We start from the raw sequence: 54,924 nt of genomic DNA, 5'->3' as shown, positions 1-54,924 counted from the left end.
TTTTGACGTGTTCTCTCTTTCATTATTGTATAATCTCCAATTGCTGTTTAATTAAGAATTGTGTAACATGTCATTTTTATTCTTCACTCCACGCTTTTTACATATTGAATCCAGCATTCTATTATTTGTCCATTACCAACATAGGACCAATTAACATTGTTTCAAATTCTTTAAAGTATATCTAGTCTTTCTTATGTTGTTATAAACTTTATCGGGTACTTTATAATTTTCCTAGGTAAGAACTTGAATTGATTATATAGTAATTAGTAAATCTCTTTTAATCCATTCGCGAAATAAAATCATCTACTGATGTTAAAGTAACTATATTACAATTTCAAGTCCTTTATTTTGAATTGATGTTGAATATCTATATCAAACTATCGTTTGCTATTTTTTGTATGGATGTAGTTTTTTAATAAACCTGCATTTCAATATCATTTTGCTGTTCAGATGACATCATTACCTGACTTACATTGTCATATTCCATTTTCTTGTATATTTTCATTATGTTTTAATTTTTTTCGCGGAATATCGTTTTTAAAATGTTTTATAGGAGTTTTGTTCCACATTTTTGTTATTCGCTTGTTTTATTTTTCATTGCACTTCTTTTTTTGGTGTTACTTTGTTCTTGTAATTTACTATTATTTAATGACTCTTTTTTTGTATCGCACGTTCACTGTTAAACCATTGAAGTGCGTAAACTTTCTTTTTCCTTCATGTGTACCTCGTTTCCAAATATCTTGAAGTAATGTTCTGTACCTACTTGTGGATATTTTGGATTTATTTTTCACCTTTCTTTTCTTTTATAAAAGCTTGAGGTCCTAAATCTGCTTTTGATACTATATATTTTAGATTTTCCTTCATTTCTCTAACTACACTACCTATAGAGTCTTGCTTTTTGCCTATGTAAAACATCTATTTGAAAACTTTATTATAAGATTCTAATAAGAATTTGTTACTCGTGATATATTTCCACCAACTAAATTAACATTGTAGAACCTACGATTCCTATATAAGGCATAAAACTCTAAAACTAGGTATTCTGCGAATTCAGGCGCGTCTAATAATCATTTGTAACATCATCTATGTATATTCATTGCCTTTCTTCTTCTAATTTTCTTTCAATACGTAGATATTTTGCCATAATATCTTTTGTAAATTACTTTCAACGTAATACGAGACATTGCCTTTATATCTTATTTTAAAATCATCTTTAATTGGAGTTCTTCATTGATTTTTTTTCAATTTCTATAACTTCATCATGTACTAGTTCTATGTCTGCTCGTTGCTCTTCTGCTTACCTGTTAAAACTAACAAATATTGTTCTGCTTTTTTACCATTTTCGATAATATCTATTTTTAAAAAGTCTTCGGAATAGAACATCTACTTCAAAAATATTTTCTAGACTAAAAAGATGAGGCAAACGCAATCTAATAAGAAACTTTTTATACGCATATATTGTTTAAATATTTTTTAATTATTTTTGCTATTCGATGTATTACATGTGCCATACACGTTAATAATATTGTTATATTTACTGGAAATGGTCTACCAAGCACAATGTAATCGAATATTGCGTTTAAATAAGTAGGTACTGTCATGAATTCCATTCGTGTAAAACTGCAATCATTGATGCCCAGCTCCAATCAAAGAACTAAAGCTTTAAAAAATGGCCACCCAAATTTATTTTTATTATAAAATTTTTATAATGTTTATAAAATATACTTAATGTATATACGTCAACTTTTGAAGTAAACATTTCAGTAGCGGGTATAATAGGGCAAATAATTTACAAACTATGGCATAATACATTATTTTTGAACACTTTAATCCATCCGGTTTTCTTACTATTGAACCTGTTGAATCAGTGTGACCAATTCTTGGTTCAGGTTCTTCCTTTATAACTCTCTGTTGTTCTTTTGTAGACAAAATAACTGTAAATGGTAAAGCTACGTGTTGAACATATGGGTCACATGATTTTTCTTCCTCGATTTCAAGCTGCGATATGTCTTGCAAGTCAAAGCTTTTTAGTGTTAGTCGTTTTCCTACTTTTATATCGGATTTTATTTTTTGAAATGTTGTTAATCTTGTTAAATTTTGTGGCTGTCCATCATTCCACAACTCCATATTAACGTTTTTAATCCTTTCAGAGAAGAGATCCTTTGGTTTTCGGTATTTTAATATTTTTTTCAATTTATCGCGTTCTCTACCCCGGATTTGTCGATATCTGGCAGTGCCTTCTTTATGTCTATTCTGTAGTTTGTCATCACTTGTTACTCTTAATTGCGCCAAAACTTCATCTAAACTTCCTATTTCACACTTGAATTTTTGTTTATGTTTTTCTGTTATCATTGCATTCAGCATAAACAACATACGAATTTGCAACCTTTTGATTATACCTCATTGAATAAAAACGTAAGATACATGGACATTTAAGTACATCTAAGAATATTAAATTTATTATTGATCGTATGTATGGTTTATGAAGTTTTCCATTATTTTTTAAATATTTTGTACGTATTGGATATTCAAGTATATCATTTTCAAATACGTTTCTAACAGTTTTATTTTTTTCTTTTTTATCTGTTTTTTCTTTCTTTTTGTCATTGTCACAATCTTCTTTAGATACTGTTACATTTTCTTTGTTATCATCATTATGGTCATCGTCATCATCATCATCATCATCATCATCATCATCATCATCATCGTCAGCATCAGTATCAGCATCATAATCGTCGTCATCATCAGCATCAACATCAGTATCAGCATCTGCATTACCTTTTTCCTCTTTTTCTTCATCTGTTATACTCATTGTATCATCCAAAACAAAATTACAGTCTTCTTTTCACTGCAAGAATCATTTTCACTCTGTAAACGTTTGCTTTCTTAAAAATATTTCGTAGATCTGTTTTTTTATTTAAATCAGATTCATATTTATGCAATAGTAAGGTTTCTGTTTCTGTATCAGATTTATCTTCATCAGAATCATCTTGATTTGATTCATTTTCATGAAACTTACCATTTTTAGATACTTCTGTATCACATTTCTCTGTATTAAAAGACTCACTCGAATTTTCATCAACATTTGACTTAAAACTCCATCTTCTTTTTTTTTCTCCTGCAATTCTGGTGGGTAATGTATTTTAATATTTTTCTTATTTTTCTCTGTCTTATATTTTTTCCAATTTTTTATCTCATCAGACTGTTCTTCTTCATTAAAATTGAAAAAGGTGGAGTTGTTTTCCAATGTAGTTTCTTCAATTACGTTATTGACTAATGGATTTGATATGTCTTTCTCTTCATGATCATGCAAATTTTGATTACCTTTTATTTCCTCTTCTTCTTCATTAAAATTGAAAATGGTGGAGTCTTTTTTCAATGCAGTTTCTTCAATTACGTTATTGCATAATGTATTTGATATTATCTTCTCTTCATGACCATGCAAATTTTGATCCCCTTTTATTTCCTCTTCTGCTTCTAAATGTTTCCTTTCTTTCACTTCTAAATCTTTTTCTAATACAATTTCTTTACTTACGCTTTTGTATAATGGATTTGATATTTCATTTTCTTCATCATGGTGCAAATTTTTATTGCTTTTTACTTCTTCTTCTTCTAAAATTTCCTTTCCTTTTACTTTTATTTCCTTCATCTGAAGATTTGATTGGAAATGTAATGCATTAAAATGTCCTGCCTCTTCAGGTTCTTCAAATGCTATCATAATAAACGATTGTGGATCATTTGGTGGGCTGCAAACGCCTTTAACCTTAAACTTACTATCTCTTTCTACAAAAATTACAACTTTTGTTTCATATAATATGGAAAATATTGCTATTTCAAAGTCTGTTCCATACTTTCCTTTTTCTCCCATGTAATCTTTATAATCCTTTTTTGTTTCAAACAATCTATTAAATTGAGAATGAAGAACATTAAGTTGCTCTTTAAATTGAGCCCAATTATCTAATGTAAATTGAACCACTTGATTTCTTAAATCTATATGTTTGTCCTCATTATTGTATAATGCATAACTAAGACTGCGAAATAAACAATTACCATCACCTTCAACTTTTTTAAGCTTTAATTTTTTCATTTCAATTGCACAATCTTTAGTGTTTTTAATAATATCATACGCACTTATACAATACCTTTTTCCTAAAGACTTATATTTTTCTAAATTACCTAAAGACATTATTTCTTCATCTTTCTCTTTAGATTTCAAAGTTAGATCACTTTTTTCTACATCTTTTAACTTTTCTTTGCTTTTTTTAATTTCATCATTTCTTAAACTTAAGGCATTCTCTAAATAATCTGCTAAAGACACATTGCTCTTTTCTCTTTCTACTACCAATTTACTTGTTTTTATTTTACACTTTTCTAATTCATATACTTCTTGCCAATTATATGTAAATTTCTCTTTCAATTCTTTTTTTTTTTCAAAAAGATTTTTTACTCCTTCATAAAAACAATTATCATTTTTCCAAAAATATTTCACTTTACCTTTCAATTTCTCATTGCACGCTATTTTCAGTTCACCTGACAGCTGAAAGAAAGAATGTTTTTTTGTATTTAAGAGAAATAAGTGGTATATTTTTTACGTTTATATTTTAAAATTGCATGAAAATTTTGCCATTTTTAATATGTTTTTCATATTTTGTAAATACACTTCCGTTCATAAAGTATGTGGCACTTGAAAGAGGAGGGGGGTCAAGATATTAACTTTGATAAGAGAATTCCATATAATCGGGCTACGTGGTTTATGGCCGACCCCATAGCCCAGGTGCGAATTTAGGTGTACCCGGTGTTTATGTAACACCTGTTTACAAAAAATAGTTATTTATGATACAAGTACGTAAAATCGTTGATTATACGAGTGTGACGTTTGCAGCTCGAGCTGAAGGCGAGTGCTGCAAGTCACACAAGTATAATCTGATTTACGCACGAGTGTCATACAAAATTTTTTGCAACACTAAAACAACTAAACTTGCAGCAATATTGCCAATATTACTGAAAGTTTAGGTGTAGTGGGGAAACTGTTAAATGAAGTTTTCTAGAAGCTAAAATAAAAATGTGATTGTAAATTGTTGTTTAAAAGCTTTAATTCATGGTTTCTCATCAAACAGTCACAAGAATGCGTAAAGTAATCATTTTACGCACTGAAAATCACTTTACACACCGCTATAAAATGAAGTACTTTACACACAGTTTTCTGTGTGTAAAATTCAATTTTACAGGTTAGTGTTGCAAAAAAGTTATTTTTATACATTTTTAGTCAATAAATATAGTTTTATGTTAATTATATTGTATAGTATACTGTATACAGAAAAGTTCACTTTTGTTGTTTTCCACTTTATGTTAAAGAAAATTAACACTTTTTTCTTTGATTCAATAATTTATTGTAAGTTTCAATGATAATGATAAATTAAAACTTTACTGAACACACACGTCGTTAGCATAGTAGTTAGGGCGTTAGTCTATAAGTCCTTAGGTCGTAGGTTCGAATCCCTTGTGCGAAATTTTATTTATTTTAATAGGTTTGCGATATTTCTAAATTCCAATCGGTGGTAGGTACACATAAAAAAACTCGACTCACTTTTGTAGCAACCCGTGTAGAAATTGAAAATAGGACTTCGTAAGGCCCTGAATAGACGCCCTTTTGTTTAGTGAAGTGCAAACTAGGAAAATTAGTCAGGACCCGTCTAATTTCGTCACGCTTGTAATATCAGGTGATGTAGAAAGATATGGAGGTTCTAACTAGATTGCCTTGTCACTGCCTGAATAGAAAATCATAATGTGGGGATTTAACTAGAGGGCCTCTTTAGCGCCTCATTAGTTTTTCTAAATACCTAAGCAAAAATTTACGACAGGCGTAATATTGTGCCAGTAATACTGAACAAGTCACTGAACAAACACACATGTAAACACAGTTATAAATTGGGATTTGTCAATGAAATTGAAAATTAATTCAAGTACCTAATAGGGGCATAAAAAGATACCAGATAGATTTCCCTGTTCAGACAAAAAGGGCATTCTAGTCAGAGCCTGATTGAAATATTTAATAGGGGCATGAATAGATCCAGCTAGATTTTACTATTTGGAAAAAGAAGGCATTCTAGATAGTGCCCTATTATCACCTATCTAGACTTTACTAGTGTGTTTGGCCTCACTAAATCCTCATCAGTGCCCTTCTTCAAATAAGGCAAAGTCGGGCAATTTCCACACGAGAACGTATTTGGAAGTCGGTCTCGAAATCAGTAATCGACAACTTCAAGTGACTCAAAATGAGTAAAATGACATTGTCTCCCCATCCCTGTTAGTCAATTCACAAGTGTCTAACCTAAAAATTTATTTTTCATGTCTCATAAATGCGATAAATCGACTTCAAGTATTAATGTTTTGACAAGTGCAAAGTGTTTATTCATTATAAACAATTATTTTAATTCATATTTTTATGAACTATTCCCAGTTATTCCAATGTTATTGTAATTTTATTATAAACCCAAAATGATACCGCTTTTACTCATTTTAAGTCTTTTCCCCAAAAACTCAGAAAGAATCGAAGGAGTATCATTTTTGTTGCACTTCAAAATGAGTATCATATGCATATTCATTTTGAGTTTAGTTTTTTCTGTGATACTAAAATATGAAAATCTAATGCACACTTACTGTAATTGCCTATTATTTAATTTTTAAATGTTATAAACCTTTTTTTTTCTCCTTCATTATTTACTATATTCATTGGTAGTCATTAATAGTCCCCATTTTCAATATATAATCTCTAAATCCGAATTAGTGCGGATTCGTTTACCAATTTGAATTAGAAACATTTTTTACTAATTTTTAGTAATTTTTTTTACTAATTGCTAGTAGAAAGTTACACAAATGTCTCGAGTACTCGAGTGCATTCGAGTTCTTGAATTTTTTGAGCAGTCGAGAGAATTCGAGTACTCGAAAAAGTTCGAGCTCTTGAGTATATTCCAGTTCTACAGAAAATTCATATAATTTTCAGATTTTATAATTGGGAAATAAAAATACACTTTGAAATCGAAGATTTATTTTCTTTATTGATTCAGTAATTCGAATAAATTCGAAATTTTCTACTTAAGGGGACATTCCAGTTCAAAACAGGCAAAAAGAAGGCTTTTTTAGTATATATTATTAAAATAAGTATGACATTTATTTAAAAAATTTCTTTTACATGTAATAAATAATTTCTTTAAGAATTTGTAAAAAAAAATTTTTTCATTTTTATTTCAAAATGGCGGCGATATACGCCATTTTCGAAAATGTCCATTTTCGGTGGTAAGATCGATTCCAAACTTTCTAAAACAGATAAAACCAAAAACGAAGTGACATTCTCTTCGTTAGATATTTCTTTAGGTGTGGAACCTCTAAAAAGTGGAACTTTCTTCCCCCCCTTTTTTTAAAGTACTTTTTCCCCAAAATATGCAAAAAAAGGTGTTTTTATTCAGAATTTCTCTTATAAAAAAGGGGAGTTGGAAATTTTCCAGTTTTTGAGGTTCCACTTATCGGCATGATGACGCTGAATCAAAAGCCGTTTGATTTTTTAAAATCGCTGCAGAAGAACTCGAGATATCACTCTTACCAGATCAAAAAAGGACATTTTGAGAAAAACGCATTTAAAGTTTTTGTTCATAAATAAGTTTCGAAATTTTTTTAAAAAAATCATCGGATTTGATTGAAAATCGTTACTCGGGGGTTTTTGAGGTCGCTAATTACGAATAAGAAATTAGATTTTTAAAATTCAAAATGGCGGATCCAATATGGCGAACATTTTTTCAAAATCATTGGATTTGCCTGAAAATCGTTACAAGGGGGTTTTTGGGGTCGCTGATTACGAATATGACATCATTTTTTCAAAATTAAAAATGGCGGATGCAATATGGTGAAAAAAAAATTTTCTTTTCCGCCATATTGGATCCACCATTTTGAATTTTGAAAATTTGATATCTAATTTGTGATCAGCAACACCAAATACATTTTAGTTTGTCTTTTTTTAAAAATGCTAATGAGAAAACATTTAAATCATTCGATTGCTTATCCGCATTCAAAAACATCTTTGACATGGCGAAGAATTATGATGTATAACTTTTGTTTTACTTTGAATTTTGCAATAATATTTTAGGAGAGTATTCTTGAAACTATAAGAAATCCGAAAATAAAAACAAAAAAAAAATCGATTTTTTTACATTTTGAACTGGAATTTCCCCTTAATAATAGTTTTTTTAGTAAGTTAAAGCTCAAAAAATTCGAGTACTCGAATTCACTCGAGTGCTCGAATTTAATCGAGTACTTGAATTTACCCGAGTACACGAATTTTTCGAGTACTCGAAGTCACTCAAGTACTCGAAAATTTTGAGTACTCGATACATCGAGCCGGCTTGGGCTTGGCTCGGCTCGAAAAAATTTCGGCTCGGTTCGGATCGACCTTTCGAGGTTTTTGCACATCTCTGCTAATAATTAGTAAAACACTACTAAAAATTAGTAAAAACAGTTACTAATTCTATTGGTAAACCATCTCAAACAGAATTTTCTATTTCTTTATAATTTTAATTAGTTTGAAATATTTGTTAAATAAATTAGTAAAATTATTAATAATTAATAATAGTTTTAATTAATTATTATTATTTTTTGAATCAAATGATGACCAAAAGCGAATTCATAAGTAATGTTAGTATATATATGTGGACATCCACATGAAAAGAGACCATATTGTCGGTTTTGGTTTTCAAGATAATCGCAATTTAATAATTAATTAATAATAATAATTTTTTTGAAACTTTGATACAATGTAAATATCCTATGACTGGTTTGCCCCACAGGCTCATTTTGAGAATAAATATTTGTTTAAAAGAAACGCTTTGCAAATTCATCAAAGTTTTTAGTGGTAAATATTCCTGAGGTGTGTACCTTTAAAACCCAAGACCTAATATTTGGAAATGTTACACGATTTCCTCAAAAATTCCTTAAGAAAAAATCCATAAAAGTGTATAGAAAAACAGCCGCGTAGGAACGAAATTATTTTCCGGGGGGGCAAACTATATATATAGATATATTTAACAATGTAATATGTATATAACTGGGGGGGCAACTGCCCCCCTTGCCCCCCCGGTTCCTACGCCACTGTAGAAAAACTAAAAAAAAAATTTTGCTCCCAGCGTTGCATAAACAAAAGTAAAAATTGGCAAATTGAAAAAATAAGGTATACTACACATGGTTGTTTCAAATTTCTAAGTAGCACTTTTGACAATTTCGCCATTTCGGAGATATTGACACCTGTCTGGTACACCCACCGGGGCGGTTTGCCACACTCTCCCCTATCAATAAAAAATTAATTTAAATAATGAACCTCATGTTGGAGACACGTGAAATGGTCTCTTTCAGGAGAATCACCCATATATTCCCATAGTTGGCCCATAGTTGGGCCAACTTTTATAAAGTCGGTACAACTTCTCGTGCCAGAGGTTAGGCCAACCATACAGATGATAACGGTATATAACGGTTTACCGTCTAATGGCGACGATGGTTGGCCCGACAACTCATAAGGAAGTTAGCACAACTTAAAATGCATAATTTAGCCAACCATACATTTCAATAGTTAGTCCAAAAACTGACGCCAATGTTGACACAACTTTAGATGCGTAAGTTGGGCCAACCACAATTTTCAATTTTGAACAACTTCAACTGCCAAAGATAAAAAAATATTAAAAAACTAAATTATTTATACAATTAACACGTTATTATTAGCGGAAACATCAGATATAACCTTTACCTATTATTATTAAACACAATCTCATACATACATTTTCGAAAATATCTAACGCTCGCTGGGAACGACCCCCTAACCTAACGCACCTAACGCTACAACAATCGGGCCAACCGTAGCCCAGAGTTCGACCGACCAAGAAATTTTAAGTCATTTAAACTGCGTTTTACAGAGTTTTTATAACCGTTAGGCCAACCGTGGCCCAGAGTTCGGCCGACCATGAAAATTTAAGTTAATTTAACTACGTTTCTTGAGTTTTGCCTACCATCGCGTCGGGCCAACAGTGGCCCAGAGTTCGGCCGACCAAGAAAGTTTAAGTTAATTTAACTGCGTTTCACAGAGTTTTGCCAATCGTCGGGCCAACCGAGACCCCGAGTTCGGTCGACCAAGAAAGTTTAAGTCATTTAAACTGTGTTTTACATAGAATTGCCAACCGTGGCCCAGAGTTTGGCCGACCCAGAAAAAGTATAAGTCAATTAAACTGCATTTGACAAAGTTTTTGTTGAGACTATATCACAAATTGGTACGCTGGTCAAGTATAGGTTCGTATACTTAACCGTGACTCATATGAAAAGATGGCTGACATTAGTTGTAGCAAGAATTTACGTAAAAAGATAGTTGGCGCTAGTGCGATAAAACGAAATAAACGCGGTGACTCAACCCTAAACCCTGTCTAACTTCAGGGTTGCCACAGGTCAGGGAAAAGTCAGGGATTTTTACTAAAAGTACTGGGAAAAATTGAATTTTTAAAATTCATGAGAAAACTCAGAATTTTTTTCCTTTTTGCCTCGTAAATTATTAAATTACCTCGAATTTTAATACAAAACCTTCAATTTTTTCAATCTCTGACAATAATTTCTTTTTAAATAACTTAATTTTTCAAAAACTATCATAAAATTATGACTTACAAATTATTTTATAAATAATTTTTACAATTTTCATAAATACTAGATTGATAGAAGAATTTCAGTTAAAAATACTAAAAAAAATTGGATTTTGGAAAAGTTATAAATGATTACAGAAATTCAATTATTTTCAAAAGTTACAAAGATTCTTCGCAAAATTTTAATTATGTTAAAAAATTAAAAACAAATTCTCGTCAAAATTTCAATTATCTTTATAAATAATAGAATTCTTCATCGAAATTCAATTATTTTTAAGAATTTTAATAAAATTCTTATCAAAATTCCACAGGAATTCAATTATTCAATATTTAATAAATTTCTTTGAAATAATTCAATTATTTTCATAAGTAATAAAATTTTCACAGGAATTCAATTATTCAAAATACAAAATTTCATAAAATTTTTGAAAAATATCAATTACTATATAAAAAGATTTTTATAAAATACACTGAGAGAAGAGTTATAGTCGTGACAACAAAACGCGTTTAGTAGCAGAAACACATGGAGAGCGATTGTAGCGCCCCTCGCGGTTTAGTTCCTGTTTATTATCCCTGACTAAACTGACAGTCGTTCCTACTATAGTTTAGTAGGTGCGACTGTTAAATTTGTCCGTCGAAAATTAACAAGACTGTTTAGTTATCAGAACTGAACCGATAGTCGCCTTCACTATTCTCTTCTCTCCGTGTATTTTCATGAATTCAATTATTTTTATAAATAATAAAATTCTTCACCGAAATTCAATTACTTTTATAAACTTGAATAAAATTCGTTGTAAGAATTCAATTATTTATATAAATAATAAAATTTTTCTCCGACATTCAATTATTTTATGAAAATTTTAATTATTTATTTGATTATTATTTTTATGAATTATTTTTTATACAATATTTTAATCAAATTCCTCGATAAATGTAATTATTCTTAAAAATTTTATTAAAATTTGTCAAACGAATTCAATTATTTAAAATTTTATTGATAAAATTCTTTATGAGAATTCAATTTTAACAAACATTCAATTATTCAATAAATTATTTATTTTTTAATTTAAATAATTTAATTTTTTAATAATTTTCTAATAAAAGTTGATTTAAAAATGAATAAACGAATAATCGATTTATTATTATTTATAAAAATAATTGAATTATTGCAACGAATTTTATTACATTTTTTTTAAATAATTGAATTTTTTTGTGAAATGGTAATTCTTGTAAAAATAATTGAATTCTTGCGAAGGACTTTTTTAGGATTTTTGTAAATAATTAACTTATTTTAAAAAATTTTTTGTAATAATATTCTTATAAGTTGTTGAATTTCAAAAGGTTTAAATTTGAATATTTTGAAGAATTTTAATTCCTACAGAAAAATAATAATGATTAAATATTTATTTAAGAAAGAAGTTATTGATGTTTTTATATAATTTTACAATTAAAGAAGTTTGTAAATAAATGTAATAGAACATTTTTTTGAGTATCTAATAATTTTTAGAGTGAATCAGAATATTCTTTAGGGTCAGGGAAAAAGTGAAATTTTTTTCTGGAAATCAGGGAAAAATAAAATTAAATATTTGTGGCAACCCTGAACTTTGACAACTCTCCCCTAAGTAATAACTTTATTTATGAAAATAATTGTATTTTACAAATAATTTTATTGAAATACCTCAAAATAATTGAATTTTCGGGAATAATTTTGTTATTTATGTAAACAATTGAATTCTTTCGAAGAATTATTTACGTAAATAATTAAATTCTTGGGAAGAATTTTATTAAAATCTAAAAGAATAATTGAATAGAATAATAAAAATAAGAAAAAAAATAATAATAAGAATAATTGAATGATTTCAAAAAATTTTAATTACAATTGTATTTAAAATAATGGATTCCTTCGAAAAATGTTATTAAAATATTTGAAAGTAATTATATTCCTGTGAAAAATTCTAATATTGTTGAAATAATAGAATTATTCTGAAGAAATTTATAAACATTGTTTTAAATAATTAATTTATTTGAAATACATTAAATATTATGAAAATTTTATTTTAAATAATTGAATTCTTCTAGAAAATTTTATTTGTGAAAATAATTGGATTATTTGATTCATTAATTTAAAATAGTATTAAAAATAACTTAAATTCTTCGATGAGTTTTATTATTTATGAAAATAGTTTAATTTTGGATGAATTTTATCAATTGTTTTATGCTAGATATTGAAAATAATTGAATTTCGAATATTTTTTGAAAATAATAATTGAATGGTTATAATTTTTGAGAATAGATTTTTGATTTTTATTATGTATTAGCGAATTTAAAGTAGTAGCAATTCACTATACTACGGAACCTATTTTCAAAAATGTTTCAATACATATTTTTGTTAAAAACTCGTTTTTTATTATTCTAAATCCTTATGAACATTAATTTTTTTGTTGAAAAAAAATTTCTAAGTTTGGACTTATTGTTAGATATTTTTGCTAATGAAACTAGGAAGCTCAAAGTATGGCCTGAGTAGGTCCTGGGTGGGTGAGCCCATAGAAAAAAAATTTAATAATATTTTACACACAAACAACCTATAAACTTTTAGTTTTTTTGTGATTTTGTAATCAACTAATTTAAGTATTAAAACTTCAGGATATTCTATGATTTTAACGATTCATCAATTGTTTAAACAAATACTCTTGACAAAAACCATTTATAAGCATGCAGTTTTTTCTATATAAATTTTGCAATCAACAATTACAAAAAAAACTACAAGTTTTTAGATAATTTGAATCAAAAGTTAATAAATAAGAACAATTGTATGTTAAAAAAATATATGAATTTATACTTTTTAAAGATAAATTACTGTCATACTATTCGTATTAGTTTATTGCAAAATTATAAAAAAAACTGCAAATCTCTAAACGCATTTGTGTCGGAAATTAATAAATAACAATAATTACTTGTTTAATCAAAAATCTGAATTGTTAAAATCAAAAATCTATGGTCAGTTCCCATGTACTCTCTAAATCTGAATCAGCGAAAAAATCGCTGTTTTTATCAGTGAACAAAGTTTCCGCTGAAAAATAGTGGAAGTTACTGAAGATCAGTGGATATCACTGAAAAATCAGCCAACTCTGCGTGTGCGCAGAAGTGTCAAATACTCGTAGCGTAACCGATAATACGTCACCGCTGATTGGACCAGCGACTATTCGCTGATTCTCAGTGGTATACTTATAGCTATTTGAATTAGCGACTATCCGCTGAGAATCAGCGTGGTTTCGCTGATTCAGATTTAGAGAGTAGATCTCTCACAAGTGTAATACTGGCTAAGTATTGTAGAATTTCAAGTTCCAAATTTTCTTCCCCCGGGACGAATATATATAAAATATATAAAAGTGATCTTCATATAGTACGTGGACAATTTTTTGTCAATTTTAGATCCCCCTTCCAAGTGGACATTTTTTATGAGAAATTGATATTTTTGGTAAAATATGAAGACCTATGACTATAAAGAAGGTTATTTTTTATTTTATGATGGTAAATAAATTGATATTTAATATAAAAAATTTTACGAAATTTCAAAATATCTTAATTTTACACTACAGGTTTCGAAGCGACTTAAAGACACAAGAAAAGTATCTTTAGTCGAATTAAAAATAAATAGTCGCAAATGTCGTTTATTTAATTTAGTGTTGTCTCAAACATTTTATTTTGTATTTCACGAAGTTGAAGTCCACAACGTTGATCAACGAAAAAGGTTTTTTAATTTATTCTATTATTATATTTTTGTAAAATATACAACAATTATTATTATTAAAATATAAATAAAGCTCCCTTTTCAATACATTTTTTGACAGTATTGTTGCTTTATCCTTTTTTTCCTATTAATTAACACTTATTGAAAAACTTTTTTCGTTGATAAACGTTGTGGACTTCAACTTGGTTGTATTTCTCTGATCTTTCAATCATTTTTTAATTGAATTATTTAGAACTTGAATAATTTTGTTAAATAATTTAAATAATTCTTATTTGTTTTTTCAATAAAAGATTTTTAATTTAAAACCTTCTAAAAAATTTAATAATTTTTAAAAATTATAACATAACCCTTCTAAATTTCAATTAATTTCTACATTTTTTTAATTAAACTTCATCTCTAAATCTGTTTCTTTAAAATAATTTTCCGAAAGTTCTTCGAGAATTTAATTATTCAAATACAAAAATTAAATTTTTTATAATAATTGCAATTGTAACTATTCTTTTTTAAAATTATTAAAGTATAATATTTTCAAAAAATTATAATAAAGAAATCCTAAAAATAAATTTTTTAAAAATATTTTTAAAAAAATAATTTTTGAATGGTATAATAGTTTTTCACTTATATTACAATTAAAAAATTTCAAACAATTACAATTTGGTAAAATTTATTACAAATGATTGAATTTTTGAAAATTGAAATTGAATTTGAAAATTGAAAAATATAAAAGAAATTAATAAATTTTTTGAAAATTTTAATTAAAAATTTTAACCTGATTGTTTTCTCCAAAATGTTAAAAATAATTCTCAAAAATTTTAATTTTATTATTTATTGTACCTATATGGCTTTTAATTAAATTATGCTAATAATTAATTATTATTAATTAAATTTACTTAATTCTTTGCAATTTGTTTAGAATAATAATTAATTATTGCTTTTAGAATAATTTTAAAAATACATAATTGAGTTCTCAAAATTTTTAATGAAAGTTAAAAATTATATATTAAAACATTTTTTAAGAAAGTGATTCTTAGAATTCTTTTTATTTCAATTTAAAAAAATTATTCTTGATAATTTTAATTACATGCTTTCGAAAATTCAAATATCTGTTAAAAACAGTTATCTACATTAAAATTTTATAGAAAAAATATTTTAATTAATAATAATAATTATTGTCTTAAAATTTATTTTAAAAATCTCAATTTACAAAGGAAGATTAAAAAAGAACTTAAACAGAAATTGTCTAACAAGTTTTTAATTTCTTTTAATAGTTAAGAGTTTGTTTAAAAATTGTGATAAAGAAATATGCATTATTTGAATTTATTCTATCAATATTTTTCCAGGCAATGTCTAAAAAAATTAAAATTTTATTAAAAATTTTAATTCAAAAATGAAAATGGAAATTTTTTTAACAGAAAAAACAAGAAATTTTGTAAAAAAATTTAATTGACAAACTGAGTTTTATTTTTAAAAGCATGAAATTTCGTTAAAAAATTGTAATTTAAAAATAGAAATGGTGCAAAATGGTGCAAATCTAATAAGAATATTTAAAAATTTTTTATTGTTTACAAATACAATATTTTAAAAAAATTTTACCATTAATTTCTAAAAAAACAGAAATTTGCTTCAAAATATTATACTATATTAAAATTTTTTTTTTAAAAAGATTCTTGGAATATTTTGACATTCTAGTTTTTAAAAATTAATTTTTTTTCAACAACACATTTCCGAGAATTTAAATAGCTACAAAATAAATTAATTAATAATTGTTTAAAATATAATTTTTTAGAAATAGATAATGTAAAAAAAAAATTTTCAAAGCTTTTAATTGATAAAAATAATAATTCAATATTTAGGAGCCGAGAAGAACTCGCCAATCGCTCAAACGCCAGTCAAATAGCAGTCAGGTAGCAGTAACAAGACCAGAGTGCGTTCGCGCGTCAGGCGAGTTCTTACCGGCTACTCAATAGTAATATGCCTATTATTATTTGAAATGTGTTATTCGTCTATTTGTGAAAAAATTTGAAGTTTAAAACAAAAAATTTATTTAAAAAAAAATTCCAAACACAATTTAGCAGCACTCAAAAAATATGTAGAAATAAAAAACACTTTCTAGATCTGTTAGCTATAAATATACGAAAAATTGTAATATGTGTGCAGAGTTGCCACGCTTTGCTAATTGAGAAGCTGGATTCTATAACCGGCTCTTCGCTCGAACTCACACAGAAGATAGTAACTTCGTCAGTTATGTCATGAAAATTTAAAACTCAAAAAAAAGTATTTAAAAATTATGACGTTGTAGAGGAGAAAAAAATACATCTTTTTTCTATTTACAATTTTTTTCTAGAATGCCAGTTATTAATACTAAAAAATAAAAACTAAAAATTTTTTTTCTGAAAAATTAATTACCTTTTGATAAATATGTCGTCATTTCTCAGTCAAATATTAATGAAATGAACAGATTTTTTTTAGGCTTGCACAATATACCTTACCGAAGCCCACAAGCCAAAGTAAAGTCCAAAAAACAAATTGTTTATTAATGATTAATTTTGAAAGTTGTTATTTACAACAACAGGAATTTCAATTTTCAACGAGAAAAATTATGCGACGAAATTTCACATTATGAAAACTTCTCGCGAGAAAGTTTTTCCTTTATTATTAAGGAAGTTTTTCCAAAAAGAATTAAACCGATTCGATGAGAAATAAAGAAAATAAAAGAAAAATAGCGAAACAGTATTTTCGTTCCCAGCGAAAACCCTGTTCGGCAGCCATGTTTGTCATATGACTTGTAACGTACGCACGCACACATTTCTATTTTACACAGCAGCGTGAGTGTGTGAGCGTGCGTAAGCTACGAGTCATATGATAAACATGGCTGCCGAACAGGGTTTTCGCTGCGAACGAAAATACTGTTTCGCTATTTTTCTTTTATTTTCTTTATTTCTCATCGAATCGGTTTAATTCTTTTTAGAAAAACTTCCTGAATAATAAAGGAAAAACTTTCTCGCGAGAAGTTTTCATAATGTGATATTTCGTCGCATACTTTTTCTCGTTGAAAATTGAAACTCCTGTTGTTGTAAATAACAACTTTCAAAATTAATAATTAATAAACAATTTGTTTTTTTGGACTTTACTTTGGCTTGTGGGCTTCGGTAAGGTATATTGTGCAAGCCTAAAAAAAATCGGTTCATTTCATTAATATTTGACTGAGAAATGACGATATATTTATCAAAAGGTAATTAATTTTTCAGAAAAAAAATTTTTAGTTTTTATTTTTTAGTATTAATAACTTGCATTCTAGAAAAAAATTGTAAATAGAAAAAAGATGTATTATTTTCTCCTATACAACGTCATAATTTTTAAATATTTTTTTTTTTGAGTTTTTAATCTTCATGACATAACTGACGAAGGGACTATCTTCTGCGTGAGTTCGAGCGAAGAGCCGGTTATAGAATCCAGCTCCTCAATTTCAAATTCCCTGACTTTTCCAGGTTAAAAAACTGAATTTTTCCAGATTTTTAAAACTATTTATATTTTGCTAATATTGCAAAATTGTCGAAGTGCGTAAGGCCAATAGGGCAGGAGTATAAAAAAAAATAAACAACTTATAAAAGATTGTTATAAAATATGACCGACTGATAAAATAATTATTTTATATTATAAGAATATTGTTACCGTAACTTATTAAAAATTACTTTCATCACTACTATTCAATTATTGTTTTCTAGAATTTTTAACTAAATTTCTTCTATAAATACAATATTTTAAATAATTTTTCAAAAAGTTTTTTGAGTATTTTCTAATGCATTTGTTTACAATTCAATTTTATAAAATTTCAATTTTTAAGACAATCTTTAATTAAATATTTATTAGAAAACTAAAACTTCAAATAATTCCAAAAAATATCCACAATTAAACTTACTTAAAAAAATGAATTCTTTTAAAGAATTGTTCGTTAAAAATATTGAAAAATTTATATTTTCAAAGATTTTAATTTGAAACCTTTTCAAAATTCAATTACTTCCAAAAATTAACGCTATTATACTTTCTCTCTAAATTTAAATTAGCAAAAATTTTTACCAATTGGAATTAGTGCCTGACTTTTTGCTTTTGAAATAGTAAATTTTATTATTAAATTAGTAGAAACGACTATGTACTAGTCAAATCTGCTAATTCAAAAGCAAAAAATCAGTCACTAATTTAAATTCGAAAACGTTTTTACTAATTCAAATTTAGAGTTTAATATTCAATTATTATCTAAAATTTTAACTGAAATTCATATTTAAATCAATTTTTATTAAAAAAAATTCTACGAGAATTCAATTATTTAAATACAAAAATAAATAATTTATTGAATAATTGAATGTTTCTAAAAATTGAACTCTCATAAAGAATTTTATCAGCAAATTTTTAAATAGGTAATTAAAATTCTTTTGACGAATTTTAATAACATTTTTGAGTATAATTTCATTTTTCCAGAAATTGGATAAAAATTGTATTAAAAATAATTGAATCTGTATAAAAAATTTGATTGAATTGAGAAAATTTTTTTTACATAATTGAAATTTTGCCAAAAATTTTATTAAAATTTTTGAAAGTAATTGAATTTTGAAGAAAAATTTTATTATTTATAAAGACTTATAAAGATAATTGAATTTTTGAGACGAATTTTTTAAAAATATTTCTTTTTAAATACCTAATTGAATTTTTTTTGTGAAATTTTATTGAAATTAGATATTGAAAATAATTGAATTTTGATAAATTATTAAAATTAATTAAATTTCTACAAAGAATTTTATTTCATTAAAATTTATGAAAATAATTTGATTCTTTAAAGAAATTTAATTTAAAATGTATTAACAATAATACTTTAATTCTAATAAATAAATTATAGGAAGGCTTTTTGAAATAATTGAGGTGTAATGCGCCATGTTAAGTAAATGGCGCGCAACACCTTTCTGCGATGAGTTTTATTATTTATGAAAATAATTGAAAAACTATAAAAATTTTTTATTAAACCTTAAATGGGTTGCCACATTTTATTTCTGAAAATAATTGAATTATTGCGAAGAAATTTATAAAGCATTTGTAAATAATAGAATTCTTGTGAAATTTTGATTATTTATGAAAATAATTGAATGTTTGCGTAGAATTTTATTGAATTTTTTTCAATAATGGAATTCTTTTAGAAAATTGAATTATTATAAAAAATGGTAAACGTAACTCTTTTAAAATTGAATTAATTTTGAAATATTGAAGAAAAATTAGATTTCAATAATAAGCACAATAACTTTAGAAAACAATAATTTTGCAAGATTCCGATCAAAATTCCCTAATTTTTCGCGAAGTTGAAGTCCACAAAGTTTACCAACGAAATAAATTTATTAAATGCTTCCAAGTATTATTTTTAATTTTATATTTAATTGTAAAATAATTATTATCAAAATATAAATCTTTTATTTCTAAATGTTTTTGTATCAATATTGCTGCGACATTTTTAATTAATTAACTAAGTGAAAAATTTTCTTTTGTTGATCAACGTTGTGGACCTCAACTTGGTGATTTTTCGAGGTTTTTTTACAGGGTTTATAAAATTCCCTGACATTTCCAGATTTTCCAGGTTGCATGGTAACCCTGGTGTGTGTATATTGTGGTTAATTTTCTGGAAGCAGGGCACTTTTGCAAAAGAAAATATTTGAAATTATGCAAATTTAAAATTTTTCGCTTGAAAAATATTAATAATTTATTTTTAATATTTATTAGTATCCATTTGAAAAATATAAGTTGGAATTAATAGTTGATTATAAACATTATGAACATCACAGAAATAATTATTCTAATTATTTCCATTTCTTTTTTAAAACAGAAAATTTTTATTTCTGTTAAAATATAATTAAAAAACACAAATTACATAATAATTTTTTTTATTTTTTTTTAAATATCAAGCTGTGCATTCATCCACTGAAACATACTATTAACTACTTCTTTTACAATTAGCTACTTTTTATATATATTTTTATTCTTAAAAATTTTAATAAAATTCTTTAAAACAATTCATTTCCAAAAACTGTTGGAGAATTTTTTCAAAGAATTCAATATTTTTGCAAACAATAATAAAATTTCTCGCTAATATTCAAACATTTTCAATATTTACTATGTTAATTAAATTTTTCAATGTAATTAAATTATTAAAAAAAATTAAATTTAACACAAAAATTAAATTAATGTCATGAATAATAGAATTTTCTTAGGAATTTAACTATTTAAAAAAATTTATAAAATAAGTTCTATGCGAGAATTTAATTATTTTCATAAATAATAAATTCTTTACAACATTACAAAATTTCGCAAAATAATTTGATTACTTTAAAAAATTTTTATCAAATATTCTTCGCTAATATTCAATTACATTTTCAAAAATAATAAAATTCTTGTTTAAAATTCAATTATAATCATGAATAATATAATTTTCAGAATAATTTTCATAATGTTTTTTGAAAAACTCAAATATTTGAAAAAATTTAAGAAAATTTTATGCAAGAATTCAATTATAATTAATAATAATGAATAATTTATTTGAAAATGGATTGTAGTAAAAATTTTAGATGATAATTAAATAATAAATGCGTTATAGTATGAATTTATAGAAATAGGTAAATTTCAAAAAACTTTTACATTAAAATTATTTAAAACTTTAATTCCCATAGAAAACGAAGTGAGTATTTATTTATTTTATTGAAAAAAATTATTCAACTATGAATAATTGAATTTCGGAATTGTGAAAAAACGAGTCTTATTTTGAAAATTTTTAATTAAAATCTATTAAATATATTTAAATTCGTATTAAAAATTAAAAAATTTTATTTCAATTTAATTGAAATAAATTTTATATTTAAAAAAAAATTTCTTTTTAGTTATTAAAAATTATTTTTAAACATATAATTTTTATGGAAATCATGAAAATACAAAATCAAATTTTTATGTTTTTGTGAATCGACTTAAATCAGTTTTTTAGTCGTCATACTTAATTTTTCGTTAACTACTTTTCACTACTTTTTCAGTCTAAAAGCTACTTTTTCCAAATTAATTATTGAGTGCAAAGGTTAAGATATTTTAGGTTTTTTTTTAAACTTTTTATGAAGAAATATGAAATATTCAAATTTATTTTATTAATTTCTCCAAACAATGACAATTATAATTAACAATTAATTATTAATTTATTATTTAATTTATAATTAATTATTAATTAACAATTATAATTTTCTTAAAGATTATTTTTAAAAAATATAAATTATAACAAATTTTTTAACAGAAGAAACTAAAAGTTTTATAAACAAACTCAAGTCGTTTTTCTTCCACACTATGTAAAAATTTATTGAAATTCTCATTTTTATTTCCAATTGAAAATTGTGATTTAAGAAATTGCATTTATTAACATTTTTTTCAATTTTTAATACACGAAATTTTGTTAAAAAAAATTGTAATTGACAAATAAAAATGGTGGATTTTTAATTTTAATTACTGTACATTCAAATACTTGAAAATTTGTTTAAAAATGATGATAAAAGTATGAATAGTTCTATTTTATTTTATTAATTTCTCAAACAATTACTAAAAAAAATTATTATTTTATTTTCTTAGAAATTATTATTCAAAATAGAATTTATAGAAATTTTTTTACAGAAGAAACTAAATTAAATTAAAAATATGTAGCAAAATAAGAAAAATTTTGAAACAAATGCGAGCCCGATTGTTGGAACGTGTGACTAGACGTTGACTGACACTACTTCCTGACCAAAACAAGAATTCTCCTTTTCTCAGAATTTAAAAGGATTGGAAAATACCTATCTCTTAATATTTCACATTGGCGGAGGTTTAAAAAAATTCTTCTTATTCAATTTTTTAATCAATTATTTATAAAAGAAAAAATTGTAAAAAGCACATATTGTTTTGGAAAGAAAAAAATTTTGTTCTTTCAGACATTAATTACAAACATAATGAACTAACCGACATAACATTTCAAACAAATTTTCTTTATTATTATTATTATTTATAAATTATATTGTGAATAAGTTTTACTTAAAAAAATGTTAAATATAATTAGAATTTAGAAGAGCTGCATTTGTAGTTTTTTTTATAAATTATTGAATTTCTGTAGGCTAAAAAATTGGTAATTTTTGAGAATTCTATTTCACAGGTAAAGAAATAATAATTTAATATTCATGTTAAAAAAATATTTAAGTTTCGAGTAATTTTACAATAAAAACTATTTACTAATAATGTATGAGAAACATTTTCTTTTGTTTTTGATTATATTTTAAGTGAATCAATTAATATAAAAAATGGCAAAATTTTCATTAAGTAATAAATAAATTTACTTACTTTTCTCCAAAATGCTGCGTTGAATTTTACCTCTGCTTCTGAGTCGACAGTATCCAAAAGAATTTTGGCAACTGATTCCAAAATTTTTCTCTCGGACATTTTTTAAAATAGTAAAAAACGAAAAAAAAATAAAGTAATTTAAATTGTAATAATAATAATAATAATAATAATAATAATAATAATAATAATAATAATAATAAGAATAATAATAATAATAATAATTTTAAATTAATAAAATAGTACTGATCACTTTCAACAGAAAAAAGTACACAAACACTTTTTTTTATCACTGAATAAATGATCAATGGAACGCGTCGCGTCTTTCTAGATGTTTCCACAGCCGCGTCAAAACATTTCCCACAAATTTGAATTCGCGGAAATCGGTCTGCCTATTCATTGGCTTCCGCAACTATGAGACATGGGAGTGGGGTGGAGAGAAAGGGGTGGACAAGAAGAAAGTGGAAGACAAGGTCGTGCGTTCCGGTCATTAGCATTGATTTGCATTCAGTGGTCAGTTCATAGTGGTGTGAAGGATTACCCCGATTATTCAATCGAACAACAATGGGTGGAAAAAACAAAGTAAGTTTTAAATATTAATTAAATATTATTAATATTTTTTTCCCAAAATTTACATAAAAATATTTTTCAAAAATTTACTTTTTGTACTATTTTTATTAATTTTTTTTTAAATCATGGATTTGTATAATAAGTATTACCAAGGTCAAGGAAGACAGGGATTGCAGGAAAAAGTCAGGGATTTTTAGTAAAAGTACTGGAAAAAATTGAATTTTAAAAATTCATGAAAAAACTCTGAATTTTAATGGTTTTTTTGTTTGCCTTGTAAACTGGGAAATTACAACGAATAAATTATTTAATAAATAATTTTTACAATTTTCATAAATACGAGATTGATAAAAGAAATTTAGTTAAAAATACTAAAAAAAAAAAAGTTAAATTTGGAAAAGTTACAAATAATTAAAAAATTTAAAAAAAAATTCTGTTCATTTCAATTATCTTTAAAAATAATAAAATTCTTCTCCAAAATTCAATTATGTTCAAAAGTTTTTAAAAAAATTCTCGTCAAAATTTAAAATATCTTTATAAATAAAACAATTCTTCGAAATTCAATTATTTTTAAAACCTTTAATAAACTTCTTGGCAAAATTTCACAAGAATTCGATAGTTTACAAAATTTTTAATAAATTTCTTCCAAATAAATCAATTATTTTCATAAATAATAAAATTTTCCCAAGAATTGAATTATTATTTTTTTTAAATTCTCGTCGAAATTTAAATTACAGTTATAAATAATAAAACTCTTCTTCCAAATTCAATTATTTTTAAAAACGAATAAAATTCTTGTTAAAATTTCTCAGGAATTCAATAATTTATAAAAATTTTAATAAATATCTTTTTAAATAATTCAATTATTTGCATAAATAATAAAATCTCCACATGAGTTCAAATATTTAATATACAAAATTTCATAACAATATTCGTTAAATATCAATTATTTAAAAATATTTTTTATAAAATTCGTCAATTATTTAAAAAAGTTTAACAAAGTTCTTTTTAGAAATTCAATTATTTTTATAAATAATATAATTCTTCACCGAAATTCAAATATTTTAAAAAATTGTAATAACATTTTTGTGAAATTTTTAAAATTATTTTCAGGAATAATAAAACTCATCGCAGTATTTTAATTAATGTTTAATATAATATTTTAATCAAATTCCTCGAAAAATGTAATTATTCTTAAAAAATTTATTAAAATTTGTCAAAAGAATTAAATTATTTAATAAAATGTTGATAAAATTCTTTATGAGAATTTAATTTTAACAAATATTCAATTATTCAATAAATTATTTATTTCTTAATTTAAATAATTGAATTCTTCTACAATTTTCTAATAAAAATTGATTAAACAGGGTTGCCACAGGTCAGGAAAAAATCAGGGATTATTATTAAAAGTACTGAAAAAAATTGAATTTTTAAAAATTCATGAAAAACCTCTGAATTTTGATATTTTTTTCTTTGCCTCATAATCTATGAAATTACCACGAATTTTAATACAAAACCTTGAATTTTTTCTATTTCAGACAATAATTTCTTTTTAAATAACTTAATTTTTCAAGAACTATCGGAAAATTATGACTTATAAATTATTTAATGAATCATTTTTTCAATTTCCATAAATACTAGATTGATAAAAGAATTTTAGTTAAAAATACTAAAAAAGTTGAATTTTGGAAAAGTGACAAATAATTCCAGAAATTCAATTATTTTCAAAAGTATAATAAAATTTTTCGCAGAAATTTAATTATATTCAAAATTTTTTAAAAATTCTGGTCATTTTAATTATATCTTTAAAAATAATAAAATTCTTCTATGAAATTCAATTATTTTTAAAAACTTTAATAAAATTCTTAGCAAAATTTCTCAGATTAAATAATTTACTAGATTTTTAATAAATTTCTTCGAAATCAATCAATTATTTTCATAAATAATAAAATTTTCACAGGAATTCAATTATTTAATATAAAAAATTTCAAAAAATTTTTTAAAAAATATCAATTATTTAAAAAGAATTTTATAAAATTCGTCGCATAAATTTAATTATTTAAAAAAAATTTAACATAGTTCTTTTCAAAGTATTTAATTATTTTTAGAAGTAGTAAAATTCTTCACCGAAATTTAATTATTTTTATAAACTTGAATAAAATTCGTTACAAGAATTAAATTTTTTCAAAAGGAATAAAATTCTTCGCAAAAATTAAATTACAAAGAAATTTGTTTGCCTTGTAAACTATGAAATTACCACGAATTTGAATACAAAACCTTGAATTTTTTCTATTTCAGACAATAATTTCTTTTTACATAACTTAATTTTACAAGAACTATCATCAAATTATGACTTATAAATTATTTAATGAATCATTTTTTCAATTTCCATAAATACTAGATTGATAAAAGAATTTTTGTTAAAAATAATTTTAAAAAATTGAATTTTGGAAAAGTTACAAGTAATTTCAATTATCTTTATAAATAATAAAATTCTTTAATATTCAATTATTTAGAAAAATATTTTTAAATTCTCGTCAATATTTCAATTATTGTTAGAAATAATAAAATTCTTTTTCAAAATTGAATTATTTTTAAATATAAATATAAAATTTCATAAAATTTTTCGAAAAATATTAATTATTTAAAAAGAATTTTATAAAATATGTCGCGTGAATTCAATTATTTAAAAAAAAATTAACAAAGCTCTTTTCAGGAATTCAATTATTTTTAGAAATAGTAAAATTCTTCACCGAAATTCAATTATTTTTATAAACTTGAATAAAATTCGTTTGGAAGAATTAAATTATTTTCAAAAGTAATAAAATTCCTCGTAAAAATTCAATTATGTTTCAAAATTTTTTTAAAAAATAATTCTTGTCAAAATTTTAATTATCTTTATAAATAATAAAATTCTTTAATATTCAATTATTTAGAAAAATGTTTTTAAATTCTCATCAAGATTTCAATTATTGTTAGAAATATTAAAATTCTTTTTCAAAATTCAATTATTTTTAAAAATTTGAATAAAATTCTTGTTTTGTTTGAAAAATTTCATGGTAATTTAAATTATAACAAAACATAAAGAAGGAGATCACTCCGAGTCTTCGACTTGGAGTTGATCTCCTTCTTTATGTTTTTTTATAATATTCTTAAAAATTGTTGAATTTCAAAAAATAATAAGGATTAAATATTTATTTAAAAAATAAATTAATGATGTTTTTGTATAATTTTACAATTAACGAAATTTGTAAATACATGAAATAGAAAATTTTTTTTGAATCTCTATTAATTTTTAGAGTGAATCAGAATATTTTTTAGGGCCAGGGAAAAAGTGAAAATTTTGTCTGCAAATCAAGGAAAAATAAAATTAAATATTTGTGGCAACCTTGATATTTCTAATTATTAATTTTTCTGAAATTAATAATGATTTTTTAAAATGTCAACATATTTTTTTAAATCTAATTATTTATATAAAATGCAGTGCATTTTAATTCTTTGATTATGTTTGAATCATAAATAAACAAACAATATACACTTTTATAAAATATTTTTTTAAATCTTACAGAAAATAATTTTTGAAGATTTTCTTTAAATATTTTTAAAACACAAATTTTAAAAAGTTTTTTATTGAAAATAGTTAGAAATTTTTTTACACTTAATAATCAAACAATTTATTCTTAAATATTATTTATTTTTCTATCAATAATGTTAATCAATTTTAATAGTAAAATTATTATTCACAATTATTAACAAAATCGAATACACTTAATAAATTAAATAAATCTTTTAAAAGAATGTTTCTTATATATTAAATAAAAAATTTGTTTCCAGAAACCGTCAAATACGGGATACGCTTCAGAGGTGAAAACTGGATCCACAACCAAAGGAAAGAATCCACCTCCTATTGTCGATGGTTCAGCACCTCCTGCTACTCGAGCTCCTGCTACAGCTACTCATACTATCACTGGTCAAGCACCTCCAGTCGCTTCTGGTCATCCTGTGGCTGGTTCAGCACCTCCTATAGCTACTGCAGGTCATCCTGGTACAGCACCATCCGTTACTGGTACAGCACCATTCGTCGCTGGTACAGCACCATCCGCCACTGCTCCAACACCATCCGCCGCTGCTCCAACACCATCATTCGCTGCTCAAACACCTCCAGCACTATACTCCTCACTCTTCAAGGCACCAAGTGCTCCAGCTCCTCCTGCCGCTGAAGGAACTGCTCCAGCACCAGCACCTTACATGACACCAACAGCGCAATACTACGCACCACCACCAGCACCTTACATGACACAACCAGCACAATACTACGCACAACCACCAGCACCTTATGCGGCATCAGCAGCTCCGCCGGCACCTTATGCGGGATCAGCAGCTCCGCCAGCACCATATGCGGCACCAGCAGCTCCGCCAGCACCTTATGCGGCACCAGCAGCTCCGCCAGCACCTTATGCGGCACCAGCAGCTCCGCCTGCACCTTATATGGCATCAGCAGCTCCACCAGCACCTTATGCGGCATCAGCAGCTCCGCCAGCACCTTATACGGCACCAGCAGCTCCGCCTGCACCTTATGCGGCACCAGCAGCTCCGCCGGCACCTTATGCGGGATCAGCAGCTCCGCCAGCGCAATATGCGGCACCAGCAGCTCCGCCAGCACCTTATGCGCCATCAGCAGCTCCGCCGGCACATTATGCGGGATCAGCAGCTCCACCAGCACCTTATGCGGCACCAGCAGCTCCGCCAGCACCTTATACGGCACCAGCAGCTCCGCCGGCACCTTATGCGGGATCTGCAGCTCCGCCAGCACCTTATGCGCCATCAGCAGCTCCGCCAGCACCATATGCGGCACCAGCAGCTCCGCCAGCACCTTATGCGCCATCAGCAGCTCCGCCAGCACCATATGCGGCACCAGCAGCTCCGCCAGCACCTTATGCGCCATCAGCAGCTCCGCCGGCACCTTATGCGGCACCAGCAGCTCCGCCTGCACCTTATGCGGCACCAGCAGCTCCGCCAGCATCATACTACTCTTCACCACCAGCACAAGACGCGGCACCGCCAGCACCATACCATTCATCATACAATTACCATTCATCACCAGCACAATACGCAACACCACCAGCACCTTACGCAGCTCCTCCAGCTCCAGCACAATATGCAACACCAACAGCACCTTACGCGGCTCCACCAGCTCCAGCACCATACTACCCACCAGCTCCAGCACCATACGCAGCATATCAAAATTATGCTGCGTATCCGGCTGCACCAACGGCACCACCTGGTGTTAATGAGTCGGCAACATGGAGCCAAGATGCGGTAAGAATTTCATTTAATTACTTTCAAAAATAATAAAAATTTCACAGGAGTTAAATTGTTTACAAATTTTTCAACAATTTAATTATTTGAAAATTTGTTAATGAAATTCTTTATGAGAACTCAATTTTAATAAATTTTAAATTATTCAATAAACTTTTTTTTATTTAAGTAATTGAATTCTCTCAGAATTTTCTAATAAAAATTGATTTAAAAATGAATTCTAGTTAAAATTTTAGATAATAATAATTGAATATTAAAAGCATTACAACATGAATTTTTAGAAATAATTCAGGGTTGCCACAGGTCTGGGAATTCAGGGAAAAGTCAGGCAAAGTAAAATTGGGCAGAGATTTTTAGTAAAAGTACTGAAAAAATTGAATTTTAAAAGTACTGAAAAAATTAAATTTTAAAAATTCATGAAAAACTCTAAATTTTGATGTTTTATTTGTTTGCCTCGTAAACTATGAAACTACCACGAATTTGAATACAAAACCTTGAATTTTTTCTATTTCAGACAATAATTTCTTTTTACATAACTTAATTTTACAAGAACTATCATCAAATTATGACTTATAAATTATTTAATGAATCATTTTTACAATGACCATAAATACTAGATTGATAAAAGAATTTTTGTTAAAAATAATTTTAAAAAATTGAATTTTGGAAAAGTTACAAGTGATTTCAATTATCTTTATAAATAATAAAATTCTTTAATATTCAATTATTTAGAAAAATGTTTTTAAATTCTCGTCAAGATATCAATTATTGCTAAAAATAATAAAATTCTTTTTCAGAATTGAATTATTTTTAAAAATTTGAATAAAATTCTTGTTAAAATTTCACAGGAATTCAATAATTCATAAAATATTTAATAAATTTCTTTGAAATAATTCCATTATTTTCATAAGCAATAAAATTTTCACATGAGTTCAATTATTTTATATACAAAATTTCATAAAACTTTTCGAAAAATATCAATTATTTAAAAAGATTTTTATAAAATATGTCGCATGAATTCAATTATTTAAAAAAAATTTAACAAAGCTCTTTTAAAGAATTCAATTATTTTTATAAATAATAAAATTAATCACCGAAATACAATTATTTTAGAAAAATTTTAATAAAATTTTTGGGAAAATTTCTAATTATTTTCATAAATAATAAAGCTTATCGCAGGATTTATTTTTTAATTTAAATAATCGAATTCTTCTAGAATTTTCTAATAAAAATTGATTAGAAAATGAATTACCGAATAATCGATTTATTTATTTACTTTTTTTTGAAAATAATTGAATTATTGCAACGAATTTTATTACAATTTTTTCAAATAATTGAATATTTTGAGAAAATTTTTTTGTCGAAAAATCAGGGAAAAGTCAGGGAAAAATAAAATTAAATATTTGTGGCAACCCTGTAATTAAATTTTGAACAAGTTTAAAATTAAAATGTTTGAAAATTTGTAATTTTCATACTTTCAACAAACAATTCTGTAGAAATAACTTTTTTGGAAACTTTAATTATTTTTTTTAAATATTTTTTTTTCAAATAAGAAATAAAATAAATATTTTCATAACTAAAAAAAATAAAAATGGGTATTAATTAATTAATTTTTTAATAAAAATTTCACAGGAATTCAATTACTTACATAAATAATAAAATTCTTTTTCTGAATTCAATTATTTTTAATACAATTTTAATCAAATTCCTCGAATTCTTAAAAATTTTATTACAATTCTTCGAAAGAATTTAATTTCAAAAAATATTCAATTCTTTAAAATATTATTTATTTTTGTATTTAAGTAATTGAATTTTTGTATAATTTTCTAATAAAAATTTATTTAAAAATTAATTTAAGTTAAAATTTAAAATAAGAATTAAATTTTAAATGCATTATAGTATGCAATTTTTGAAACAACTGAATTTTAAAAAGGTTTTAAATTAACGCCTTTGAAAATTTAAAAATTTATTTAGAAATGAGTTTTAGTTAAAATTTTAGATAATAATAATTGAATATGAAAAGCATTACAATAGATATAATTGAATTTTGAACAAGTTTAAAATTAAAATCTTTGAAAATTTGTATTTTTCATACTTTCAACAAACAATTCTGTAGTATTAAATTTTTTGGAAAAGTTTAATTGCGTATTTTTTTTTAAATTATTTGAAGTTTTTATTTTCTAATAGATATTTAATTGAAGATTTTCTGAAAAATTGAATTTTTGTAGAATTGAATTGTAAACAAATGAATTTGAAAATATTCAAAAAACTTTTTAAAAAATTATTTAAAATATTGTATTTATAGAAGAATTTCAGTTCAAAATTCTGGAAAAAATAATTGAATTGAAATGATGATAGTAATTTTGAATAAGTTACAGTAACAATATTCTTATAATATAAAATAATGATTTTATCAGTCGGTTATATTTTATAACAATTTTTTATAAGTTGTTTAATTGCATTAAGTTTTAAATTTGAAAATTTTAATTCTTTTGAAAAAATTATAATGACTAATTATTTAATTTTTTAAAAATATAAATAGTTTTAGATTAATTGAATTTTGAACAGATTTCAAATTAAAGTCTTTGAAAATTTGTATTTTTCATACTTTCAACTAACAATTCTGTAGAATTAATATTTTTTGAATAAGTTTAATAGAATTTTTTTAAAATTATTTGAAGTTTTTATTTCAAATAGATTTGAAAATTTTCAAAGAAGTTTAAAAAATTTTTTTTAAATAATTGATTTTTGTCTTTTTAGAAAACTGGAGGAAGTCGTGGCAGCGGATATCGCGGTCGAGGATACCGTGGACGCGGAAGGGGCCGGAGGGGGTGGAAGAATTACTCAAGTGGAGGATATTCTCAGTACTAAATGTTTTTAAATTTTAGTACTGAGAATTCTATTTTAGAAATAAATTTTTTTTTTCTATTCTCTAAAAAAATATATCATTTTTATATATATCTCTTAATTATATTAAAATTTTATAATGAATAAATTTTTATATAAAAATAAAATATTAAAATTGTTTAATTATTTTTATTAAAAATTAATGCTTACGCATGAGAAAATTCTCTATTTTGCTTTTTTTATACTTCATAAACTACGAAATTACCACGAATTCTAATATAAAACCTTTAATTATTTTTTTTTAAATAATTTTTTTTTTAATAAAAAATAAATCAAATAATAAATAAATAAAAAATAAAATAAATATTTTCATAAATAAAAAAAATAAAAATGCGTATTAATTAAGTAATTAATTAATTTAATTATTTTGTTAATAAAAATTTCCCAGGAATTCAGCTATTTACATAAATAATAAAATTCTTTTTATAAATTCAATTACTTTTAATACAATTGTAATCAAATTCCTCGATAAATGCTGTTATTCATAAAAATTTCATTACAATTCTTCGAAAGAATTCAATTTTAAGAAATATTTAATTCTTCAAAAAATTATTTTTTTTTGTATTTAAATAATTGAATTTTTGTATAATTTTCTAATAAAAATTTATTTAAAAATTAATTTAAGTTAAAATTTTAAATAAGAATTAAATTTTAAAAGCATTATAGCATGTAATTTTTGAAACAACTGAAGTTTAAAAAGGTTTTAAATTAATATCTTTGAAAATTTAAATTTTTCATATTTTTAATTAACAATTTTGTAGAATTAAAGTTTTTGGAAAAGATTAGTTGAATTTTTTCTTTAAATTGTTTGAAATTTTTATTTATTAATATATATTTAATTAAAGAATTTTCGAATAAACGAAATTTAAAAAATTTAACTGTAAACTAATGATTGGAAATTTTTGAAAGAACTTTTTTAAAAATTCTTAAAAGTAATTCATTTAAAGAAATATTTTAGTTCAAATTTTTAGAAAATAGGTAATAACTGATTTGAAATGATGAAAATAATTTAGAAAAAGTTATAGAAACAAAATTTTTTTAATATGAAATAATGATTTTTTTTATCAGTAATCTATAACACAGGCACACAAAAAAAAAGTGTCGTGGCCGAGACACTACACTACTATATTCCCATGTATTTTTGGCCGCTGAATCCGAATCCAAAGTCAAAATTGACAGATTTGCTCAAAATTTTGAGATGAACTCAAAAAACGACTCAAAAAACCGAATTAAGATAAAAAAAATTTTTATGACACTACCCTACTATATTACCATGTACTTTTTCCCGCTGAATCCGAATTCGTAGTCAGAATTGACAGATTTTCTCAAAATTTTGAGATAAGCTCAAAAAATTGATAAAAAAAAGCGATTTAAAATAAAAAATGGAAATTTTTTGCTATGGCATTACACTACAGCATTTCCATATATGTTTATACTCGGATGTTTTTACACTATCGAATACCAAAAAAATGAACTCTTTTGCATTAAATTAAATTTTGAGCATTTTTGGATTTAACTCCAAATTTTGAGCCAATATACTAATGTAGTGTACTAGCAAGAAAAGTAGAGTTTCCTGACTTTAATTTTTGTAACTTAACAGATTTTCTTGTGTTTCTCAAAATTTTGAGCCATTTTAATAATTCTGACTTCAAATGCGAGATCCGAGTGTAAAAATATATGGAAATACTCTAGTGTTGTGTCACAGCAAAAAATTTCCATTTCTTTATTTTAAATCTATTTTTTATCAATTTTTTTAGCTTATCTCAAAATTTTGAGAAAATCTGTCAATTCTGACTACGAATTCGGATTCAGCGGGAAAAAGTACATGGTAATATAGTAGTGTACTCTCTAAATTTGAATTAGTTAAAAATAACTGATTCGATAGCAAAAAGTCAGTCACTGATTCAAATGGTAATATTTTACTAATGAAATAGTTAATATTGACTAATTATTAGTTAAATTCAATTTTAGGTTATGTAAAAATGACTGAAATTTGTAATAACTAATTCAATTAGTGAAATTTGACTATTTTTTTAGTTATTTATTTTATTAATTAGTGATTCTCTACTAATAATTAGTTATTTTTTACTAATTTCTGAAGCAAAAAGTCATCCACGATTTTACTAATAATTAGTTATTTTTAACTAATTCAGACTTAGAGAGTATTGTCATAAAAAATTTTTTTCATCTTAATTCGGTTTTTTGAGTCGTTTTTTGAGTTTATCTCAAAATTTTGAGCAAATCTGTCAATTTTTACTTCAAATTCGGATTCAGCGGCCAAAAAACCATGGGAATATACTAGTGTAATGTCTCGGCCATGACACTTTTTTTGTGTGCCTGTGTAACTATTTCACTAAATGAATTAGTAAAACAGTTTTATCGATTTTAAAAAAAAAATTTAATCAATAGTATTTGTTATATTTTTAGAATTAGTAAAATTAAACTAACAAATACTAAAATGTCACTAATTGCTAGTAAAATTACATATTAAATCATAGTTGACGGTAATTTTAACGTTGATATTAACCTTCGGAGAACACACCTCTTTTTTAGATCATTTTTCAATGCTCAACCAATTTTGAACTGTTCATCTGATTAACCTGAAGATTTTTTAAAAATATAGTTTAAGGGGGGAAACCACGTTAGACGTCTGAAAAAATCGATTTTTTCTTTTTTGCATAAATTGTTAGTTAAGGTGTTCAAAAATAGGCTGCAAAAGTTTTAAGAGCAAAATTCGACGTCCTCGCTGTACTGGTGATGAACGGAGCGCGCTCCAGGTTACCGTAAATTAGTAGAATAGGCGTAGCACTTTTGAGACTAAGGAGAGCAGAAAGGGACGAAAAGAGGAATTATTAGACTTACATGCTACTTAAGAAGCAGATAAAGGGATATGTATAGTGCTGGAATAGCCGATTAAAGTGTGAGCACTTTAAAAAAAATTTTTTGTATAAATATCAATTTTTTGATACTTTTTTTCAAATGCGTTTTTCTCAAAACCGGATTTTTGAAATTGCCGTGCAGTGTAGCTCAAAAAGTTATTCACCGATTTTAAAATGAAAAGTTGAAAATTGTTCGTTATAAAATTTATTATTAAGTGAACCAAACTTGAAAAGAAAAAAAAATTCTTAGTACTTTTTTTTAAATAAAAAAGTTGCAAAAATGTAGGCAAAAAATCGAATATTTTTTTCAAAGTAGTGTCATTTTTTCAATTTTCAATATTTTCACTTAAAAGTTGGTTCACTTAATAATAAAATGTGAATAAACTTGATTTTTTGCTTTCGGACAAAATTTGTGGGCTCAGGACTGCACGGCAGTTATGAACTCCGGCGGAGCAGCTCTATATGTAATAGCTCCCAATTTAAAAGATTTTTGATATAAACGCTTAAAAAAAATATGAGTTACAGTTGAATATATGTGAAACATGGTGGAAATGTTTATTTCATTCAAAAAAATTCTTACCTTAAAAAAAAATTCGCGAAAAACGGCTAAAAAACAGCGTTCTAATGTGGTTTCCCCCCTTAAACTCTGTAAAATAAGTCTGTGGACTTTAAAATCCTTATAAAAAATATTAGACAATAGATAAAAAGCTTTTCGCAAAAAACTGTGGGGTCAAAATGACCCCATGTGTTCTCCGAGGGTTAAACTTCTCGGGATAATCAAATCCAAGATGGCCAACTTCCAGAATTTCGACGTATTCGCAATTGCTCAGTGACCTTTAATGAACATATTCGGAAAAATTCACTGAAAAAAAATTGTTGATGGGTGTTCAAACGATGATTTAATATTTCTCGAGGTAATCAGGTCCAAGATGGCGGACTTTCGGAAGTCGAAATTCGTTCTTAGTAGTTCAATGTACCATTCTTAACAATCCCTAAAAGTTTCGCTGAAAAAAAACTGGTGACGTCTGTTTAAACGACGATTTTATATTTCTCGGGGTAAAAAGATCCAAGATGGCGGACTTGCAGAAGTCGAATCGCGTTTGATTTTGTTCAGGGACATGTCCTAATCATATTCTCAAAGTTTCGCTAAAAAAAAATTGGTGACGCGTGTTTAAACGACGATTTTATATTTTTTGGGGTAATAAGATCCAAGATGGCGGACTTGCGGAAGTTGAATCGCGTTCGATTTTATTAAGGTACCTGTCCTCAACATATTCTGAAAGTTTCGCTGAAAAAAAACTGGTGACGCCTGTTTAAACGACGATTTTATATTTCTGGGGGTAATAAGATCCAAGATGGCGGACTTGCGGAAGTCCAAATTTGTTCGTAATTCTTCAGTGAGCGTTTATAAACATTCTCTCAAAATTTGGCTGAAAAAAAATTGGTGGCGGGTGTATAAACGCAGATTTAGTATTTTTTGAGGTTATTAATTCCAAAATGGCGGACTTGCGGAAGCCGAAATTTGTTCGTAATTGTTCAGTGAGTGTTTCTAAACATTCTCTCAAAATTTAGCTTAAAAAAATTGGTGGCGGGTGTATAAACGCAGATTTAGTATTTTTTGAGGTTATTAATTCCAAGATGGCGGACTTGCGGAAGCCGAAATTTGTTCGTAATTGTTCAGTGAGTGGTTCTAAACATTCTCTCAAAATTTGGCTGAAAAAAAAATTGGTGGCGGGTGTATAAACGCAGATTTAGTATTTTTTGAGGTTATTAATTCCAAGATGGCGGACTTGCGGAAGCTGAAATTTGTTCGTAATTGTTCAGTGAGTGTTTCTAAACATTCTCTCAAAATTTGGCTAAAAAAAAAATTGGTGGCGGGTGTATAAACGCAGATTTAGTATTTTTTGAGGTTATTAATTCCAAGATGGCGGATTTGCGGAAGCCGAAATTTGTTTGTAATTGTTCAGAGAGTGTTTCTAAACATTCTCTCAAAGTTTCGCTGAACAAAAAATTGGTGGCGGGTGTTTAAACGGAGATTTAGTATTTTTTGAGGTTATTAATTCCAAGATGGCGGACTTGCGGAAGCCGAAATTTGTTTGTAATTGTTCAGAGAGTGTTTCTAAACATTCTCTCAAAATTTGGCTGAAAAAAAAATTGGTGGCGGGTGTGTAAACGCAGATTTAGTATTTTTTGAGGTTATTAATTCCAAGATGGCGGACTTGCGGAAGCCGAAATTTGTTCGTAATTGTTCAGTGAGTGTTTCTAAACATTCTCTCAAAATTTGGCTGAAAAAAAAATTGGTGGCGGGTGTATAAACGCAGATTTAGTATTTTTTGAGGTTATTAATTCCAAGATGGCGGACTTGCGGAAGCTGAAATTTGTTCGTAATTGTTCAGTGAGTGTTTCTAAACATTCTCTCAAAATTTGGCTAAAAAAAAAATTGGTGGCGGGTGTATAAACGCAGATTTAGTATTTTTTGAGGTTATTAATTCCAAGATGGCGGATTTGCGGAAGCCGAAATTTGTTTGTAATTGTTCAGAGAGTGTTTCTAAACATTCTCTCAAAATTTGGCTGAAAAAAAAATTGGTGGCGGGTGTATAAACGCAGATTTAGTATTTTTTGAGGTTATTAATTCCAAGATGGCGGATTTGCGGAAGCCGAAATTTGTTTGTAATTGTTCAGAGAGTGTTTCTAAACATTCTCTCAAAGTTTCGCTGAACAAAAAATTGGTGGCGGGTGTTTAAACGGAGATTTAGTATTTTTTGAGGTTATTAATTCCAAGATGGCGGACTTGCGGAAGCCGAAATTTGTTCGTAATTGTTCAGTGAGTGTTTCTAAACATTCTCTCAAAATTTGGCTAAGAAAAAAATTGGTGGCGGGTGTATAAACGCAGATTTAGTATTTTTTGAGGTTATTAATTCCAAGATGGCGGACTTGCGGAAGCTGAAATTTGTTCGTAATTGTTCAGTGAGTGTTTCTAAACATTCTCTCAAAATTTGGCTAAAAAAAAAATTGGTGGCGGGTGTATAAACGCAGATTTAGTATTTTTTGAGGTTATTAATTCCAAGATGGCGGATTTGCGGAAGCCGAAATTTGTTTGTAATTGTTCAGAGAGTGTTTCTAAACATTCTCTCAAAATTTGGCTGAAAAAAAAATTGGTGGCGGGTGTATAAACGCAGATTTAGTATTTTTTGAGGTTATTAATTCCAAGATGGCGGATTTGCGGAAGCCGAAATTTGTTTGTAATTGTTCAGAGAGTGTTTCTAAACATTCTCTCAAAGTTTCGCTGAACAAAAAATTGGTGGCGGGTGTTTAAACGGAGATTTAGTATTTTTTGAGGTTATTAATTCCAAGATGGCGGACTTGCGGAAGCCGAAATTTGTTCGTAATTGTTCAGTGAGTGTTTCTAAACATTCTCTCAAAATTTGGCTAAGAAAAAAATTGGTGGCGGGTGTATAAACGCAGATTTAGTATTTTTTGAGGTTATTAATTCCAAGATGGCGGACTTGCGGAAGCTGAAATTTGTTCGTAATTGTTCAGTGAGTGTTTCTAAACATTCTCTCAAAATTTGGCTGAAAAAAAAATTGGTGGCGGGTGTGTAAACGCAGATTTAGTATTTTTTGAGGTTATTAATTCCAAGATGGCGGATTTGCGGAAGCCGAAATTTGTTTGTAATTGTTCAGAGAGTGTTTCTAAACATTCTCTCAAAATTTGGCTGAAAAAAAAATTGGTGGCGGGTGTATAAACGCAGATTTAGTATTTTTTGAGGTTATTAATTCCAAGATGGCGGATTTGCGGAAGCCGAAATTTGTTTGTAATTGTTCAGAGAGTGTTTCTAAACATTCTCTCAAAGTTTCGCTGAACAAAAAATTGGTGGCGGGTGTTTAAACGGAGATTTAGTATTTTTTGAGGTTATTAATTCCAAGATGGCGGACTTGCGGAAGCCGAAATTTGTTCGTAATTGTTCAGTGAGTGTTTCTAAACATTCTCTCAAAATTTGGCTAAGAAAAAAATTGGTGGCGGGTGTATAAACGCAGATTTAGTATTTTTTGAGGTTATTAATTCCAAGATGGCGGACTTGCGGAAGCTGAAATTTGTTCGTAATTGTTCAGTGAGTGTTTCTAAACATTCTCTCAAAATTTGGCTAAAAAAAAAATTGGTGGCGGGTGTATAAACGCAGATTTAGTATTTTTTGAGGTTATTAATTCCAAGATGGCGGATTTGCGGAAGCCGAAATTTGTTTGTAATTGTTCAGAGAGTGTTTCTAAACATTCTCTCAAAATTTGGCTGAAAAAAAAATTGGTGGCGGGTGTATAAACGCAGATTTAGTATTTTTTGAGGTTATTAATTCCAAGATGGCGGATTTGCGGAAGCCGAAATTTGTTTGTAATTGTTCAGAGAGTGTTTCTAAACATTCTCTCAAAGTTTCGCTGAACAAAAAATTGGTGGCGGGTGTTTAAACGGAGATTTAGTATTTTTTGAGGTTATTAATTCCAAGATGGCGGACTTGCGGAAGCCGAAATTTGTTCGTAATTGTTCAGTGAGTGTTTCTAAACATTCTCTCAAAATTTGGCTAAGAAAAAAATTGGTGGCGGGTGTATAAACGCAGATTTAGTATTTTTTGAGGTTATTAATTCCAAGATGGCGGATTTGCGGAAGCCGAAATTTGTTTGTAATTGTTCAGAGAGTGTTTCTAAACATTTTCTCAAAATTTGGCTGAAAAAAAAATTGGTGGCGGGTGTATAAACGCAGATTTAGTATTTTTTGAGGTTATTAATTCCAAGATGGCGGACTTGCGGAAGCCGAAATTTGTTCGTAATTGTTCAGTGAGTGTTTCTAAATATTCTCTCAAAATTTGGCTGAAAAAAAAATTGGTGGCGGGTGTATAAACGCAGATTTAGTATTTTTTGAGGTTATTAATTCCAAGATGGCGGACTTGCGGAAGCCGAAATTTGTTTGTAATTGTTCAGAGAGTGTTTCTAAACATTCTCTCAAAATTTGGCTGAAAAAAAAATTGGTGGCGGGTGTATAAACGCAGATTTAGTATTTTTTGAGGTTATTAATTCCAAGATGGCGGACTTGCGGAAGCCGAAATTTGTTTGTAATTGTTCAGAGAGTGTTTCTAAACATTCTCTCAAAATTTGGCTGAAAAAAAAATTGGTGGCGGGTGTGTAAACGCAGATTTAGTATTTTTTGAGGTTATTAATTCCAAGATGGCGGACTTGCGGAAGCCGAAATTTGTTTGTAATTGTTCAGAGAGTGTTTCTAAACATTCTCTCAAAATTTGGCTGAAAAAAAAATTGGTGGCGGGTGTGTAAACGCAGATTTAGTATTTTTTGAGGTTATTAATTCCAAGATGGCGGACTTGCGGAAGCCGAAATTTGTTCGTAATTGTTCAGTGAGTGTTTCTAAACATTCTCTCAAAATTTGGCTGAAAAAAAAATTGGTGGCGGGTGTATAAACGCAGATTTAGTATTTTTTGAGGTTATTAATTCCAAGATGGCGGACTTGCGGAAGCTGAAATTTGTTCGTAATTGTTCAGTGAGTGTTTCTAAACATTCTCTCAAAATTTGGCTAAAAAAAAAATTGGTGGCGGGTGTATAAACGCAGATTTAGTATTTTTTGAGGTTATTAATTCCAAGATGGCGGATTTGCGGAAGCCGAAATTTGTTTGTAATTGTTCAGAGAGTGTTTCTAAACATTCTCTCAAAGTTTCGCTGAACAAAAAATTGGTGGCGGGTGTTTAAACGGAGATTTAGTATTTTTTGAGGTTATTAATTCCAAGATGGCGGACTTGCGGAAGCCGAAATTTGTTCGTAATTGTTCAGTGAGTGTTTCTAAACATTCTCTCAAAATTTGGATGAAAAAAAATTGGTGGCGGGTGTATAAACGCAGATTTAGTATACCTCTATGTAAGAAATATATACGGAATATAATAAATCCAAGATGGCTGACTTCCGGAAGTCGAAACACGTTAACAATGATACATCTGACTTCCCTGATACATTTCCTTCAAGTCTGGGTGAAAAAAAAATTGGTCTGGTAGAATTAAAAATTTTCGTTTTTTAAACGTTTAAAACTTCATGGACCTAAACTTCAGATTAAGAGGACATTCCAGTTCAAAACAGGCAAAAAGAAGGCTTTTTTAGTATATATTATTAAAATAACTATGACATTTATTTAAAAAATTTCTTTTACATGTAATAAATAATTTATTTAAGAATTTGTAAAAAAAATTTTTTTCATTTTTATTTCAAAATGGCGGCGATATACGCCATTTTCGAAAATGACCATTTTCGGTGGTAAGATCGATTCCAAACTTTCTAAAACAGATAAAACCAAAAACGAAGTGACATTCTCTTCGTTAGATATTTCTTCAGGTGTGGAACCTCAAAAAAGTGGAATTTTCTTCCCCCCCCCTTTTTTTAGAGTACTTTTTTCCCAAAATATGCAAAAAAAGGTGTTTTTATTCAGAATTTCTCTTATAAAAAAAGAGGGAGTTTGAAATTTTCCAGTTTTTGAGGTTCCACTTATAGGCATAATGACGCTGAATCAAAAGCCGTTTGATTTTTTAAAATCGCTTCAGAAGAACTCGAGATATCACTCTTACCAGATCAAAAAAAGACATTTTGAGAAAAATGCATTTAAAGTTTTTATTCATAAGTTTCGAAATTTTTTTAAAAAAATCATCGGATTTGCTTGAAAATCGTTACTCGGGGTTTTTTGAGGTCGCTAATTACGAATATGGAATCAGATTTTTAAAATTCGAAATGGCGGATGCAATATGGTAGACGAAAAAAAAATTAAACGAAAAAAAAATTAAAATAAAAAAATTTTCTTTTCCGCCATATTGGATCCGCCATTTTGAATTTTGAAAATTTGATATCTAATTTGTGGTCAGCAACACCAAATACATTTTTGTTTGTCTTTTTTAAAAAATGCAAATGAGAAAACATTTAAATCATTCGATTGCTTATCCGCATACAAAAACATCTTTGACATGGCGAAGAATAAGGATGTATAACTTTTATTTTACTTCGAATTTTTCAATAATATTTTAGGAGAGTATTCTTGACACTATAAGAAATCCGAAAATAAAAACAAAAAAAAATCGATTTTTTTGACATTTTGAACTGGAATGTCCCCTTAATCGGAAAACGATTGATTTGACCAACCGCCAAAATTTACGAGCGACAAATTGAATATTCACGTAAAATAATAATAAGTTTTTTAATGTTCATTTTTTAAAACCAAGATGATTTGACCAGCAACACAAAAACTGAGGTATACATTTTAGAATATTATAGAATATTATATTTTTTATAGATTTTACTTTTTATTTTTTTAAGTTTGTTTATGGAATTCTTATGTAAGATATTTTTAAATAATTTATATAACAGTAAAAAAACCTGTTTTTCAAAAGAACCTGGAACCAAAGTGAAAGTTATAGTGTACGTTTAATTAGTAAAAATTTATTTATTCCCGAATGTCCCATATGTTTCCAATTTTCTCCAAAGAAATTAGTCATATTTAAAAATTGTGAAAATGGGCAAGGTGGCATTTTATTTTACACAAATTTTTATTTGACGAGAAAATGGAAGAAAACTGAAAGTTCATCACAAATTCTTGATAATTTTTGTTATTTTTTTGTACTAAATTTTATTTCTTTTAAATTATTTTCTACCGTCAGAAACTGATAGTTTTTAGCATCTCTTACACTTTAAATTCATATTTTACAAAAGATGTAAATTTTTTTTGAAGAAATCTTTTCATTTTGTGACTTTACTAACATCAAAATCATTACTGCAGAATATTACAATTTTTTTAAATTAGTCGGAGACCACTTTAGTTGAAGTAAAATGGATTGACCCCATAATGTTTCAATATTATGTAATAATTATTTTTCAATTTGTAACAAATAATTAATCTGTATCTTCACTTTCTACTTGTTTAATTTTCGGATATACGGCACTGCAAATTACTAATGTCATGCGACGCCTTCTTCACTGTGGTGGGATTAGAAACTAAAACGGCGGGATTCGTCACTGTCAAGTTCACCAATGTCGCGACTTGACATTTATTTCTGAGACCGTATAGGGTGATACTTATATAGGTTTTTTGACGCTGAACACGATTCCGTAATTAGAATTGCTCCATCGACGTAGGTTTTTCAATTTCGATTTTTTTTAAATATTTATTTTTGCATGAGTTCTTGTTGTTTGAATTTCGCGTTACAATGTAAAATGTTTTCACGCGTAGTTTTTAATAAAAATATTTTAAAAAATTTTTTAAATAATTTACGATAAGATTTTAAAATTTTTAAAATAAAATTTTATTTTTAACAATGTATGTATCTATCAATTTTTTTCAAAATTTTTTGTAAGAAACTAGCACAAAATTAACAATTTTTAAGCCTTGTCGGATTGTGGGCAAACGATGGGATCTATTTATAAAATTTTAATTTTTATATACACAGTGAAAACGGTAGGCCTAACTTGTCATTTGAACAGAATCACACAAATTTTTCACAGCAAATGTGTTTTCAGACTGAGTCTCCCCAAACTTAACTTTTTTTCTGTGTAAAATTGTGATTTGGTTAAATGACAAGTTAGGCCTACCTTTTTCACTGTATAAAAATTAAAAAATTTTAAATAAATAGATCCCATCGTTTGCCTACGATCGGACAAGGCTTAAAAATTGTTAATTTAGTGCTAGTTTCTTACAAAAAATGTTGAAAAAAAATTGATAGATACATACATTGTTAAAAATGAAATTTTATTTAAAAATTTTTTAAATCTTATCGTAAATTATTTTACAAATTTTTAAAAATATTTTTATTAAAAACTATTTACGTAAAAAACGTCATTTTTCAAAAATCTGTATCTCCTGAACCGCTTTATGAAAAAATTTGAAAAAAATCAAGGTAGCTCATTTCAAAGAGTACTAAACGAAAATGTTTAAAAAAAATTTGAGATGCAAAAGCAAAATAATTTCCGATTTGGCGTGGAATGACCCATTTATATTTCACAAAAATTTCAAAATAAGTTTAATTATATCTACAACATTCATTATTTTTGTTTTAATTAAAAAAATTATATGTTCCTTATTTTGGATATGTAATTAAAAAAAACTTATTCCAATTAATAATTTAACTGTTTTATTAATTAAAGAAACTTAAATGAAATCTTGTTAAATTAATATAACCTGTCAATTTTTTGACACTTACCATGCTGCTGTAAAGTCAACAACAACCAGTTTTGCTCCTGCACTTCGCAATTCTCCTTGGAATTGACTGTCATCATTAATGATACGCACACTTCCCATATTTATTAAATTATTATAAATTTCTATTTGTTTGTCAATAACAAAGCACAAAACAATTAAGGGCTCAGTGAATGACTTGATGACTAGCTAGATTTAAGATTTTATGTATAAACATAGAAATACACATCATATAGAAATAGAAGTCGCTTATAATAATGTGTAACCTTATGGCGCGTCTGCAATGGAATCGTAAAACAGAGTGCTATTGTGGACACAACTTTAAGTCCAAAGCAGAGCAGGGTTGGGTGCGTAAAATACCTCAGGTAAATTACATGGATTTTTACAGTAAAATACCTCGTATTTTACTTCAAAAGTTTTAAACACAATGTATTTTTTGGGAGAGGGGGGTAAAATACGTATTTTACATATGTAAAAAACCAAGTATTTCAAAAAAAATAACGTCAAAAACCTCGAGTGACGCGTCACTTCCCAACACTGAAGCAGAGTGAATACGGATAGGGACAGAAGCTGTCTGTGTCCTTTTCTTTCCAATGCCCTATTCCGGTTTCCGTATTTATTCTGCGTTGGCCTTAACTTCAATACTAGGTTGTAAATAAGACGGCATGAGATAACCTATAATCGATGTATATTTGTTTATATTCAAAAATTTAGTTCAAATTTCAAAACAATTCAGATATATGAAATATTTTGTTTATAATTTTCGTGAAAGTTTATTGAAGGATGCCTTCCAGTTGTATAGTTGACAAGTGTATTTCAGCTTCTTTAATCAGAAAAGGACGAAAATTGTCTCTTTTCAAACCCAGGGTATGTTTTTTAAACATTTAAATTAAATACCTATTAATATTTCACTATTAAAATGTAACTTTTAATTAACGTCATTTTATTGTCATGCATTAGGAAAGTACTTTGGAATTGTGGAGACAAATAGTTCCCACAAAAGATAATAAAGAATTATTGAAAAGTCATGTCGTTTGTGAATTACATTTCAATGAAAATGATATGGACAAAACGTTCAAAACTATAATAAATGGTGTCCAACATGAAATGCAAAAAGAAAAGATAAGTTTAAAAGTAGGAGCTGTGCCTTCACTACTTTTAAGTAATGTTAAGGACAAACTTGACTATTCACAAATTATCAAAGAGAAGCAAATTATTGCTTTGCCGTCGAAAAATTGGTCTGTTGTTCGTACATCTGAATTTATTGTCTGGATAAACTGGATTAATAACAATCCACATACGGACAGACGCATTATACTATATCCTGATATGAAAATAAAAGTAATTTCACATTTTTTCTTATGTTGAAAATTAAAATGTTTTTCAATTGAAAGACATTTACAGGCATCACAGTTGGTCCCCTTTTTCAATTTTGTCACTTTTTCCCCTTTTTTGGGTGATTTTTTCCCTTTTTACCTCCTTTTCTAATCAAAAATAAAAAAAATTTCGTTTTTTTGAAATTAACTCACACTCTGAAGTTGTCTTTTGTTTATACTTTTGTTTTTTGTTAACTTTAGATAGAAAATAGAAATCATCAGAATTTTTTTACTTCTTTTCATTAAAAGACTAAAATTTTGTTAAATATTATGTTTTGTCAAACTGAAATTATTTTTGTTCTTTACTTCTAAAAAAAATTAGAAAATTATTAAACAACTGTAATTAAGAAATAGAAAATTTATTTATTTTCCATTATTTTCTTTTTGAATCACAATTTTTTTAAGAAAATTATTATTTTGTTTTAGAAATTAAAGAAAAAGAAGAAAAATATTTGCACAATTTATATTTTAATCTTATATTTGCAACAGGATTTTCCACAGGAATCTAAGACATTGAAAAATTCAAAATTCAAACCTTTTTTAAATTAAACAACTTATAAAAGTATTGTTTATAAAACATGAAGATATATCAATTGCTCCGAGTTGAAGACTCGGAGTGATCGATTTCTTCATGTTTTCTAATAAATTAAAGATGACCGAGAGATAAAATCATTATTTTACATTATAAGAATATTGTTACTGTAACTTCATCAAAATTATTTTCATCATTTTAATTAAATTATTATTTTCTAGAATTTTAAATTATTTTTTATGAAAATAATAATTGAATTCCTTAAAAATTTTTATTATTTATGAAAATAATTGAATTCCTTGTGAAATTTTAATTATTTTATGAATATAATTAAATGTTTGCGCAGAATTTCAATAAAATTTTTTATAATTGAATTCTTTTGAAAAATTTTAGTAGATATAAAAATCATTGAATTGAGGAAAAATTTTGAAAATAATTGAAATTTTTGCCGAGAATTTTTTCAAAATTTTTTAAAATAATTGAATTGATTCGAAGAATTTTATCAAACTTTTTTAAAATAATTGAATTTTTGCAACGAATTTTATTAAAATTTTCAAAAATAATTGAATTCTTATGAAGAACTTTTATTAATTTTTTTGTTAAATAATTGAATTATTGCGAAAAAAATTTATAAAACATTTGCAAATGATTGAATTCTTGCAAAGAATTTTGTCAAAAAATTTGATAATAATTGAATTTCTTCAAAGAATTTTATTGTTTATGAAAACAAGTGAATTATTGCAAAAAAAATGGCAAATCATTGAATTCTTGCAAAGAATTTTATCAAAAAATTTTATACTAATTGAATTTCTTCGAAGAATTTTATTGTTTATGAAAATAATTGAATTTAGGAAGAATTTTATTAAAATTTTACATAATCTTAATTAAATTCTTTTGAAGAATTTCTTTGAGTTCCTTTAAAATAATGGACTTTCTTTAATCATTTTAATTACAAGTTTTCAAAGTAATCGAATTTTTTAATAATTGTATTGAAAATAATTGAATACCTGAGAAGAATTTTATTATTTATGAAAAATACTTTAATTCTTGCGATGAATTTTAATAATATATTTCTTTTTAAATAATTGAATTCTTTTGTGAATTTTTATTGAAATAGTAGATATTAAAAATAATTGAATTTTGAAATTAATTTAATTCTACGAAGAATTTAATTCAAATTATTTTGAAAAAAAATCGAATTGTTAAAAATTATTTCATTAAAATCTTTGAAAATTAATTTTAATAAAAATTTTAATAATAATTACATTTTTCGAGAAATTCCATTAACATTGTACCAAAAATAATTGAAATTCTGTGATGATTTTTATTATTTATGAAAATAATTGAAAACCTACATATCTACCTATAGAATTTTATTATTTATGAAAATAATTGAATTCCTGGTTAAAAAAATGTTATTCTTTATGAAAATAATTGAATTATTGCGAAGAAATTTATAAAAAATTTGTAAATAATAGAATTCCTCTGAAATTTTTATTATTTAATTCATTTATTTAAAATTGTAAATTTCTAAAATTTCAAATTAAAATTTTTTTTAAATAATTGATTTCGTTTTGGGAAATATTTTATTAAAATCGTAGATATTGAAAATCATTAAAATTAGAAAAATTTCTGAAAATAATTGAACTTTGGAGAAGAATTTTGTTATTTATAAAGATAATTGGGATTTTTACGAGAATTCTTTTCAAGATTTGAACATAGTTGAATTTAATAAAAAGAATTTTATTTTTTTAAAAGAATTCATGCAATTATTTTTAAATTCTACAAAATTGAATTTTTTTAGTATTTTCAACAAAAATTTAAATTAGAAAATTTTCAAATTTTATTATTTTTAAAATTGATAATTTTATTTAAAAAAGGTAGTAAGAAGTTAGCCGCGCGATTTGTTGCTAGTATATTTCAAAGTTTAATCATAAAATTTAGACTCAATCAGGGTTGTCACAAAAATTGACTCTTATTTTTCCTTGATTTCCAGACAAAATCTTCACTCTTTCCCTGACCCTAAAGAATATTCTGATTCACTCTAAAAATTATTAAGTACTCAAAAAAATGTTATATTACATTTATTTATGAATTTCTTTAATTGTAAAATTATTATATATATTAAATTATATATATACTTCCTTTTTAAATAACTATTTAATTGTTATTATTTTTCCATAGGAATCAAGATTTTCAAACATTTAAAATTCAAACCTCTCGAAATTCAATAATTTATAATAATTAAAAATGATCGAATGATAAAATTATTACTTTATATTATAAGAATATTGTTACTGCAACTTATTCAAAATTATTTTCATCATTTCAATTCAATAATTATTTTCTACAATTTTTAACTAAAATTCTTCTTTAAATCAATTATTTTTAATAATTTTTGATAAATTTTTTTTTAAAGATTTTTAAAGTTCATTTCTTTACAATTCAATTATTCGAAAATTCTTCAATTAAATATACATTAAAAAATAAAAACTTAAAATAATTTTAAAAAATTTCGATTAAGCTGTTTGAAAAAGGTTAATTTCATATAGAACTTTTAATTAAATCTATGGAAAATTCAGATTTTCAAAGATTTTAACTTAAAACCTTTACAAAATTCAATTATTTCTAAAAAATGCGAATTATTAGTAACTTCTTTAAAAATCAATTATTATCAAAAACTTTAATTGAAATTAATTTTTAAATCAAATTTATTTAGATAATTCTACGAGAATTCAATTATTTATATACAAATAACATAGATAATTTATTCAATAATTGAATATTTCTTAAAATTGGATTCTTATAAAGAATTTTATCATCAAATTTTTAAATAATTGAATTCTTTCGTCGAATTTTAATAACATTTTTAATAATAATTACATTTTTCGAGGAATTCGATTAAAATTGTATTAAAAATAATTGATATTCTCCAATGAATTATTATTCATGAAAATAATTGAATTATTGAGAAGAATTTTATAAAATGTTTTAGACAATTGATTTTTTTCGAAAAAATGTATGAAAATTCTATTTTTAACAATTGAATTCTAGTAAAATTTTCATCATTTTAGAAAGTAATGAAACATTTGGGTAGAATTTTGTCAAAATTTTTTTTAAACACTTGAATTATTTTTCAAATTTTATTAAAATAATAGATATACAAATTATTGAATGAAGAAAATTTTTTGAAATTAACTGAAATTTTGCAATGAATTTTATTAAAATTTTTAAAAATAATGGAATTTTATTCCTGAATCCCTGAAAGAAATTTTAAAATTAATGAAAATAATTTAATTACTGCTAAGATTTTAATGCCAAATTTTAAACATTTGATTTTTTTGAAAGAAATTATGCAAATTCTATTTTAAATATTTCCTGTGAAATTTTTATTTTTTTGGAAAATCATTGAATGTTTGTGTAGAATTTTATAAAAAGATTTTTTAATAATTGAATTCTTTTGGGAAATTTTATTAAATAGAAGAATATTGAAAATCATTGAATCAAGAAAAATTTTTCAAAATAATTAACATTTTCCCATGAATTTTATTAAAATTTTTGAAAATTTTTGAATTTTGTAGAAGAATTTTGCTATTTATTTATAAAGATAATTGAAATGTTGACAAGTTTTTTTCGATATTTTGAAAATAATTGAATTTCTGCGAAGAATGTTATTAATTTTGAAAATAATTGAATTTTATTACAATTTTTTTAAATAGTTATACTTTTCGCTTTTTAAAAATAATTCGATTTTAATGTAATATGGCTTATTTCCTTCAAAAAATTATTCCCTACAACGTTACCGTTCTAGATTTTTAAACAAGCACGTCGTTTTGAAAGATGCTTATTTGTTTAAAAGAAAATTTTGATTTTTTAAAAAAAATAATCATATTTTCAAAATTATTTTCTGAAGAAAATAAACCTTATTATGTTAAATTCGAATCATTTTTTAAAAAACCTATAGTAGCGATATGATAAAAAATTTGAATTATATGCTTAATTGTAGAAACAAATAAATTTTTGTAGGTTTTAAATATTTTTTCTTCAAAATCAATATTTGCTCTTTCAGAAAATTGTATTAATAATAAAATTTCAAGTTTTTAAATATTATAAATGATTATTATTTTTTTAAAGACTGCATTTCTTTGGATGAACTTTCTTAAATAACTATAACATTCCGATATAATAGAAAAGTTTATAAAAAAGATATACCGAAAACAGTTAAATATAATAAATTATTCTATTTTCCTTATTGTTTGTAAATATATTTAAAAAATTTCTTAATATTAAAGTTATTTTCTACCAAAGAATCCAAAACTGTAAGAAAGAGTATTAATACATTGTTAATATTTTTAACACATTTCAATTTGTTGTTTGGTATACTTTTTGTCCCCTTTTTGAGGAAAATAATTCTCATTTTAACCTTTTTTAAGGATACAAGGTACTGTGATGCCTGCAATTCTAATATTAGTAACACTAAAAATTTATATATTGTTATTTAAGGTGTTTGTTTATGGAAATGAGGTGAAAGAGAAAGATATGGATGTTAAATCTGTTGGAGACTTAATTGCTCTTTTTGAAAAACTTGAGAAGTTTTTCCCATGTGGAAGTTCTGGTACTTGCAGGTAGTATAAAAATTATTGTATTTTTGTATTTTCTTATACATAGAGTAGGGTACTATTTTACTTTTTTTCGCTACGAAATCAGAATATTTCAATTTTTTTCAAAATTTCAGCTGTTCATTTATTAAATATGAAAATAATGTTATTTTTTAAATATTATATCATTGACACAACTTTACTCTAATAATAAGTAAATAATATTTCTGTTCATATTATTTTCTCAGATCTGAAAACTGTATTGGCTTTATTATACAAAAAGAAAAACATGAAAGAGGACGAAAATTCGTCCTTTGTGCTGCTTGCTCGAAATTTACTAAAAAAATAAATCGTCAGAAAAGAGAGAGTGACAAATTAATGAAAGTGAAATGTAAAATAGAAAAATTGTATAAGAATTCCAAGAATACGCATCAAAAATGCAAAAGACTACTCGACAAGGTATAAGTATTGAATATATATATATATTGTATATGGAGTACATTCAAGGACATGTAATTTTCTTTGTTTTCAATTTGTGAAAATAAAACAGAATCAAGAATTTGCTTTAATTTTTAATAATAAAAACTATAGTTTTTCTACGAAAAATATATAATTAAATTTAAAGTTTCCTTTAAGGTCATTTATCCAGAAAATAACTTAATGACGTTTATAAAAAATATACAGGTCCTAAAAAATATTTATTTATAAATTATTAATGTTAATATCTTTTGTAAGAAAAACATCAATTTATAAAACTACATATAATGTATAATATATAAGGACATCGTAGGGTCCTAGTAAGGCTCTCGATATATTTTCCCTTTCAAAATTTTTAACAAGATTCGAGCTTCATTGCAAATGCAAGGACCTAACCAGTTTCCCATATTATTCCTTAACAGAACCCTACAAACTTCAACTTTAGATAAGGAAAATTTCTACACGGGATGTATTTTCTAATGCTTATATTAAAAGTTCCTTTTACTTTTAAAAAAATATTTAATTTCATTATTTTTTTAAATCGATACCAAATCGTGAAAAACTGGAAGTAAATTCTTAAAGAAAATGTATTTTTTTTCTTTCTCTGTTATATAACATATTCTAAAATTCGTGACTTCAGATAAGAAATATATCGTTTGACAAATAATTTTAATTTTTTAAAGTGAAAATTCACAATTTCTTTTTTAAATATATGGGTGATTCTTCCGAAAGTGACACTTGGTGATATTTTTGATTTCTCGACTAATTTTATAAAATCTACTCGCTAATAATTGTTAACCATTTTCATAATAAAAATTTAGCACTTACTTATCCTTAAAAAGAAAAAATTAAACAATTTTATTCTACTGAATTTATGCAATAGCTCAAATAATTTCATCTCCGAAGCCTTTTTAGCATGTCTCCAATAGGTTTTCTATAAGAAAACTACATTTTTATGCTTTTTTTCAAACTCTTAGAATTTTTAAAAAAATAGTATCAGAAAGTACAATGTTTTTTCTATCATTATGTGCTTTTTAAAAATTTTTAGACCTCCGTTTTATATACACGAAGAAAAAGGAATAGTTGACACATCTAGATACATGGATATCACAGCCATATTATATTGAAAAATACGGGATATCCATAGTTAAGGTTGCTGCATCCATATTCTATGGCTGGCTGTATATTGTTGGAGCAGCAAAAGATCTATGGTTGGGTGATCCATAGTAATGGGAATGGGAAACAAAAAATTGGAATCACTCAATTAATTAAATTCAATGTCACTTGAGATATTTTATACACATTTTTGTTAATTAATACACACCACTTATTGAATAACCGCATATTAACGAAATAAATTATTAACTGATGGGGGGGAGACACGAACCCTAGACCTAATACATACTAAACACTAACGCTATCCACTACACTATACACGCAACTACAATATTTGAGCATATAATATTCCTTATATACTCTACACATATTTCTTGAAAATGAATTTACATAAAAACTAATAGACAATAACGATAATAAATAATGAACAATTATAACACTATTTATACACAATAAACTCACAACGCGATTATATAGACGTGACAGGAAACCGACGCGACGGACAAATTGAGACGACCATTTTTAAATGGATGCCATGATAATGAATTGCGCGCAACATGTATCGAAATTTTGAACTAACTATGGATCTCCCAACCAAAGTTTATATGGATGAGACAGCCATATGTGAAAATCCATAGCATGAATTGTAAGCCCAACCATGCCTATGGATATCACATCCATATTTGATTCAACAATATAATATGGCTCCCTCATCCATTGAATATGGAATGTGCTTCCATTCTGAAAGTTGTCTCTTCCATTGAATTGGATAACACAACAATATTCTGCTCAACAATATTTTTATGGATATCTCTTCTAGACCTTTTCTTTCCGTGTATGATAAAAATGTTAAAACTTTGTCTTCAACAGTTTCATGTTAAAATTACCTCACAATGATTAATGATATTTTTATACATTAAAACTATTCTTAACAAAATTTTAATGCACACTAAAATAAAGTTGAATGTCTGACGTTTAATTTGCCCATATATTATTTGTGAAAAGGAGGGGAATTATTGCTTTTATGAATAATCAAATTTTACTTAAGGGGACTTTCTGGTTTAGAATTGACAAAAAAGGAAGGTTTTAAAACTTTTATTGTAAGAACAGTATTAAAGAAATTGTAAAAACTATTTTTGGACATTGTAGCACATTGCGTAGAGAAAATTTAAAAAATATGTTTGAGTGTATTTAGTTCAATTTCATAGCTGTAGGTGGCGTCTTCCAAAAGATACCTTTTTTTTGGTACGTTAGATTCCGGGCAACCTGTAATACATAAATTCAAGTTCCAAACGGGAATCTCTTCATAAGGATTTATTCTTGTGCCTAAACCTCAAAAACGATTTTTTTTAAAGGTTTTTTTATTTTATATGTACATTTTTCTCAAAAACTCGCAAAAACGCCGTGTTTTTGGGTCAATTTACCTCCATATAAAAACACAGGCGGTAGAAATATGAGTTTTTAGAGGTTTAGGCACCAGTTTTTTAAATAAAGAATCGAAAAATTTTTGGGATTTCAAAATCGGTTCAGTAGATTTCGAGAAAAGCTCTGTACCAGTTTGAAAAATGAGTTTTCGAGAAAAACGCGTTTAAAGTTTTCATAACATAATTCATTGAGTCATGAATATCAAACAACTTTTTATTACAACAGAACTTCGTATCCCGCTGTTTTTGGGGTCGCTGATTACGAATTTGATGTCCGTTTTGGAAAATCCAAAATGGCGGATCCAATATGGCGGACGAAAAAATAAAAATTCAACCGGATTTGCTTAAAACTTGTTACTCGGGGGTTTTTGGGGTCGCTGATTACGAATTTGATGTCAGTTTTTGAAAATACAAAATGGCGGATCTGATATGGCGGACGAAAAAATAAAAATTCAACCGGATTTGCTTAAAACTTGCTACTCGGGGGTTTTTGGGGTCGCTGATTATGAATTTGATGTCAGTTTTTGGAAATTCAAAATGGCGGATCCAATATGGCGGACAGTATTACTTTCAAAATTGATAATGAAGTATTTGATTCAAACGCAATGCTTTAAGATTTTGAACATATGCTATTCATTCAACAATATCTGCTTTCGGCAGCCCGCAATAGCATATCTTTAGATTCTATAGCATTTTTTTTCAGTGCATATGTATTTAAAACGTTCCTAGAACGTTAATGTTTTGTGCCTATATTCATAACTAGCAATCTCAAAAGGCCACAAGTAACCATTTTCAACTAAATTTAATTAATTTCTTAATCTTTGTCCGCCATATTAGATCCGCCATTTTGTATTTTCAAAAACTGACATCAAATTCGTAATCAGCGACCCCAAAAACCCCCGAGTAACAAGTTTTAAGCAAATCCGGTTGAATTTTTATTTTTTCGTCCGCCATATTGGATCCGCCATTTTGTATTTTCAAAAACTGACATTAGTGTGTATATTTAATAAAAAAAAATCACGAAACAAATAAAATTGATCAATTGGAGCAACAAAGTTAATCTTCTTTAAAGAGAAAAAACTTTAATATTTTCAACAATTAATTTTGCGCAACTTCAATTCTTACTCTTGAATATGAAATAAAGTAAGTTCAATAAAAAAAACCATATAATTTAAAAAAAAATAAGTTGAAAAATCGAATTTCAAAAGTGTCACTTTCAGAAGAATCACCCATATATTATCTAAAATACTATTTTTAATCCACCACCATGAAAATTGTATGTACTTGATGCAAATAACAAAATCTTTAATTATTACCTTATACTATTAAATTCCAAATAAAACAGATTTGAAAAACACTTAAAATAATGTGAAATTAGTAAAAGAGGTCAAATTCATATTTCTGAAATTTGATGCATGTTGTAACGATCTTTACGTTTACTTGCGGATCTTACCCGCCAATCGTTACAAAAATGGCAATTTACGGATTCCAAATTGCCGAATTATAAATTCCACACTTCGAACTTATAATACACCATCGATGACCCGTTTTAGGGAACTTCTCCGGCGCCAGGTAGGTGAACTACCCGGGTCACGATGCTGTAACAAAACAAAGAACTTTTCCGGACTAGCTCTTACTGAGCTCAATATTTTATTTACACGAAGTTACGTTTTGTATTGAAATAATATTGCGCGAGTACCGCACACAGAGAAGAGA

General features: G+C 26.2%; 2 protein-coding genes across 2 annotated transcripts; both read left to right on the top strand.

The window, feature by feature from the left end:
* The first annotated feature begins 23,239 nt into the window (after positions 1-23,239).
* Positions 23,240-31,636, top strand: LOC122510912 (extensin-2-like). The gene is made up of 3 exons (XM_043625870.1): positions 23,240-23,373; positions 27,193-28,677; positions 31,438-31,636. Exons 1-3 carry the CDS (start codon positions 23,356-23,358, stop codon positions 31,546-31,548), a joined length of 1,614 nt encoding a protein of 537 aa, XP_043481805.1. The 5' UTR covers positions 23,240-23,355; the 3' UTR covers positions 31,549-31,636.
* A 12,660-nt stretch (positions 31,637-44,296) lies between these two features.
* On the top strand, positions 44,297-50,750 carry LOC122510909. Its single transcript, XM_043625864.1, has 4 exons — positions 44,297-44,552; positions 44,646-45,026; positions 50,097-50,218; positions 50,440-50,750. Exons 1-4 carry the CDS (start codon positions 44,469-44,471, stop codon positions 50,654-50,656), a joined length of 804 nt encoding a protein of 267 aa, XP_043481799.1. The 5' UTR covers positions 44,297-44,468; the 3' UTR covers positions 50,657-50,750.
* The last annotated feature ends 4,174 nt before the right edge of the window (positions 50,751-54,924 follow it).

Source organism: Leptopilina heterotoma, unplaced genomic scaffold (genome assembly GCF_015476425.1).
Source record: "Leptopilina heterotoma isolate Lh14 unplaced genomic scaffold, ASM1547642v1 Lhet_773, whole genome shotgun sequence".
Lineage (NCBI taxonomy): Eukaryota > Metazoa > Arthropoda > Insecta > Hymenoptera > Figitidae > Leptopilina > Leptopilina heterotoma.
Note: the sequence above shows the minus strand (reverse complement) of the source record. Positions and strands in the feature narration are given on the sequence as shown.

Coding starts and splice junctions, on each gene's coding strand:
- LOC122510909 (XM_043625864.1), top strand. CDS start 44,469: ATGCCTTCCAGTTGTATAGTTGACAAGTGTATTTCAGCTTCTTTAATC. Junction 44,553..44,645: donor TGTCTCTTTTCAAACCCAGG/GTATGTTTTTTA, acceptor GTCATGCATTAG/GAAAGTACTTTGGAATTGTG. Junction 45,027..50,096: donor ATCCTGATATGAAAATAAAA/GTAATTTCACAT, acceptor TTGTTATTTAAG/GTGTTTGTTTATGGAAATGA.
- LOC122510912 (XM_043625870.1), top strand. Junction 28,678..31,437: donor CAACATGGAGCCAAGATGCG/GTAAGAATTTCA, acceptor TTGTCTTTTTAG/AAAACTGGAGGAAGTCGTGG.